The following is a 67,636-nucleotide window of genomic DNA, read 5'->3' as shown; positions in this document are numbered from 1 at the left end:
ATGGAGCTCCCACTACCATAATGGTGCTCTCCCAGTGCCAGGATGGGGCTCCCAGTATCAGCGTAGTGCTCTCCCAGTATCAGGATTGGGCTCCCAGTACCAGGATAGGGCTCTCCCAGTATCAGGATTGGGCTCCCAGTACCAGGATAGGGCTCTCCCAGTACCAGGATTGGGCTCCCAGTACCAAAATGGTGCTCTCCCAGTATCAGGATTGGGCTCCCAGTGCCAGAATGGAGCTCTCCCAGTACCAGTATTGAGCTCCCAGTGCCAGGTTGGGGCTCTCCTAGTGCCAGGATTGAGCTCCCAGTACCAGCATGGTGCTCTCCCAGTATCCAGATTGGGCTCCCAGTACCAGGATTGAGCTCCCAGTGCCAGCATGGAGCTCCCAGTACCATAATGGTGCTCTCCCAGTACCAGGATAGGGCTCTCCCAGTACCAGGATTGGGCCCCCAGTACCAGGATTGAGCTCCCAGTGCCAGCATGGAGCTCCCAGTACCATAATGGTGCTCTCCCAGTACCAGGATGAGGCTCTCCCAGTGCCAGGATTGGGCTCCCAGTATCAGGACTGGGATCCCAGTACCAGGATTGAGCTCCCAGTACCAGGACTGGGCCTCCCAGTACCAGGATTGGGCTCCCAGTACCAGCATGGGGCTCTCCCAGTATCCGGATCGGGCTCCCAGTGCCAGGATTGGGCTCCCAGTATCAGGATAGGGCTCTCCCAGTACCAGGATTGGGCTCCCAGTACCAAAATGGAGCTCTCCCAGTACCAGTATTGAGCTCCCAGTGCCAGGTTGGGGCTCTCCCAGTACCAGGATTGGGCTCCCAGTACCAAAATGGAGCTCTCCCAGTACCAGTATTGAGCTCTCAGTGCCAGGTTGGGGCTCTCCCAGTACCAGGATTGGGCTCCCAGTACCAGCATGGGGCTCTCCCAGTACCAGGATTGGGCTCCCAGTACCAGCATGGGGCTCTCCCAGTATCCAGATCGGGCTCCCAGTGCCAGGATTGGGCTCCCAGTACCAGCATGGAGCTCTCCCAGTACCAGGACTGAGCTCCCAGTGCCAGGTTGGGGCTCTCCTAGTGCCAGGATTGAGCTCCCAGTACCAGTATAGGGCTCTCCCAGTACCAGGATTGGGCTCCCAGTACCAGAATGGGGCTCCCAGTGCCAGCATGGAGCTCCCAGTACCATAATGGTGCTCTCCCAGTACCAGGATGAGGCTCTCCCAGTACCAGGATTGGGCTCCCAGTATCAGGATTGGGCTCCCAGTACCAGAATGGTGCTCTCCCAGTACCAGGATGGGGCTCTCCTAGTGCCAGGATTGAGCTCCCAGTACCAGCATGTTGCTCCCCCAGTATCCGGATTGGGCTCCCAGTACCAGGATTGAGCTCCCAGTACCATAATGGTGCTCTCCCAGTAGCAGGATGGGGCTCTCCCAGTACCAGGATTGGGCTCCCAGTACCAGAATGGGGCTCCCAGTGCCAGCATGGAGCTCCCAGTACCATAATGGTGCTCTCCCAGTACCAGGATGAGGCTCTCCCAGTACCAGGATTGGGCTCCCAGTACCAGTATAGGGCTCTCCCAGTACCAGGATTGGGCTCCCAGTATCAGGATTGGGCTCCCAGTACCAGAATGGTGCTCTCCCAGTACCAGGATGGGGCTCTCCTAGTGCCAGGATTGAGCTCCCAGTACCAGCATGGTGCTCCCCCAGTATCCGGATTGGGCTCCCAGTACCAGGATTGAGCTCCCAGTACCATAATGGTGCTCTCCCAGTAGCAGGATGGGGCTCTCCCAGTACCAGGATTGGGCTCCCAGTACCAGAATGGGGCTCCCAGTGCCAGCATGGAGCTCCCAGTACCATAATTGTGCTCTCCCAGTACCAGGATGAGGCTCTCCCAGTACCAGATTGGGCTCCCAGTACCAAAATGGAGCTCTCCCAGTACCAGGATTGAGCTCCCAGTACCAGAATGGGGCTCCCAGTGCCAGCATGGGGCTCTCCCAGTATCCGGATCGGGCTCCCAGTGCCAGGATTGGGCTCCCAGTACCAAAATGGAGCTCTCCCGGTACCAGGATGTGGCTCCCAGTACCAGCATGGGGCTCCCAGTGCCCCCCCACTAACCCCCGTCCCCCCCAGGAGCTCCTCTGCTACAAGCTCTCCCCGTCCCCCGCCGGCGCCGCCTTCGCCCTCGTGTGGACGCGCCGATTCCCCAGCCCGCTGCTCTCCCTGCGCCACCGCGACCTCACGGCCGACGGGCTGCGGGAGCTGGCGGTCGTGTGCCTGCGGGGGCTGCACGTGCTCCAGGTGACCCCCCCGCGCCCCCCCGATCCACTCCCACCCCCTTAATCCGGAGTAATCGTCGGTGTGCCTCAAATCGGTTTCACTCCGGATTTAACATCCTGGAGCGGGTGTTAAATCACATCAGGAGGAGGGAGTGGGGAGCGGGGGGGTGATGGGGTGACCCCCCCCCCCATCGAGGGCAACACCGAGACCCCCTCCAATTCCCCCCCCATCCCCTTAATCCGGAGTAATCATCGGTACGGCTCAAATCGGTTTCACTCCGGATTTAACATCCTGGAGTGGGTGTCCTGGAGGAGGGAGTGGGGAGCGGGGGGGTGATGGGGTAGCCCCTCCCCATCGAGGACAACACCGAGACCCCCCCCAATCCCCCCCCACCCCCTTAATCCGGAGTAATCGTCAGTACGGCTCAAACCGGTTTCACTCCGGATTTAACATCCTGGAGTGGGTGTCCTGGAGGAGGGAGTGGGGAGCGGGGGGGTGATGGGGTAGCCCCTCCCCATCGAGGACAACACCGAGACCCCCCCCAATCCCCCCCCCACCCCCTTAATCCGGAGTAATCGTCAGTACGGCTCAAACCGGTTTCACTCCGGATTTAACATCCTGGAGTTAAAGTGGGGGAAGGGAAGTGGGGCGCAGGGAGGTGATGGGGTGACCCCTCCCCCATCGAGGACAACACCGACACCCCCCCAACCCCCTTAATCTGAAGTATTAATTGATGCACTGAAGTATTAATTGATGCACCTCAAATCGGTTTCACTCCGGATTTAACGTCCTGGAGCGGGTGTTAAATCACATCAGGAGGAGGGAGTGGGGCGCAGGGGGGTGATGGGGTGACCCCCCCCCCATCGAGGGCAACACCGAGACCCCCTCCAATTCCCCCCCCACCCCCTTAATCCGGAGTAATCATCGGTACGGTTCAAATCAGTTTCACTCTGGATTTAACATCCTGGAGTGGGTGTCCTGGAGGAGGGAGTGGGGAGTGGGAGGGTGATGGGGTGACCCCTCCCACGAGGACAAGACTCCCCCCCCCCCATTTCACCCCCCCATCATTAATTTGGGGTGTTAATTAGTGACTCAAATTGGTTTCACTCTGGATTTAACAGCACAGCTTAGAGGAGACGGCGCGGCGCGTCCTGGAGCGGCTGCGGAGGGAAGTGGAGCGCAGGGGGGTGACGGGGTGACCCCCCCCATCGAGGACAACACCAAGACCCCCCCCCAGTCCCCCCCCCCCACCCCCAATCCCACCCCCACCCCCTTAATTCGGAGTATTAATAAATATACCTCAAATTGGTTTCACTCCGGATTTAACATCCTGGAGTGGGTGCAGAGGAGGGAGTGGGGAGCGGGAGGGTGATGGGGTGACCCCCCTCAACTGAGGACAACACCAAGACCCCCCCCCCATTTAATTACCCCCCCGTTAATTTGAGGTATTAATTAGTACACCTCAAATCGGTTTCACTCCGGATTTAACAGCACAGTGTGGTGTATCCTGGGGTGGCTGCAGAGGGAAGTGGAGCGCAGAGGGGTGACGGGGTGGCCCCTCCCCATCGAAGACAATGCCGAGACCGCCCCCAATTCCCCCCCCCCCCTTAATCCGGAGTAATCGTCAGTACGGCTCAAACCGGTTTCACTCCGTATTTAACAGCACAGCTTAGAGGCGTCCTGGAGGGCTGGGAGTGGCTGGAGTGGCTGCGGGGGGAAGTGGGGAGCGGGGGGTGATGGGGTGACCCCTCCCCATCGAGGACAAGACCGAGACCCCCCCTGGACCCCCCTCACCCCCCAAATCCCCCCCACACCCCCTTAATCTGGAGTATTAATTGATGCACCTCAAATCGGTTTCACTCCGGATTTAACGTCCTGGAGCGGGTGTTAAATCACATCAGGAGGAGGGAGTGGGGCGCAGGGGGGTGATGGGGTGACCCCCCCCCATCGAGGGCAACACCGAGACCCCCTCCAATTCCCCCCCCATCCCTTTAATCCGGAGTAATCATCGGTACAGCTCAAATCGGTTTCACTCCGGATTTAACATCCTGGAGTGGGTGTCCTGGAGGAGGGAGTGGGGAGTGGGACGGTGATGGGGTGACCCCTCCCACGAGGACAAGACTCTTCCCCCCCCATTTCACCCTCCCATCATTAATTTGGGGTGTTAATTAGTGACTCAAATTGGTTTCACTCCGGATTTAACAGCACAGCTTAGAGGAGACGGCGCGGCGCGTCCTGGAGCGGCTGCGGAGGGAAGTGGAGCGCAGGGGGGTGACGGGGTGACCCCCCCCATCGAGGACAACACCAAGACCCCCCCCATTTCACCCCCCACACCCCCAATCCCACCCCCACCCCCTTAATCCGGAGTATTAATAAATATACCTCAAATTGGTTTCACTCCGGATTTAACATCCTGGAGTGGGTGCAGAGGAGGGAGTGGGGAGCGGGAGGGTGATGGGGTGACCCCCCCCCCCATCGAGGACAACACCAAGACCCCCCCCCATTTAATTACCCCCCCGTTAATTTGAGGTATTAATTAGTACACCTCAAATTGGTTTCACTCTGGATTTAACAGCACAGTGTGGTGTATCCTGGGGTGGCTGCGGAGGGAAGTGGAGCGCAGAGGGGTGACGGGGTGGCCCCTCCCCATCGAGGACAACGCCGAGACCCCCCCCAATTCCCCCCCCCCACCCCCTTAATCCGGAGTAATCATCAGTACGGCTCAAACCGGTTTCACTCCGGATTTAACAGCACAGCTTAGAGGCGTCCTGGAGGGCTGGGAGTGGCTGGAGTGGCTGCGGGGGGAAGTGGGGAGCGGGGGGGTGATGGGGTGACCCCTCCCCATCGAGGACAAGACCGAGACCCCCCCTGGACCCCCCTCACCCCCCAAATCCCCCCTACACCCCCTTAATCCGGAGTAATTGTTGGTACGGCTCAAACTGGTTTCACTCTGGATTTAACATCCTGGAGCGGGTGCAGAGGAGGGAGTGGGGAGCGGGGGGGTGATGGGGTGACCCCTCCACATCGAGGACAACACCGACACCCCCCCAATCCCCCCCCCAACCCCCTTAATCCAGAGTATTAATTGATGCACCCCAAATCGGTTTCACTCCGGATTTAACAGCACAGCTTAGAGGAGACGGCGCGGCGTGTCCTGGAGCGGCTGCGGAGGGAAGTGGAGTGCAGGGGGGTGATGGGGTGACCCCCCCCATCGAGGACAATGCCGAGACCTCCCCCATTTCACCCCCCACCCCCCCAATCCCACCCCCACCCCCTTAATCCGGAGTATTCATCCGTACGGCTCAGACCGGTTTCACTCCGGATTTAACGTCCTGGAGGGCTGCAGGGGGCAGTGGGGAGCGGGGGGGTGATGGGGTGACCCCCCCCCCAACTGAAGACAACACCGAGACCCCCCCCATTTCACCCCCCACCCCCTTAATCCAGAATAATCGTCAGTACGCCTCAAACCGGTTTCACTCCGGATTTAACTGTCCTGGGAGGCAGTAGGGAGCAGGGGGGTGATGGGGTGACCCCCCCCCCCAATCCGGGTGTACCCCAACCCCCCCCACTAATAAACGTGTGCGGTGCCCCCACCCCGGTGCCGGATCTGGTTTATTTGGGGAGGGGGAGCCGGGACCCCAAAACCCCCAAATCTGCCCTTTTTGGGGTAAAACCCCCAAATTCCCTTTTTTGGGGTGAAATCCCCCAAATCTCACCAATTTTTGGGGTGAAAACCCCCAAATTTCCTCTTTTTTAGGATGAAACCCCCCAAATCTGCCCTTTTTAGGGTGAAGCCCCCCCAAATCTCCCATTTCTTAGGGTGAACCCCCCCAAATCTCCCTTATTTTGGGGTGAAAACACCCAAATCTCCCCAATTTTGGGGGTGAAACCCCCAAATTTCCTCATTTTTAGGGTAAAACCCCCAAATCTCCTCTTTTTAGGGTGAAATCTCACCTATTTTGGGGTGAACCCCCCAAATCTCCCTTTTTTGGGGCTGAAATCCCCCAAATCTCACCAATTTTTGGGGTGAAATCCCCCAAATTTCCTCTTTTTTAGGGTGAAACCCCCCGAAATCTCCCCCATTTTAGGGTGAAACCCCCAAATTTTCTCTTTTTTAGGGTAAAAACCCCCCAAATCTCCCTTTTTTTAGGGTGAAACCCCCCAAATCTCCTAGTTTTTAGGGCTAACCCCCCCAAATCTCCCCTATTTTGGGGTGAAACCGCCCAGATCTCCCCTATTTTGGGGTGAAAACACACAAATCTTCCCTATTTTAGGGTAAAACCCCCAAATCTCCCCAACTTTGGGGTGAAACCCCCAAATTTTCTCTTTTTTTAGGGTAAACCACCCCAAATCTGCCCTATTTTGGGGTGAAACCCCCAAATTTCCTCTCTTTTAGGGTAAAACCCACCAAATTTCCTCTTTTTTAGGGTGAAACCCCCCAATTCTCCCTTTTTGGGGTAAAACCCCCCAAATCCCCTCTATTTTGGGATGAAAACACCCAAATTCCCTTATTTTAGGGTGAAACCCCCCAAATTTCCTCTTTTTTAGGGTACCCCCCCCCAAATCTCCCCAATTTTTGGGGTGAAACCCACAAACTCCTCGCAGACCCCCCCCAAATGGGGTGGGGGTGATGGGGGGGTCAGTGGGGGGGTCAGGGCCGGGGTTTGGGGTGGGTGGGGGGGGGTCAGGCCCCGGGGGGGGGGGTCCCGGCGCGCGCTGCCCGGCGGAGCTGTCCACGCGCCCCGGTGCTGAACGCCGCGGCGGCGGCTACGGGGAGGGGGGTGTCGTTGGGGGGGGGTCCTGGGGGGGGGGGGGGTCGTTGGGGAAGGTCCTGGGGGGGGTCCCGGGGAGGGTGCGAGGGTCCGGGGGGGGTCCTGGGGTGCTCAGGGGAGTCCTGGGGGGGGTCCCGAGTGGCGGGGAGGGGGTCGGGGATGTCGGGGGGGTCCTGGTGTTCCCTAGGGCGGGTGGGAGGTTCCGGGGGGGGGGGGGGGGGTCGGTGGTCCCGGGGGGGATCCCGGGGGGTACCGGGGATCGCGGGGGGGTCCCGGGGGGGGTCCGGGGATGCCGGGGAGGGGGCGGGCAGCATCAGCGCCGAGTTCCCTCCTCCTCCTCCCTCCCCCCCGTCCTCTCCCCGCCCCCCCCCCACGCTCCGCCCCCCCCCCCCCCCACATCACCCCCCCCCTCTCCGTCCCCCCCCCCCCGCCATCGCCATGGAGAAGTAACCGGTAGCGGCGGCGGAGCGGAGCGGGGGGCTCGGGGGGGGGCACGGAGCGGAGCCGCAGCCCAGGTAGGTTTGGGGGCGACCCCCCCCCTTATTACCCCCCCATCATCCCCCCCCTTATTACCCCTCCATCCCCCCCCCCCATCCCCCCCCTCCCCCCACCTGAGGATCCCACCCGGGACCCCCCCCGCCCCCGGGAATCCCCCCCCCAATTCCCCCCCCCCCCTTTTCCCACGCTCATTCCCCCCCCCCCACGGCTCTGACCCCCCCCCACTATTTTTTTGTGGTAAAAAGGGAAGATTTTGGGGGGGCGGAATAGTGGGGGGGAGTTGGGGGGGGGAGCGAGCGGTAACCCCCCCCGCGAGTTCCCGTGCGTACAAACAGGTGGTTTTTGGGGTGAAAACCCCCAAATCGCCCCTTTTTGGGGTAAAAAACCCCAAATCTGCCCTATTTTAGGGTAAAACACCCCAAATTTCTCTTTTTTGGGTTAAAAGCCCCAAATCTCCCTTTTTTTTAGGGTTAAACCCCCCAAATCTTCCCTATTTTGGGATGAAACATCCCCAAACCTCCTATTTTTTAGGGTGAACCCCCCCCAATCTCCCTCTTTTTAGGGTTAAACCCCCCAAATCTCCCCTATTTTAGGGTAAAAATCCCCAAATCTCCCCTATTTTAGGGTGAACCCCCCAATTTTCCCTTTTTTTGGGGGTAAAACCCCCAAATCTCCCTTTTTTGGGGTAAAACCCCCAAATCTCCCTTTTTTTAGGATTAAACCCCCCAAATCTCCCCTAATTTGGGATGAAACCCCCCAAAATCCCCCTTTTTTTAGTGTAAACCCCCCCAAATCTCCCCTATTTTAGGGTAAAAAAACCCAAATTTACTCTTTTTTTAGGGTTAAACCCCCCAAATCTTCCCTTTTTTGGGGTGAAACACCCCAAATCTCCTCATTTTTGGGGTGAAACCCACCAAATTTCCCTTTTTTTTAGGGTTAAACCCCCCAAATCCTCCCTATTTTAGGGTAAATCCCCCCAAAATCTCCCTTTTTTAGGGTGAAACTCCCCCAAATCTCCTATTTTTTAGGGTTAAACCCCCAAAAATTCCCCTTTTTTGGGGTAAAACCCCCCAAATCTCCCATTTTAGGGTAAAATCCCCAAATCTCCCTTTTTTTGGCGTAAAACCCCCAAATCTCCCCTTTTTTGGCATAAAACCCCCAAATCTCCTATTTTTTAGGGTGAACCCCCGAAATCTTCCCTTTTTGGGGTAAAACTCCCCAAATTTCCCCTATTTTGGGGTAAAACCCCCCAAATCTCCTTTTTTTTTAGGGTAAAACCCCCCAAAACTCCCATTTTTTAGGGGTAAAACCCCCAAATCTCCCTTTTTTCGGGTGAACCCCCCCCGAAATCTCCTCTTTTTAGGGTAAAACCCCCAAATCTCCCCTTTTTTAGGGTAAAACCCCCCCAAAACTCCCATTTTTTAGGGGTAAAACCCCCAAATCTCCCTTTTTTCGGGTGAACCCCCCCCGAAATCTCCTCTTTTTAGGGTAAAACCCCCAAATCTCCCCTTTTTTAGGGTAAAACCCCCCCAAAACTCCCATTTTTTAGGGCTAAAAACCCCCAAATCTCCCTTTTTTTGGGTGAACCCCCCCCGAAATCTCCTCTTTTTAGGGTAAAACCCCCAAATCTCCCCTTTTTTAGGGTAAAACCCCCCCAAAACTCCCATTTTTTAGGGCTAAAACCCCCAAATCTCCCTATTTTTCGGGTGAAACCCCCCCGAAATCTCCTCTTTTTAGGGTAAAACCCCCAAATCTCCCCTTTTTTAGGGTAAACCCCCCAAAATCTCCCATTTTTAGTGTGAACCCCCCCCAAATCTCCTATTTTTGGGGGTTAACCCCCCCAAATCTCCCCTATTTTAGGGTAAAACCCCCCAAATCTCCAATTTTTAGGGTAAAACCCCCCAAATCTCCTCTTTTTTAGGGTGAAATCCCCCAAATCTCCCCTTTTTGGTGTAAAACCCCCCAAATCTCCCCTATTTTGTGGTAAAATCCCCCAAATCCCCCTTTTTTTAGGGTTAAACCCCCCAAATCTCTCCTATTTTGGGTTGAAACCCCCCAAATATCCCCTTTTCAGGGTTAAACCCCTCCAAATCTCCCCTTTTTAGGGTTAGACCCCCCAAATCTCTCCTATTTTGGGGTAAAACCCCCCAAATATCCCCTTTTCAGGGTTAAACCCCTGCAAATCTCCTCTTTTTTAGGGTAAACCCCCAAATCTCCCTTTTTTGGAGTAAAACTCCCCAAATCTCCTATTTTTTAGGCGTAAAACCCCCAAATCTCCCCTTTTTTTGCGCGGACCCCCCCCCAACCCTCCCCTATTTTGGGACCCGCCTCCACTCGCTCGCTCCCACCGGGAAAAGGATTTGAAACGTCTCCGAAACGGGGGGTTTTGGGTTGTTTTTCCTCAATTTGGCTGATTTGGATGTAAAAAAATGATCATTTTAGGGGAAAAAAAAATCTCTTCGTCCCCCCCCCAAAAGCATCTCCCCCCCCCAAATTTGGGGGGATTTTTACCCCCCCGACGCCTTTTTGGGGTCCCCGCGGTGCTTTTGGGGTGTCTCAGCTCTGGGGGGGGGGTAAAAATCCTCCAGGAAGTTTGGCCAAAACCGGCGGTTTTTAACCCAAATTTCACTTTCGCCTGTTGAGCAACAGGGGCAGGATGGGGGGGGGGGAGCGGTTTGGGGTCACCCCATAGATCGGGGGGGGCTGGTGGGGGGAGATTTGGGGGGTAAATCGCTGGGGGGGGGGGGCGAGATTTTCCCCCCGTCCCCAATTAAAGCTAATTAATGTAATTAATGTTTTGCCCAGACGCCGTTAATGAAGGCGGCGGCGTTAATTACAGCGGTGGGGAGGGGGAGGCGCCGGCGCCGCTGCCCCCCAAGTGGGGGGGGTGGGGGGCGGCTCAGTCCCCCCCGCTGCCCCCCAAGTGGGTCCGGGTGTTGGGGGGGATCCTGTGTGGGGCTGGATGAGGGGATGGGGGCGGTTGTGGGGCAGGTTGTGGGACAGGGGGTGACCCCCGGGTGGGGGCGGTGGGGGGGGAGTGGGGCAGCGCAGTGGGGCTGGGGCAATGGGGCTGGTGCTATGGGGCTGGGGCAGTGGGGCCATGCAATGGGGCTGGTGCTATGGGGCAGCGCAGTGGGGCCGGTGCTATGGGGCTGGGGCAGTAGGGCTGGTGCTATGGGGCAGCGCAGTGGGGTGATGCAGTGGGGCAGCACCCCACGCCCCACACCCCCCCGTGGGGCTGCCGGGGGGTGCCGGGGGGGGCTGTGGGGCAGCCCCGGCCCCTGGGGGAAGTTCGGGGTCCCCCCCCCGTTCCCAGCCGCCCCCCCCCCCGCCCCGTTGCCATGGGAACCACGCGGTTGCCGGGGCGGAGCCGGGAGCGCCCCCGCACCCCCCAGCCCCCCCCGGGGCCGCGGGCGGCGGCTGCGCCCCCCCCCAGCCCCACGGATCCGCATCGCCCCATAACCACAGCCCCCAGCCCCACGGATCCGCATCGCCCCATAACCACGGCCCCCAGCCCCACAACTGAGCATCACCCCATAACCATGGTCCCCCACCCCATTGCTGCATCCCAGCCCCACAGCTGCATCCCGGCCCCACAGCTGAGCATCACCCCACAACCATGGTCCCCCACCCCACAGCTGCATCCCAGCCCCACAGCTGAGCATCACCCCACAGCTGTATCCCAGCCCCACAGCTGCATCCCAGCCCCACAGCCACGGACACCAGCCCCACAACTGAGCATCACCCCACAACCGAGCATCACCCCACAACCATGGTCCCCAGCCCCACAGCTGCATCCTGGCCCCAGAGCTGCATCCCAGCCCCATAACCATGGTCCCCAGCCCCACAACTGAGCATCACCCCATAACCATGGTCCCCAGCCCCACAGCTGCATCCCAGCCCCATGGCTGAGCATTGCCCCACAGCTGAGCATTGCCCCATGGCCACGGTCCCCAGCCCCACAGCTGCATCCCGGCCCCACAACCATGGTCCCCGGCCCCACAGCTGCATCCCGGCCCCACAACCATGGTCCCCGGCCCCACAACCATGGTCCCCAGCCCCACAGCTGCATCCCGGCCCCACAACCATGGTCCCCAGCCCCATGGCTGAGCATCAACCCATGGCTGCGGTCCCCCGCCCCACAGCTGCATCCCGGCCCCACAGCCCTGGCCCCCAGCCCCACAGCCGCGCCCCCTCTCTCCCGCAGGCGGTGACCCGGCGCCATGGCGTTGGTGGCCCGGCGGGCGGCGCTGGTAGCCGCGCTGCTGCTGGCCGAGCCCTGCGCCCCCGAGGCGACGGCCACAGCGGCCCCCAGCGATGCCAACGGGACGTGCCAGGGCTCGAACCGCTGCCAACCGGGCGTCCTGCTGCCCGTGTGGCAACCGGACAACCCGTCGTTGGGCGACAAGGCGGCACGCGCCATCGTCTACTTTGTGGCCATGATGTACATGTTCCTGGGGGTGTCCATCATCGCCGACCGCTTCATGGCATCCATCGAGGTCATCACGTCCAAGGAGAAGGAGGTGACCATCACCAAGGCCAACGGCGAGACCAGCGTGGGCACCGTGCGCATCTGGAACGAGACGGTCTCCAACCTGACCCTCATGGCGTTGGGTTCTTCGGCGCCCGAGATCCTCCTCTCCGTCATCGAGGTGTGCGGGCACAACTTCCAAGCGGGCGAGTTGGGGCCGGGCACCATCGTGGGCAGCGCGGCCTTCAACATGTTCGTGGTCATCGCCGTGTGCGTCTACGTCATCCCCAGCGGCGAGAGCCGCAAGATCAAGCACTTGAGGGTCTTCTTCGTCACGGCGTCGTGGAGCATCTTTGCCTACGTCTGGCTCTACCTGATCCTGGCCGTCATCTCGCCGGGCGTGGTGCAGGTGTGGGAGGCCCTCCTCACCCTCGTCTTCTTCCCCGTCTGCGTGGTCTTCGCCTGGGCGGCCGACAAGCGCCTCCTCTTCTACAAGTACGTCTACAAGCGCTACCGCGCCGACCCACGCAGCGGCATCATCATCGGCACCGAAGGGGACTTCCCCAAGGGCAGCGAGGCCGACGGCGGCTTCCCCCTCCCCGAGCGCCGCGAGGCCGAAGGCTCCGCCACCATCGCCCCGACAACGGAGGAGAAGGAGCTGGATGAAAGCCGGCGCGAGGTCATCCAGATCTTGAAGGACCTCAAGCAGAAGCACCCCGAGAAGGAGCTGGAGCAGCTGGTGGACATGGCCAACTACTATGCCCTCCTCCACCAGCAGAAGAGCCGGGCGTTCTACCGCATCCAGGCCACCCGCATGATGACGGGGGCCGGCAACGTCCTCAAGAAGCACGTGGCCGAGTTCTCCAAGAGGTCCTCGACCCTCCTGGAGGTGCCCTCGGACGCCGAGGAGGAGCAGTGCAGCAGGATCTTCTTCGAGCCGTGCCTCTACCACTGCCTGGAGAACTGCGGCTCGGTGACGCTGGCGGTGACGTGCCACCAAGGGGCCGACGCCAACCACACCTTCTACGTGGACTACAAGACAGAGGACGGCTCGGCCAAGGCGGGCTCGGACTACGAGTACAGCGAGGGGACGTTGATCTTCAAGCCGGGCGAGACGCAGAAGGAGCTGCAGATCGGCATCATCGACGACGACATCTTCGAGGAGGACGAGCACTTCTTCGTCCGCCTCCTCAACCTCCGCGTGGGCGACGCCGAGGGCATGTTCGAGAGCGACTCGGCCGAGCACCCCAAAGGGCGGCTGGTGGCCCCGGCGGTGGCCACCGTCACCATCTTGGATGACGACCACGCCGGCATCTTCGCCTTCCAAGAGCGGCTGGTGCACGTGAGCGAGTGCCAAGGGGCGGTGGAGGTGACGGTGCTGCGCGGCTCCGGTGCCCGCGGCACCGTGCTGCTGCCCTACCGCACCGTGGAGGGCACGGCCCGCGGCGGCGGCGTCCACTACGAGGACGCAGTGGGGGAGCTGGAGTTCCGCAACGACGAGACGGCGTGAGACGAGACGCGGCCGCGCGCGGGGACCTTCCGTGGGCAACCTGTGCATGGCCAGCCCTTGCGTGGTCAACCTGTGCATGGCCAACCCTTGACTGACCAACCCTTGATTGACCAACCCTTGATTGTCCAACCCTTGAACACCCAACCCGTGCATGGCCAACCCTTGATTGTCCAACCCTTGAACACCCAACCCGTGCATGGCCAACCCTTGATTGACCAACCCTTGATTGACCAACCCTTGATTGTCCAACCCTTGAACACCCAACCCGTGCATGGCCAACCCTTGATTGACCAACCCCTGATTGTCCAACCCTTGAACACCCAGCCCGTGCATGGCCAACCCTTGATTGACCAACCCTTGAACACCCAACCCTTGAACACCCAACCGTTGCGTGGCCAACCCTTGCACACCCAACCCAACCCTTGCGTGGCCAACCCTTGAACACCCAACCCTTGCATGGCCAACCCTTGCGTGGTCAACACTTGCGTGGTCAACCCTTGCGTGGTCAACACTTGTGTGGCCAACCCTTGAACACCCAACCCTTGCGTGGTCAACCCTTGCGTGGTCAACCCTTGCGTGGCCAACCCGTGCGTGGCCAACCCTTGAGCACCCAACCCTTGCTTGGCCAACCCTTGAGCACCCAACCCTTGCGCACCCACCCCTCACCTCTGCCCCCCACTCCATCACTCCCCCACCCCCAGGTAGCCAGCTTGGGGGCACCGTGAGTCCCCTGGGTGTGGTGGAGGTGGTGGTGATGGTGATGATGGTGGTGTTGGTGGTGGTGGTGGTGGTGATGGTGATTGTGGTGGTGATGGTGATAATGATGATGATGGTGATGGTTGTGATGGTGACAATGATGGTGTTGGTGTTGGTGGTCGTTGTGATGGTGATGGTGGTGACGGTGGTGATGATGATGATGGTGGTTGTGGTGATGGTGACAATGATGGTGTTGGTGTTGGTGGTCGTTGTGATGGTGATGGTGGTGACGGTGGTGATGATGATGATGGTGATGGTGGCGGTGGTGGTGATGGTGGTGGTGTTGGTGGTGATGATGGTGGTGGTGGTGTTGGTGGTTGTGATGGTGTTGATGGTGATGATGGTGGCGGTGATGAAGGTGATGGTGATCGTGGTGGTGGTGGTGATGGTGGTTGTGGTGGTGGTGATGATGGTGGCGTTGGTGGTGATGGTGGTGGTGATGATGATGGTGATGGTGGTGGTGATGGTGATGGTGGTGATCGTGGTGATGATGGTGGTGATGATGATGGTGGTGATGATGATGGTGGTGGTGGTGGTGATGGTAGTTGTGATGATGGTGGTGGTGATGATGATGATGGTGGTGATGATGATGGTGATGATGGTGGTGGTGGTGATGGTGGTGATGATGATGATGATGGTGGTGGCGTTGGCGGTGATGGCGCTGTCCCCCCCCCCGCCCAGGAAGACGCTGCAGGTGAAGATCGTGGACGCGGAGGAGTACGAGAAGAAGGACAACTTCTTCATCGAGCTGGGGCAGCCGCGCTGGCTCAAGCGGGGCATCTCGGGTAGGGCGGGGCCTGGGGGGGCGTGGCCCGGTGGGCGTGGCCTGGGCGGGGCTCTCACCATCTCCTCTCCCCCCTTGCAGCCCTCCTGCTCGCCCAAGGTAGGAGCCTTCGTCCCCTCCTCCTCGTGTCACCTCCCCGGGCCCTGTGCCACACGCGGTGTCCCCACGCCGTGTCCCCATGTCTCCATGTCATGTCCCCATGTGGTGTCCCCACGCCATGTACCCGTGTCCCCACTCCGTGTCCCACACCACGTCCCCACACCACGTCCCACATCGTGTCCCCACATCATGTCCCCATGCCACATCCCCACACCATCTCCCCACACCACATCCCGGGTCCTACGCGGTGTCCCCACGTGGTGTCCCCACACCACGTCCCACATAGTGTCCCCACTCCGTGTCCCCACACCATGTCCCCACACCACGTTCCCACGCCACATCCCCACTCCGTGTCCCACATTGTGTCCCCACACCATGTCCCCACACCGTGTCCCACACCGTGTCCCCACTCCACGTCCCCACTCCACGTCCCCACTCCACGTCCCCACACCATGTCACACGCGGTGTCTTCACTCCATGTCCCCACGCCACGTCCCCACACCATGTCCCATGCCCACGTCACCACACCGTGTCCCCACTCCATGTCCCCACACCACGTCCCACTCCGTGTCCCCACTCCGTGTCCCCACGCCATGTCCCCCACCACGTCCCCCACCATGTCCCACACCATGATGTCCCATGCCATGTCTGCACGCCGTGTCCCCTCTCCACGTCCCCACACCATGTCCCACACCGTGTCCCACTCCATGTCCCCACTCCATGTCCCCATGCCACGTCCCACATCGTGTCCCCACACCACGTCCCACTCCACGTCCCCCTTCTGTGTCCCCACTCCGTGTCCCACACCACGTCCCACATCGTGTCCCCACACCATCTCCCACACCACGTCCCCATGCCATGTCCCACACCATGATGTCCCATGCTGTGTGCCCCCACGGTGTCCCAACTCCACGTCCCCACACCGTGTCCCCACGCCATGTCCCACACCACGTCCCCACACCGTGTCCCACACCATGATGTCTCATGCCATGTGCCCCCACGGTGTCCCCACGCCACCTCCCACTGTGGCGTCCTCCCGTGGTGTCCCCATGCCACGTCCCCACTCCACGTCCCACATTGTGTCCCCACACCATGTCCCCACACTATGTCCCCACTCCACGTCCCCACTCCACGTCCCCACTCCGTGTCCCACATCGTGTCCCCACACCACATCCCCACTCCGTGTCCCCACGTCATGTCCCACTCCATGTCTCACACCATGATGTCCCACACCATGATGTCCCACACCATGTCCCCCTGCGGTGTCCCCACGCCACTCCGTGTCCCCCCGCCGTGTCCCCGCAGCGGATGGTGACCGCAAGCCCTCGGCGGAGGAGGAGGAGGCACGGCGCATCGCCGAGATGGGCAAACCCGTCCTGGGCGAGAACTGCCGGCTGGAGGTCATCATCGAGGAGTCCTACGACTTCAAGGTGACCAGCGGGGACAGGGGACACGGGGGGGGACACGGGGAGGGCCATGGGGACGTGGGGGACATGGCCTGGCGCCCGTCCGCCCGCAGAACACGGTGGACAAGCTCATCAAGAAGACCAACCTGGCCACGGTGATCGGGACACACTCGTGGCGGGAGCAGTTCCTGGAGGCCATCACCGTCAGCGCAGGTGGGACCCCACCGCCACGTCCCCCCCCGGGGTCACCCGGCCTCGGCCAGCCCTGGGGACAGCCAGCCCTGGGGTCACCACCGTGGGGATGCCACCATGGGACCACCACCATGGGGCTTCCACCATACGACCACCACCTTGGGGCGACCACCATGGGGCGACCACCATGGGGCGACCACCATGGGGCCACCACCATGGGACCACCACCATGGGACCACCACCATGGGGCCACCACCATCCAACCATCACCATCCAGCCAACACCATGGGACCACCGCCATTGATCTACCCCCCTGATGATGCCACCTTGGGGCCACCACCATCCAACTACCACCATTGATCTACCCCCCTGGTGATGCCACCTTGCGGGCCACCACCCTGGGGCCACCACCGTTGCTCTACCCCCCCGGTGATGCCACCTTGGGGGCCACCACCCCGTTGCCACGTCCCCCCGTGCCGGTCCCTCTGCAGGCGAGGAGGAAGAGGAGGAGGAAGGGCGCGAGGAACGTCTCCCTTCATGCTTCGACTACGTGATGCACTTCCTGACGGTGTTCTGGAAGGTTCTCTTCGCCTGCGTCCCCCCCACCGAGTACTGCAACGGCTGGGCCTGCTTCGGCGTCTCCATCCTCCTCATCGGGCTCCTCACCGCCCTCATCGGCGACCTGGCCGCCCACTTCGGCTGCACCGTTGGCCTCAAGGACTCCGTCAACGCCGTCGTCTTCGTCGCCCTCGGCACCTCCATCCCCGGTGGGCGGGGGGGGGACAGGGGACAGGGAGAGGGGACAGGGGACAGGAGAGGGGATGGGGACAGGGGATGGAGGACGGGGACAGGGGGACAGGGGACAGGGGACAAGCGACGGGGTGATGGGGACAGGGTGACAGGAGAGGGGACAGGGGGACAGGGTCATGGGGACAGGGTGATGGGCACAGGGTGATGGGAGAGGTGACATGGGACAGGGAGAGGGGACAGGGAGAGGGGACGGTGGATGGGGACAGGGGACGTGGTGATGGGAGAGGGGACAGGGACAGGAGAGGGGATGGTGACAGGGGGATGGGGAGAAGGGGACGGGGGACAGGGGATGGGGGATAGGGTGATGGGACAGGGGACAAGGGACATGGGACAGGGGATGGGGTGACAGGAGAGGGGATGGTGACAGGGGTGATGGGGACAGAGGAAAGGTGACATGTGACAGGGAGAGGGGAAAGGGGATGGGGGACAGGAGAGAGGACAGGGACAGGGGAGGGGGGACAGGGGACAAGGGACAAGGGACAGGGTGATGGGAGAGGGGACAGGTGACAGGAGAGGAGATGGTGACAGGGGTGATGGGGACAGAGGAGAGGGGACACAGGACAGGGGAGAGGGGACAGGGAGAGGGGACGGGGGACAGGGGATGGGGGACAGGGACGGGGGACAGGGGGATGGGGGACAGGGGGACGGGGTGATGGGGACACTGTGATGGGAGAGGGGACAGGAGAGGGGATGGTGACGGGGTGATGGGGACAGGGGAGAGGGGAGAGGGGACAGGAAGAGGGGACAGGGGACGGGGAGAGGGGACAGGGGATGGGGTGATGGGGACAGGGGACATGGGGACACATGTCCCCACACCCATCCCGACGTCCCCATGCCTGTGTCCCCACACCCGTTCTGTGTCCCCATGCCATGTCCCCATGTCCCCACGTCCCCATGCCCATGTCCCCACGTCCCCATGTCCCCATCCCCACGTCCCCATGTCCTCATGCCTGTGTCCCCATCCCCATGCCGCCATCCTGGCATCCCGATGCCCATGTCCCCATGTCCCCACGCCCATGTCCCCACACCCATTCTGTGTCCCTATGCCATGTCCCCATGTCCCCATGCCCATGTCCCCACACCCATTCTGTGTCCCTATGCCATGTCCCCATGTCCCCATGCCCATGTCCTCATGTCCCCTTCCCCATCCCCACGTCCTCATCCCCATGTCCCCACACCACGTCCCCATGCCCATCCCCATGTCCCCATGTCCCTACACCCATGTCCCTACACCCATGTCCCCATCCCGTGTCCCCATCCCCATGTCCCCATGTCCCCATCCCTGTGTCCCCATCCCTGTGTCCCCACACCCATGCCACATTCCCATACCCATGTCCCCACACCCATGCCATGTCCCCATGTCCACATCCCCATCTCCACGTCCCCACACCCATGTCCCCATGCCCATTCTGTGTCCCCATGTCCCCATCTCCATCTCCATGTCCCCATGCCATGTCCCCACCTCCCCACGACGTCCCCACGTCCCCCCATGTCCCCCCAGACACCTTCGCCAGCAAGGTGGCCGCGCTGCAGGACCAGTGCGCCGACGCCTCCATCGGCAACGTCACGGGCTCCAACGCCGTCAACGTCTTCCTGGGCCTCGGCGTCGCCTGGTCGGTGGCCGCCATTTACTGGGCGGCCCAGGGCCGCCACTTCGAGGTGCACACGGGGACCTTGGCCTTCTCCGTCACCCTCTTCACCATCTTCGCCTTCGTCGGCGTCACCGTCCTGCTCTACCGCCGGCGCCCGGCCATCGGCGGCGAGCTGGGGGGGCCGCGCACCCCCAAGCTCCTCACGGCCGCGCTCTTCCTCGGCCTCTGGCTCCTCTACATCCTCTTCGCCAGCCTCGAGGCCTATTGTCACATCAGGGGCTTCTGAGGGGACATCGGGGGGGACATGGGGGGTGGTGGCACCATGGGGGGGGATTGGGGGATCCCCCAGGGTGGGGGCGTTGCGGCACTGTGGGGTCCACCTGCATGTGGCACCTTGGGTTGGTCATGGTGCCTTGGGGTCCTCCTGGCATCTCCATGTCCTCTTGGAGTCATCCTGACACCCTCATGTCCAAGAGGGTCCCCATGTCCCCTTGGGGTCCTCCTGGCATCTCCATGTCCCCATGGGGTCCTCCTGACACCCACATGTCCCCTTGGGGTCCTCCTGGCATCTCCATGGCCCCTTGGGGTCATCCTGACACCCCCATGTCCAAGAGGGTCCTCATGTCACCTTGGGGTCCTTCTGACACCCCCATGTCCCCCTGGGGTCCTACTGCCACCCCCACATGCCCAGAAGGTCCCCATGTCCCCCTGGGGTCCTACTGCCACCCCCACGTCCCCAGAGGGTCCCCAAGTCCCCCTGGGGTCCTACTGCCACCCCCACATCCCCAGAGGGTCCCCATGTCCTCTCGGGGTCCCCATGTCCCCCCTGGGGTCCCCATGTCCCCCCTGGGGTCCTCCTGCCACCCCCATGACCCCAGAGGGTCCCCATGTCCCCCTGGGGTCCTACTGCCACCCCCATGTCCAAGAGGGTCCCCATGTCCCCACGGGGTCCTCCTGGCATCTCCATGTCCCCTTGGGGTCCTACTGCCACCCCCATGCCCCATCAGGGTCCCCATGTCCCCTTGGGGTCCTACTGCCACTCCCCTGTCCCCCTGGGGTCCCCATGTCCCCTTGGGGTCCTACTGCCACCCCCATGACCCCAGAGGGTCCCCATGTCCCCCTGGGGTCCGCCTGCCACCCCCACGTCCCCAGACGGTCCCCATGGCAGGGGGGGAGGGTGACACACGCGTGTGCCAGCCACGGCCGCTCCCCTGCACCCCCGGGGGGACCCCACGGGCACCCACGGCCACCTCAGGGACCCCCGGGCCACCCCCAGGGCCACCAGGGCCACCGCCAGGGCCACCCCCCCCCCCTTTTCTTACCGTTTTTTAAAGCCCCCTCGGGGGGTGTTTTTAACCCCAATTTCGTAGCGGCTCGTCCCCGCCCCCCACGGGGACACGGGTGGGACATGGGTGGGGGGGGACAGGGTGGGACATGGGTGGGGGACACGGGGGGGGGACACGGGGGGACACGCGGGGGCTGTCGCTGTCGGTGCCACCGGCCCCCAAGAAACTGCCGGGAAACGAGAGGGGCTGAGTGTGTCTGTCACCCCCCGCGGCACCCACGGGCCCACGGACCCACCCACCCACGGCACCCACTGACCCATGGACCCACCCATGGCACCCACTGACCCATGGACCCACCCACTGACCCACAGCACCCACTGACCCACCCATGGACCCACGGGACCCACCCACGGCACCCACTGACCCACTGACCCACCCACTGATCCACAGCACCCACGGAGCCACCCACAGGCCCTATGGGGGGGGGGTGGGTCCACATAGGGGGCATGGGGCCATGTGACCTTGCACGTGCCCATAGGGTGCTTCACCCCGTAACATCACCCATCACCCATGACATCATCCATCACCCATGACGTCACCCACCCACCCTTGTGACGTCACCCGCCCCTCACTGTGTCACCCTCAACCTTTACGCCCCCCCCAACCCCACAGTGATGAGGTCACAGCGACGTCACGCCGCCCCTGCCACACCCATGACGTCATCAGCCGCTCGTGACGTCACACAATCACTCATGACATCATCCAATAATTTATTGCCTCACCCCCGTTGATGACGTCACGCCCCGCCACATACAGCCCCCCCGCTCCTCTGACGTCACTCCTCACTCCCCCGTGACGTCACACCCTTCGCGGCCGCTGTTCCGCCGCGGTGACGTCACGCCCCAACGCGGTGGGCGGGGCAAGTGCGCCCGCGCGCGCTCTCTCTCTCTCTGCGCATGCGCCGCGCTTGGCCTCGGGCGGCGTTGCCGCGGCGACGGTGCCGTAAAGCGCGGCAGGTGTCGTGCGGTGGCGGCGGAGCGGAGTCATGGCGACGTTGCCGTAAAGCGCGGAAGGTGTCGTGCAGTAGCGGGGCGCGGAGTCATGGCGATGGCGGCGTTGCCGCGGCGACGCTGCCGTAAAGCGCGGCGGGTGTCGTGCGGTAGCGCGGAGTCATGGCGATGGCGGCGTTGCCGCGGCGACGCTGCCGTAAAGCGCGGCGGGTGTCGCGCGGGGCGGCTGGCGCAGTCATGGCGCTGGCGGCGGGGCCGGCGGGGGTCGGGGCGGGGGGCGCGGGGGGGCTGCGGGCCGCCGCCGGGGTCTACGAGCAGCTCAAGGGCGAGTGGGGCCGCAAGAGCCCGAACCTGAGCAAGTGCGGGGAGGCGCTGGGGCGGCTCAAGGTGCGGGAGGGGCCGGGGGGGGCCTGAGGGTGAGGGGAAACCTGGGGGTCTGAGGGGCCTGGGGGGGGTCAAAGTGCCCCATAACCCCCCCACCCCATAACCTCCCCATAACCCCCCCATAATCCCATATCCCCCCCCACACCCCATAACCCCCCATATACCCCCACACCTCATATCCCCCCCATATCCCCCCCGCACCCATATCCCCCCCATATCCCCCCCACCCCATAACCCCCGCATAACCCCCCCCATATCCCCCCCACACCCTATAACCCCCCATATACCCCCACACCTCATATCCCCCCTATATCCCCCCCGCACCCATATCCCCCCCATATCCCCCCACACACCCCATAACCCCCCCATATCCCCCCCCGCACCCCATAACCCCCCATATCCCCCCCCGCACCCCATAACCCCCCATATCCACCCCCACACCTCATATCCCCCCCATATCCCCCCCGCACCCCATAACCCCCCCATATCCCCCCCACACCCATATCCCCCCCATATCCCCCCCCACCCCATAACCCCCCCATAACCCCCCATAACCCCCCCCCACACCCCATAAGCACCCCCCCATATCCCCCCCCCCCCACCCCATAATTCCCCTCCATACCCTCCCCCCCCACAGCTCGCCCTCCTCGACCTCAACTTCCTCCCCACCGCCGGCTCCAAGCTCACCAAACCGCAGCTCGTCCTGGCCCGTGAGTACCCCCCAAACCCCTTTTTACCCCCCCAACAACCCCCCCACCCCTCAACTACCCCCCACCCCCTTTTTCTTGCCCCCCCCCCCCCCCCCCAGGGGATATCTTGGAAATCGGGGCGCAGTGGAGCATCCTGAAGAAGGACATCCCCTCCTTCGAGCGCTACATGGCCCAGCTCAAGTGCTACTACTTCGACTACAAGTACCTTTGGGGGGGGTAAAAATTGGGGTGTCCCCCCCCCTTTTTACCCCAACCCCCCCTTTTTACCCCCTCTTAGGGAAGAGCTCCCGGAATCGGCATATAAACACCAGCTTTTGGGGTTAAACCTCTTGTTTTTGCTGTCCCAAAACCGCGTGGCCGAGTTCCACACGGAGCTGGAGCGGCTGCCGGCCAAGGAGATCCAGAGCAACGTCTACATCAAGCACCCCGTGTCCCTCGAGCAGGTACCCCCCTTTTTTGGGGGGATTTTAGGGGTTTTTAGGGTTTTTTTAGGGTTTTTTATCATTTTTGCCCCTCGCAGTACCTGATGGAGGGCAGCTACAACAAGGTGTTCCTGGCCAAAGGCAACATCCCGGCAGAGAGTTACACCTTCTTCATCGATATCCTGCTGGATACCATCCGGTGAGCGCCCCAAAAACCCCCCTGAGCACCCCAAAAACCTCCCTGGGCACCTCAAAAAAACACTTAAACATGCCAAAAACATCCTTAGCCACCCCAAAAATCCCTTAAACACACCAAAAGCCCCTTAAAAACCTCCTTGGGCACCCCAAAAACCTCCTTGGGCATCCCAAAAACCCACCTAAAAACCTCCTTGGGTGCCCCAAAAACCTTTTAGACACGCCAAAAACCTCCTTAAATACCCCAAAAACCTTCTTAAACATCCCCCTAACCCCCCTGAGCACCCCAAAAACTTTCTTAAATGCCCCAAAAAAACCCTTGAGCACACCAAAAACCCTTTGAGCACGCCAAAAACCTCCTTAAACACCTCAAAAAACGCTTAAACACAAAAAAAACCTCCTTAAATGCCCCCAAACCTCCCTGAGCACCCCAAAAACCTCTTTAAACACTCCAAGAACCTCCTTAAATGCCCCCAAAACCCCTTAAACACCCAAAAAACTTTCTTGAGCACCCCAAAAACCTTCTTAAATGCCCCCAAAAAACTTTAAACACCTCAAAAAACTCTTAAAAATCTCCTTGAGTGCCCCAAAAACCCCTTAAACACCCCAAAAACCTTCTTAAACACTGCCCCGAGCACCCCAAAAAACCCTTAAACACACCAAAAGCCCCTTAAAAACTTCCTTGAGCGCCTGAAAAATCCCTTGAGCACCCCAAAAAAGCCTTTAAATACCCTCAAAACCCTTTGAGCACCCCAAAAAACCTTTAAATGCCTCAAAACACACTTAAACATGCCAAAACCCTCCTTAAATACCCCAAAAACCTTCTTAAACACCCCAAAAAAACCCTTGAGCACCCCAAAACCCTCCTTAAACACCCCAGAACCCCTTTGAACACCCCAAAACCTCCTTAAACACCCCCAAAAAATGCTTAAACGGGCCAAAAACCTTCTTAAATACCCCAAAAACTTTTGTGAGCACCCCAAAAACCTTCTTAAATACCCCAAAAACCTCCTTGAACACCCCCTGAGCACCCCGAACCCCCCTGAGCACCCCAAAAACCTCCTTGAACACCCCAAAACCCCCTTAAACACCCCAAAATCTCCCTAAAACCTCCCTGAGCATCCTAAAAAAAACCCCATAACCCCTCCCCACACCCCATAATTACCCCCCACTCCCCCTAATTACCCCCCCCACCCCATAACCCCCCCTAATTACCCCCCCAGGGACGAGATCGCGGGCTGCATCGAGAAGGCCTACGAGCAGATCCTCTTCGCCGAGGCCACCCGCATCCTCTTCTTCCCCACCGCCAAGAAGATGACCGACTACGCCAAGAAGGTGCCCCCACACCCCCCCCCCCCACCCATAAATACCCCCGGGGGCGCCCCCAAATACCCCTTTTTTCACCCCATTTTCCAGCGGGGGTGGGTCCTGGCCCCCAACAACTACTACAGCTTCAGTAGCCGCCAGCACAAGCCCGAGGAGGCCACCATCCCCTCCACCGAGCTGGCCACCCAGGTCATCGAGTACGCCCGGCAGCTCGAGATGATCGTCTGAGGCCACGCCCCCCTTTTTGGCTCCTCCCCCTCATTTGGCTCCTCCCCCTCGTTATTTGGCTCCTCCCCCTCCACTTTCCACCTCGATTTCCCCATTTCACTGCAGTTTTGGGGGGGATTAATTAATTAAAAGGTAATTAACAGCAAGGGGGCAGTGTCCCCCCTCCTTTTTTGGCTCCTCCCCCTCCTTTTTTGGCTCCTCCCCCTCCCTTTTGGCTCCTCCCCCCTCCCTTTAGGCTCCTCCCCCTCCACTTTCAGCCTCAATTTACTGCGATTTTTGGGGGGGATTAATTAATTAAAGGGTAATTAACAGTGGGAAGGGCCTTTGGGGAGCTCCTCCCCCTCCCTCTTGGCTCCTCCCCCTCCCTTTTAGGCTCCTCCCCCTCCCTTTTAGGCTCCTCCCCCTCCCTTTTAGGCTCCTCCCCCTCCACTTCTATTTCCCCATTTCAGCCTCGATTTCCCCCATTTCACTGCAGGTTTTGGGGCGGGGGTTTAATTAATTAAAGGGTAATTAACAGCAGGGGGAGGAGCGGGGGGGGCTTTTGGGGAGCCCCCCCCCCAGCACCCCCCATTTGGGGTTAATTTGGGGGGGGGCAACAATCTGTGACCCCCCCCCCCTTCAATAAAGCGATGGTGGCTTCGAGCAGAGGGTGGTGGTCTGGGGGGGGGGGCAAAAGGGGGGGGGTGGTGGGGGGGATTTGGGGGGGGTGGGGGGCATCTTGGGGGGGGGTCTCAGGCGTCTCCTTCCTCCTCGTCTTCCTCCTCGTCTTCCTCCTGGTCTTCCCACTCGTCTTCCTCCTCGTCTTCCTCCTCGTCTTCGTCTTCCTCCTCCTCTTCCTCCTCCTCTTCCTCCTCCTCTTCCTCCTCCTCTTCCTCCTCCTCTTCCCCCTCCTCTTCCCCCTCCTCTTCCCCTTCCTTTTCCCCCTTCTCTTTCTTCTCCTCTTTCTTCTCTTCCTTCTCCTCTTCCTTCTCCTCTTCCTTCTCCTCTTCCTTCTTCTCTTCCTCCTCCTCCTCCTCCTCCTCCTCTTTCTCCTCCTCTTTCTCCTCCTCTTTCTCCTCCTCTTTCTCCTCCTCTTTCTCCTCCTCCTTCTCCTCCTCCTCCTTCTCCTCCTCCTCCTTCTCCTCCTCCTCCTCCTCCTCCTCCTCCTTCTCCTCCTTCTCCTCCTTCTCCTCCTTCTCCTCCTTCTCCTCCTTCTCCTCCTTCTCCTCCTTCTCCTCCTTCTCCTCCTTCTCCTCCTTCTCCTCCTTCTCCTCCTTCTCCTCCCCCTCCTCTTCCCCCTCCTCTTCCTTCTCTTTGTCCAGGTGGGCCAGCCTGGGGGTGGGGGTGGGCAAATAATGAGGGGGGGCAATTAATGGGGGGGTCAGTGAGGGGGGGGGAGCCCCCCAGCCCCCAAAACTGCCCCCCCCTTCCCCAAACCTCCCCCTCCCTCAGCTGCAGGGGGACAACCTGGGAGAGGGGGAGGGGGGCAGTTAATGGGGGGGGGGGCAAATAACGGGGGGGGGCAAATAAGGGGGGGGGCAGTGGGGGGGACACCCCCAAACCACTCACCAGGCTCTGATGTTCGGGGCCAGCCGGCAGGGGTCTTGGGGGCCTCGGTAGCCAAGGGGGCTGGAGGTCAACACCTCAAAGGGGGGCCAGCGATGGGTGATGGCCACGGAGAGCTGGGTGATAGCCACGGAGAGCTGGGTGATAGCCACGGAGAGCTGGGGGGTGGCCACGGAGAGCTGGGTGGCATCTGTGCAGCACTGGGCAAAGGCCAGGGAGAGCTGGGAGGTGGCCACGGAGAGCTGGGTGATAGCCATGGCGAGCTGGGTGGCATCTGTGGGGCGCTGAGCATCTGCCGTGGGGCGCTGGGTGGTGGCCACGGAGAGCTGGGTGGTAGCCATGGGGCTCTGGGTAGTGGCCATGGGGCTCTGGGTGCTGGCCTTGGAGAGCTGGGTGGTTGCTATGGGCCTCTGGGTGGTAGCCATGGGGCGCTGGGTGGTAGCCATGGAGCTCTGGGTGGTTGCCATGGAGCTCTGGGTGGTTGCCATGGGGCTCTGAATGTCAGCCGTGGGGTCCGGGATGGTGGCCTTGCGGTGCCGGGCAGTGGCCTTGCGGCGCCGGGCAGTGGCCACGGGCCTCTGGCCAGTGGCTGTGGCAGGCTGGGGGCTGGGGGGGGGCTCGGTCAGCGCCGACCAGATGTTGCCCATTTCGGGGGGCTCCGGGTGGGGTCTCGCCTGCGGGGGGGGGGAGGGGGGGAAACTGAGGCAGGGGGAGGGGCTGCAGCCCCCGACCCCCCCCCTCACCCCCCCCCACCCCCAACCCTCCCCGGCCCCTCCCCCCCCCCCCGGCCCCCCCAAACCGCCCCCTCACCCCCGGCCCTTCCTGGGGGGTGGCTTTGCACGAGGGTCTCGAGCCCTTGCACGAGGGTCTCTCAAGGGCTTGCACGAGGGTTTCAACGAGGGTCTTGCACGAGGGCTCCTCCCCCCGCCTCGCGGGGAGCCAAGGTCACCCCCCCCTCCCCATGGCAGGGTGTGGGGGGGTGTTACTGGGAGCAACTGGGAGCAACTGGGAGCAACTAGGAGGTCAGGTGACCTGGGGCAGGGGGAGGTGACACGGGGGGACACGGGCGGGGGTGGGGGGATACCCAGGTGGGGACCAGTTGGGGACAAGAACTGGGACCAGTTGGGGTAGTGGGGGGCAAGACTGGTTCCAGTTTGGGGCTGCACCTGATCCCAGTTTGGGGCTCAGCCTGGTCCCAGTCTGGGGCTCAGCCTGGTCCCAGTTTGGAGCTCAGCCTGGTCCAGTTTGAGTCTCAGCCTGGTCCCAGTTTGGGGCACAGACCGGTCCAAGTTTGGGTCTCAGCCTGGTCCCAGTCTGGGGCTCAGCCCGGTCCCAGTTTGGGGCTCAGCCTGGTCCCAGTTTGGAGCTCAGCCTGGTCCAGTTTTGGGCTCTGCCTGGTCCCAGTTTGAGTCTCAGCCCGGTCCCAGTTTGGGGCTCAGCCCGGTCCCAGTTTGGGGCTCAGCCTGGTCCCAGTTTAGGGCTCAACTTGGTCCCAGTTTGGGGCTCAGCCCGGTCCCAGTTTAGGGCCCCGTGTCCCCTTGGGGTCCTCCTGGCATCTCCATGGCCCCTTGGAGTCATCCTGACACCCCCATGTCCAAGAGGGTCCCCATGTCCCCTTGGGTTGGCCATGGCCCCTTGGGGTCCTCCTGCCACTCCCACATCCCCTTGGGGTCCCCATGTCCCCCTGGGGTCCTATGCCACCCCCATGTCCCCTTGGGGTCCCTATGTCCCCCCTAGGGTCCCCATGTCCCCTTGGGGTCCCTATGTCCCCCCTAGGGTCCCCATGTCCCCTTCGGGTCCTACTGCCACCCCCATATGCCCAGAGGGTCCCTAAGTCCCCTTGGGGTCCTCCTGCCACCCCCATGTCCCCTTGGAGTCCTCCTGCCACCCCCATGTCCCCTTGGGGTCCTCCTGCCACCCCGACGTCCCCAGAGGGTCCCCATGGCAGGGGGGGGTGACACACGCATGTGCCAGCCACGGCCGCTCCCCTGCACCCCTGGGGGGACCCCATGGGCACCCATGGCCACCTCAGGGACCCCCGGGCCACCCCCAGGACCACCAGGGCCACCCCCAGGGCCACCCCCCGCCCTTTTCTTACCGTTTTTTAAACCCCCCCCCGGGGGGTGTTTTTAACCCCAATTTCGTAGCGGCTCGTCCCCACCCCCCACGGGGACACGGGTGGGACATGGGTGGGGGGGGGGGGACAGGGTGGGACATGGGTGGGGGACACGGGGGGACACGGGGTGGGGACACGCGGGGGCTGTCACTGTTGGTGCCACCAGCCCCCAAGAAACTGCCGGGAAACGAGAGGGGCTGAGTGTGTCTGTCCCCCCCGCAGCACCCACCCACCCACGGACCCACCCACCCACGGCACCCACTGACCCACCCATGGGACCCACGGACCCACGGGACCCACCCACGGCACCCACCGACCCACGGGACCCACCTATGGGCCTTATGGGGAGGGTGGGTCCATATAGGGGGTGTGGGGCCATGTGATCTTGCACGTGCCTATAGGGCGCTTCACCTGTGACATCACCCGTCACCCCATGACACCACCTGTCACCCAAGACATCACCCACCCGTTGTGGCGTCACCCCCCATTGTGTCATCACCCGCCCCCTCATTGTGTCACCCCCAACCCCACAGCGATGAGGTCACAGCAACATCACGCCGCCGCCCCAGATCCCACCAAATAGTCCATTGGGGTTGATGATTAAACGTTGGGATAATTATCCTTCTAGGAAGGGTAAGAGTAAAACAAGAATGATACATTATTGTATGGAAGTCTGGGGCGGTGAAGAGATACGTAGAGATTATCTGTATTGGCCAGCGTTTGGGTCATTTGAGGATTGGATTTGCCAGGCTTTAAATATCTATGTAAACTCCAAGGAGCCGTATAGCCTGGAGGAAAGTGGGTTTGCGTCTTTGTGGATTAGGTCAGAAACACGGGTTAATCTAGATCCCCTAAAGGAAAAAGGAAGCAGGGATCGGAAAAGAAATAGACAACCAGAAGAGATCCCGATAGCACCCCCACCCTATGTACCCCCTCCACCGCCACCGCCTCAACCCCCTCCACCCTCAGCACCCGCTGCACCCCCTCCTGACACAGATAATGTACCAGTACATGTACCAGTACAAGTTGGGGGCAGAGCTGTTGGAGACCAGTGTAGGGGAAAGGGACCTGGGGGTCCTAGTGGACAACAGGATGACCATGAGCCAGCAGTGTGCCCTTGTGGCCAAGAAGGCCAATGGCATCCTGGGGTGTATTAGAAGGGGTGTGGTTAGCAGGTCGAGAGAGGTTCTCCTCCCCCTCTACTCTGCCCTGGTGAGGCCGCATCTGGAGTATTGTGTCCAGTTCTGGGCCCCTCAGTTCAAGAAGGACAGGGAACTGCTAGAGAGAGTCCAGCGCAGAGCCACAAAGATGATGAAGGGGGTGGAACATCTCCCTTGTGAGGAGAGGCTGAGGGAGCTGGGTCTCTTTAGCTTAGAGAAGAGGAGACTGAGGGGTGACCTCATTAATGTTTATAAATATGTAAAGGGCAAGTGTCAAGAGGATGGAGCCAGGCTCTTCTCAGTGACATCCCTTGACAGGACAAGGGGCAATGGGTGCAAGCTGGAACACAGGAGGTTCCACTTAAATATGAGGAAAAACTTCTTTACGGTGAGGGTGCCCGAACACTGGAACAGGCTGCCCAGAGAGGTTGTGGAGTCTCCTTCTCTGGAGACATTCAAAACCCGCCTGGACGTGTTCCTGTGTGATATGGTCTAGGCAATCCTGCCCCGGCAGGGGGATTGGACTAGATGATCTTTCGAGGTCCCTTCCAATCCCTAACATTCTGTGATTCTGTGACTCTGTGATTCTGTGTAATTCAGAGTCAGAAACCGACCAAGCGGTGGGTCCTGTAACTCGTAGCTGATCCAGAAGTCAACAACAGCCACAGGACCGGTTATACCCCTTAAGGGACATTGCAATGGGAGGTCCACAGGCTGGTATGGGATATGTAGCGGTCCCCATTAACTCTGGTGACGTTAGGGAGTTTAAAAAGGAAATGGGAAATTTGTTGGAAGACCCTCTGGGAGTGGCAGAGCGGGTGGATCAATTTTTGGGGCCCAATATATATACGTGGGAAGAATTACAATCAATAGTAGGGATATTGTTCACTGCAGAAGAGAGAGGAATGATCAGGAGGGCGGGAATGAGAATATGGGACGAACAACATCAACAGGGTCCTGCAGCAGATATTAAGTGGCCCCTGCAGAGACCAGATTGGAATAATCAAGACCCGGTACACAGGGGGCATATGCAAGATCTAAGATTTATACTGGTTCAAGGTATAAGGGAATCAGTACCAAGAGGACCGAACATTAGCAAAGCCTTAAGTGAACATCAGAAGAAGGACGAAACCCCCACAGAATGGTTAGAACGGTTAAGGAAAAACCTGCAATTATATTCCGGGTTGGATCCTAATACGCCAGTGGGAGAGGCTTTGCTGAAGACGCAGTTTGTTGCTAAATCATGGACAGACATTCGAAAAAAGTTAGAAAAAACAGAGGACTGGCAGGATCGTGGGCTAGATGAATTATTGAGAGAGGCTCAGAAAGTGTATGTTCGGAGAGAAGATGAAAAGGATAAGAGAGCAGTCAAAATGATGGTAGCAGCAGTAAGGGAAGGCACGACACAAACGCAAGCTCGGAGGCCAGTGGATCGGGGAGCCGGACCAAAGGTGCAGAATCGAGGCTTTGATAAAACTACGGGGCCGTTCATGAGGAAAGGGAATATAACAGAATGGAAAGAGGAAGCAATAGAATGTTTTTACTGTGGAAAGAAAGGACATATGAAACGAAACTGTAGAAAAAGAACGATGGATGATAAAATGTTTAAAGCGGCATAGGGGTGTTAGGGGCTCTTTTTATTGGGGACCCAGAAGGGAACAGAGCCCTTGATAAAATTAAAAGTGGGCCCCCAACAGCAAGTAATGGAGTTTCTAGTAGATTCCGGGGCAGAAAAATCAACTGTGCCAATTTTACCTAGAGGCTGTAAAATTTCACCTGAGAAAATACAAATAATTGGAGCCAAAGGGGAGCCTTTCAGTGTCCCCGTTATAAAAAATGTATTACTGGAAATGGAATCTAAAATAGGAATCGGTACGTTAGTCCCAGAAGCTGAATATAATTTGTTGGGACGAGATTTGATAATTGAATTGGGAATAAATCTGGAAGTAATAAATAAAGAAATGAAAATAAAGTTGTGTCCTCTTCGGGTGGAGGACGAGACACAGATAAACCCTGAAGTCTGGTATACCCCAGACTCGGTAGGGAAATTAGATATAAAACCCTTCTCAGTGACTATATCCAATCCTGATGTACCAGTGTGCATCAGGCAATACCCACTGTCTGAAGAAGGGAGAAGGGGGTTGAAGCCAGAAATTGAGAGACTACTCGAACAAGGTCTGTTAGGAGCATGCATGTCTCCCTTTAACGCCCCTATCTTACCCGTAAAGAAAAAGGACGGAAAATGGAGGCTTGTACATGATTTAAGAGAGATCAACAAACGAACAGTGAGTCGGTTCCCAGTAGTTGCAAATCCACACACACTGCTAAGTCAGTTGGGGCCTGGAGATCAATGGTATAGTGTAATAGATCTAAAAGACGCTTTTTGGGCTTGCCCACTTGATGAGAAAAGTAGAAATTATTTTGCCTTTGAATGGGAAGATCCAGATACCCACAGAAGACAACAACTAAGGTGGACGGTTCTTCCCCAGGGATTTACAGAATCCCCTAATTTATTTGGGCAAGCCTTAGAACAAATACTCCAAGATTACGAGCGAACACCGGGGGTCACCTTAGTACAATATGTGGATGATTTGCTGTTAGCAGGACAGAGTGAGAGGGTGGGAAGGCAAGAGAGTATTAAGCTACTAAACTTTCTTAGCCTGCAAGGATTGAAAGTATCAAAATCGAAATTACAATTTGTTGAACAAGAAGTAAAATACCTGGGACACCAATTAAGTAAAGGGACAAAATGATTAGATCCAGAGAGAGTAAACGGTATTCTGTCCTTACCTGCTCCCAAGTCAAAACGACAAATCAGACAAATATGAGGGTTAACGGGGTATTGTAGACAATGGATTGAGAATTATAGTAAAAAGGTAAAAATTCCTATATGAAAAATTAGCTCAAGACAAATTAATGCGGTGGACAGGTGAAGATGAGAAACAATTAGAAGAACTAAAGGAGGAATTAGTAAACGCGCTAGTTCTGAGTCTACCGAACTTAAACCGACCATTTTTCTTGTTTGTCAATACGGATGCAGGGACTGCCTACGGGGTTCTCGCACAAGACTCGGCAGGACATAAAAAGCCCATAGCATATATTTCTAAATTACTAGACCCTGTCAGTAGGGGTTGGCCTACATGTTTACAAGCTATTGTCTCTGCTGCATTATTAGTAGAGGAATCACAGAAAATAACCTTCGGGGGAGAGCTGCATGTACTCATACCACATAACATACGCGGTGTTTTACAACAGAAGTCTGATAAGTGGATAACTGATTCTAGACTTCTAAAATATGAAGGCATATTGATAGAATCCCCTAAATTGACATTAGAAACTACCTCCTTACAAAACCCTGCACAGTTTCTGTACGGGGAACCGAGTGAAAGATTATTGCACGATTGTATAAAAGTTATAGAGGAACAATCAAAGGTCAGGCCTGACTTAGAAGAGGAAGAATTATCGGAAGGGGAGAAGTTATTTGTAGATGGATCATCCCGGGTGGTGGATGGCAAACGAAAATCAGGATATGCAATTATAGATGGAAAAACGGGTAAACTCTTGGAATCGGGGTCATTAAATCCTGGATGGTCAGCACAAGCATGTGAATTATACGCGGTTCTAAGAGCTTTACAGCGACTAGAAGATAGAACTGGAACAATATATACAGACTCAAAATATGCCTTTGGGGTGGTACATACATTCGGCAAAATTTGGGAAGAAAGAGGACTTATAAACTCACGGGGAAAGGAGTTGATACATCAAGAATTAATTATACAAATACTTCAAGCAATACGGAAACCGAAAGCAATAGCTATAGTCCACGTAAAGGGACATCAGACGGGTTTAAGCTCCGTTGTCAGGGGAAATAATTTGGCCGATGAAGAAGCAAAGAGAGCAGCTCTATTAATCCTTAAAGCAGATAACCCTAAACAGGGTAATGGGAGGTCAAAATCAGAAAATGAGTCCTGCTTTGAACCAAAAGAACTCAGGAGGGGCTGTCCGAATTGTGGAAAAGGGTCAGGACGGGAAGAGGAATTCCCCTGTTATGCATGTTGGAAAGAGTTTAGTATGGATGCGGTACCCTGTAGATGTAATATGACAAACGAGGAAAGACCCGAATATGATCATTGCTTCCACCATGGAAAAATATTTTCACTGTTCACTTTAACAGTACCGGAAAAAGAGAAATTAACAGAGTTGGAGCAAAACAACAAGGGGAGCAATGGAAATTAGAGGATGGGCGAGAAATATTACCAAAAACAATGGCTGATAAAATTATGCGCAGGTTCCACGATATTACCCATTGGGGAACACAGGCCCTAGTAGACCAATTTGCTATAAAATACGCATGTATAGGAGCCTATAACGTAGCTAAAAGGATAGTGGAAGAGTGTCTAACGTGTCAAAAAGTAAACAAACAGCAATTACGAAAAAGTATCCCAGGTGGAAGGGAATTAGCGTACAGACCATTTGCTAAAATTCAAATCGATTTTACCGAACTGCCAAAGGTAGGAAGATATCGATATCTACTAGTAATAATTGATCATTTAACCCATTATGTTGAAGCATTCCCTACAGCCAGGGCTACTGCCCGGACTGTAGTTAAACCACTATTAGAAGAAATAATTCGCCGGTACGGAATAATAGAAACTATTGATTCGGATCGAGGCCCACATTTTATATCTACTGTAATCAAAGAGGTTTTTCAAACATTAGGTATCAATTGGCAATACCACACCCCATGGCACCCACAGAGTTCAGGAAAAGTAGAAAGAGTGAATGGTGAAATCAAAAAGCAACTCACCAAACTAATGTTAGAAACCAAGCTATCTTGGGTAAAGTGCTTACCGTTAGCTTTGATTAATATACGAACTCAGCCAAGGACAGACTTAGGGGTTTCACCCTTTGAGATGTTATATGGAATGCCCTATGACCTAGAAACCCCCTCAAATCATCCCCAGATTGAGGATTCACAGATAGGATATTATTTAACACAACTATTGAAAAGGCGAAAACAATTATGGGATAAGGGGCTAATTGTCCAAAGGCCCCCTCTTGATATAAAAATACATACACTGAAACCAGGAGATAAAGTGTTAATTAAATCCTGGAAAGAATCCTCATTAACTCCTCGATGGGAGGGACCTTATGTGGTTTTACTCACTACAGAAACGGCTATCCGGACCGCGGTAAAGGGGTGGACACACGCAAGCAGAGTAAAAGGACCCCTCCACACTACAACTTGGAAAGCTGAACCCACCGAGAACCCTATGAAGATCAAGCTGCGGAAACAATAGATGGACTTACAAGTTCAAATCGTGCAAGTACAGAATTTCGGAGCATTAGCAGGATATAAGTATCCCATAAATAGCGATTATAGAATTAAGTGTATAAATGTAAATTGTAATTGTTATCCTTTTGTGTGTTTCACGTGTATAGCGTGCCAAGAGAATTGGTGGTCACGTTGTCAAGACGGAGTTCCCCCTCGTGGAACCTGTAATAGTTGTTATACAATTGAAAGAGAAAGCACCGAATCGGCTCTAAAATTTAAAGTATCCACAGGGGAAATACAATTCGAGGATTTAAATTGGTGGAAATTATATGTTTATGGAATAAGACCAGAACAACTTTGTTATCACCCCAACGAGCCAACCCCATTAAAAATACAAATTGTTAAGGTGTGCTGCCGGAAAGCTATAAAAGGGATAGAGTGTAACTCTCCCCTGGTCAAGGACTGTAACTGGGTGGTGTATCAACAAAGACATATTAAACAAGGACCTTCGGGGTCTCCTGAAGAATATCCTTGCTGCCGAGAAGATGGTACACCCCGTGACTCGAAGCAACCGAGCCGACGGGTGAGGCAGAGGGGTAAACCACGGTGGAGACAAGAACCCGAATGGGACCACGCCAAAATGCTGGCCGAACTACCCCAGTGTTAACCTAAGGAATAAAGCTATACGGTCACACCTAGAGATTATAAAAGGCTCAAGGGTTACAATTGTAAACAAACATAAATCCCATACCTCTTGGCTCACTATAATAATGCTGCTGTTACCGATGATGTATTACGTGGAAGCAGCTCACAGACCATATAAATGGACCTTAGTTCAATTGGAAGAGTCTAAAATAATAAAAGTAAACATCACAGTAGGACTCCCTAGTTTTACAGCTTCCCTTTGCCAGCTAGCACCTATACAACCATGTTTAGATCAAAAAGCCTATTATTTTTGTCCCTCTTCTAATCCTGGGAAAGGTTATTGCAACCACCCTAATCAATATTATTGTAATTATTGGGGGTGCGAAACTATTGCTTCTGCCTGGGTAACTGATACACGAGATAAGTTCTTAAATGCAGCTTGGGGACCTTCGGGATGTAAGATTCCTGAACATGATTCGACAGGAGGAATAGTAGGAAGTAGTAATTGCAAACATTTAATACTCACTGTTCTGCAACCAGAAGATCAAGGGTGGCTGATAGGAAAAATCTGGCGAGTCAGATATTGGGAGCCCGGAAAAGACAGGGGAGGGATAATTCAAATACGAAAAGAACAAGCTCCTGCAGAAGAACTATCACCCGTGGGGCCAAATACCATAATCAGAGGGGAGTTAGAAATAAAACAAACTCCAGAAGATGAATTTAATGTGACTAAAAGTCAGATAATCACTAATGATTCAGATATAGATGCATTCACTCAAGTAGACGAAGTAAATCCTAATTCCCTTGGACATTGATGGACGTAAGTTACCAAGTAATTAACAAAACACACCCTGAGTTAACCAAAGAATGTTGGCTGTGTTTTAATACTAAACCTCCCTATTTTGAAGCTATAGGAATAAGTAATTGACCCAGATTTACCAATGGGACAAACCCTGGATCCTGCAGATGGGAAAATGGAACACAAGGAATATCTTTACAGCAAGTTAGAGGTCAAGGTAGATGCGTAGGCCAGATACCCCCGGAGAAACAACACTTATGTCTAAACAAAGGTACCTTAAAGGCAAAGAAAGTGGGAGAATGGCTGATACCAGCAAAGAATGCTAAATGGGTATGCTGAAAAACAGGGGTTACATCATGTGTATCAGTCTCATATTTAAAAACAACGAATGAATTCTGTGTACAAGTATTGATGGTGCCTAGAATAATGTATCATCCCAAAGAGTACGGTCATCAATTGGAAATTGCTTCGACACATCGCTGGGTAAAAAGAGAACCCATAACGGCTTTATCTTTAGCTACGATCACGGTAATAGGAGGTGCTGGCGCAGGTACAGGAATAGCCGCATTAGTAAAACAAAACCAAGAATTTACAGCGCTGAGAATAGCCGTAGATGAAGATCTTACAAGGATAGAGCAATCCATAACAGCCCTGGAAAAGTCGGTTAGATCCCTATCCGAGGTCGTGTTACAAAATCGAAGAGGATTAGATTTACTGTTCTTCAAAGAGGGAGGACTTTGTGCAGCATTAAAAGAAGAATGTTGTGTATACGCTGATCACACTGGTCTAGTAAGAGATACCATGAACAAATTAAGAGAAAATTTGGAAAAACGCAAAAGGGAATATGAATCAAGACAAAATTGGTATGAATCATGGTTTAAGCAATCGCCTTGGCTTGCGACTCTTTGATCTACAATAGCAGGTCCATTAATCTTACGTTGGTTTTAGTTTTTGGACCGTGTATTTTCAACAAAGTAATTAATATTGTTAAAGGACGCTTGGAAGCAGCACACTTGATGCTTATTAGAGTTAAATACGAACAATTGCCGAACCAAGATGAATCTGCTGAATTGTTTGTGTTAAGCAGTCAGGAGTTACAACGCTTTAATGAACAAAATGAGTAAAAACAAAGAGGGGGGAATTGTAATAAGCAGTGCAGGATGTTTGTTCCTGAAAGCTGCCTAATCTATACGCTTGCTAAGCAGTACAAGATGTTTGTTCCTAAAAACTGTTTAATCAGGAAACTGTCATATGCTTGTTGGAATCCCTATGACTAAGCAGCTCAAGGGAGGGGGTTGGTTTGCGCAAACTGACTAAATTACCAGGTCCACCCCAGGACACCTGAGGAAGACTTCGGCCTTCATCCCAGCGACCACCAGAAGACCGATAACGACCACCTAACAACTGGACGTGGGCACAGATACAACGCAGAGGATTCTGGAGGCCACGTAGGCAGGAACAAAGGGCTGTATAAAGAGGGGGGTGGGGGGCATAAATGGGATGATTCGTGTAATAAGAAAAATGTGATCCTAGATGACCATCCTGTCACTCCGTCATTTTATTACATCATCCCAGTTAATGATATCACCCCTTTTTGCGACATGACGTCACATCCAGCCCCCACCACCCCCACGCTCCTCTGACGTCACTCCTCCGTCCCCGTGACGTCACACCCTTCGCGGCCGCCGTTCCACCGCGGTGACGTCACGCCCCAACGCGGTGGGCGGGGCAAGTGCCGCCCGCGCGCGCGCTCTCTCTCTCTCTGCGCATGCGTCGCGCTTGGCCTCGGGCGGTGTTGCCGCGGCGACGCTGCCGTAAAGCGCGGCGGGTGTCGTGCGGTGGCGGTGGCGCGGAGTCATGGCGACGTTGCAGTAAAGCGCGGAGGGTGTCGTGCGGTGGCGGCGGCGGGGAGTCACGGCGATGGCGGCGTTGCCGCGGCGACGCTGCCGTAAAGCGCGGCGGGTGTCGCGCGGGGCGGCTGGCGCAGTCATGGCGGTGGCGGCGGGGCCGGCGGGGGCCGGGGCGGGGGGGGCTGCGGGCCGCGGCCGGGGTCTACGAGCAGCTCAAGGGCGAGTGGGGCCGCAAGAGCCCGAACCTGAGCAAGTGCGGGGAGGCGCTGGGGCGGCTCAAGGTGCGGGGGGGGCCGGGGGCGGCTGGGGGGGGCTGAGGGGGGCTGAGGGGCCTGGGGGAGGCTCAGGGTGTGGGGGGGTGCCGGGGGGGGGGGTGCTGGGAGTGATGGGGGGGGGGGGCTGAGGGGCCAGAGGGGCGGGGGGGGGGGCCTGGGGGGCCTCAAGGTACGGGGGGGCCGGAGGGGGCCTGGGGGGGCGAGGGGCGGACCGGGGGGGGGGGTGCTGAGGGGCCTGGGGGGGCTCAAGGTGCACCATAACCCCCCCATAACCTCCCCATAGCCCCCACACACCCCATAAGCCCCCCCATATGCCCCCATAACCCCCCCCCACCCCATAAACCCCCCCATATCCCCCCCCCCCCACCCCATAACCACCCCCCATATCCCCCCCTCAGCTCGCCCTCCTCGACCTCAACTTCCTCCCCACCGCCGGCTCCAAGCTCACCAAACCGCAGCTCGTCCTGGCCCGTGAGTACCCCCCAAACCCCCCCAAATCCCCTTTTACCCCCCCAACAACCCCCCCACCCCCTCAACAACCCCCCACCCCCTTTTTTTTGCCCCCCCCCCCATCCCCAGGGGATATCCTGGAAATCGGGGCGCAGTGGAGCATCCTGAAGAAGGACATCCCCTCCTTCGAGCGCTACATGGCCCAGCTCAAGTGCTACTACTTCGACTACAAGTACCTTTGGGGGGGGTAAAAATTGGGGTGTCCCCCCCCCCTTTTTACCCTACCCCCCCCTTTTTCCCCCCTCTTAGGGAAGAGCTCCCGGAATCAGCGTATAAACACCAGCTTTTGGGGTTAAACCTCTTGTTTTTGCTGTCCCAAAACCGCGTGGCCGAGTTCCACACGGAGCTGGAGCGGCTGCCGGCCAAGGAGATCCAGAGCAACGTCTACATCAAGCACCCCGTGTCCCTCGAGCAGGTACCCCCCTTTTCTGGGGGGACTTTAGGGCTTTTTAGGTTTTTTTTAGGGTTTTTTATCATTCTTGCCCCTCGCAGTACCTGATGGAGGGCAGCTACAACAAGGTGTTCCTGGCCAAAGGCAACATCCCGGCGGAGAGTTACACCTTCTTCATCGATATCCTGCTGGATACCATCCGGTGAGCGCCCGAAAACCTCCTTGGGCACCCCAAAAATCCTTTGAGCACCCCAAAAATCTCCTTAAACACCCCTTGAGCACCCCGAAACCCCCTTAAAAACCCCCCTGAGCTCCCTAAAAGCCCCCTGAGCACCCCAAAAACTTTCTTAAATACCCCCAAAACCCCCCTGAACACGCTAAAAATCTCCTTAAATACCCCAAAAACCTTAAACACCCCGAAACCCCCCCTGAGCACCCTAAAACCCCCCTGAGCACCCTGAAAATCTCCTTAAACATCTCAGAAAGCCCTTAAACACACCAAAAGCCCCTTAAAACCCCCCCTGAACACCCCAAAAACCCCCTCGAGCACCCTAAAAAACCCTTAAACATGTCAAAAATCTCCTTAAATACTCCAAAAACCTCTTAAATACCCCAAAAAAACCCGAGCACCCCAAAAGCCCCTTAAAAACCTCCTTAAATACCCCAAAAACCTCCTTAAATGCCCCCAAAACCTCCTTAAACACCCCAAAAACTTTCTTAGGCATCCCAAAATCCCCCCTGAACATGCCAAAAAAATCCTTAAACACCTCAAAAACCTTCTTAAACACCCCCTGAGCACCCCAAAAATCCCTTAAACACGCCAAAAGCCCCTTAAAAACCTCCTTGAGCGCCCCAAAAACCCCTTAAACATGCCAAAAGCCTCCTTAAATACCCCAAAAACCTTCTTAAACATCCCAAAAAAAAACCTTGAGCACCCCAAAAACCTCCAAAACCCCTCTGAGCACCCCAGAAACGCCTCTGAGCACCCCAAAAAAACCTTAAACACCCCAAAAACTTTAAACGCTCCAAAAACTCCCTTGAGCACCCCGAAACCCCTTTAAAAACCCCTTAAACACCCCAAAAACCTTCTTCAGCACCCAAAAAAACCCCTGAGCACCCCAAAACCCCCTTGAACACCCCAAAATCTCCCCACACCCCATAACCCCCACATAACCCCCCCCATCCCCCCAACCCCCCCCCATATCCCTCACTAATTACCCCCCACACCCCCTAATTACTCCCCACGCCCCATAACCCCCCCTAATTCCCCCCCCAGGGACGAGATCGCGGGCTGCATCGAGAAGGCCTACGAGCAGATCCTCTTCATACCCCAAAACCCCCCCTATAACTCCTCCCCACACCCCATATCCCCCCCTAATTACCCCCCACACCCCATAATTACCCCCCCTAATTCCCCCCCAGGGACGAGATCGCGGGCTGCATCGAGAAGGCCTACGAGCAGATCCTCTTCGCCGAGGCCACCCGCATCCTCTTCTTCCCCACCGCCAAGAAGATGACTGACTACGCCAAGAAGGTGCCCCCACAACCCCCCCCCCCCCCATAAATACCCCCGGGGGCGCCCCCAAATACCCCTTTTCTCACCCCATTTTCCAGCGGGGGTGGGTCCTGGCCCCCAACAACTACTACAGCTTCAGTAGCCGCCAGCACAAGCCCGAGGAGGCCACCATCCCCTCCACCGAGCTGGCCACCCAGGTCATCGAGTACGCCCGGCAGCTCGAGATGATCGTCTGAGGCCACGCCCCCTTTTTGGCTCCTCCCCCTCGTTATTTGGCTCCTCCCCCTCCACTTTCAGCCTCGATTTCCCCATTTCACTGCAGTTTTGGGGGGGATTAATTAATTAAAAGGTAATTAACAGCAAGGGGGCAGTGTCCCCCCCCTTTGGCTCCTCCCCCCTTTGGCTCCTCCCCCCTTTGGCTCCTCCCCCCCTTTGGCTCCTCCCCCCCTTTGGCTCCTCCCCCCCTTTTGGCTCCTCCCCCCTCCCTTTAGGCTCCTCCCCCTCCACTTTCAGCCTCAATTTACTGCGATTTTTGGGGGGGATTAATTAATTAAAGAGTAATTAACAGTGGGAGGGGCCTTTGGGGAGCTCCTCCCCCTCCCTTTTGGCTCCTCCCCCTCCCTTTTGGCTCCTCCCCCTCCCTTTTAGGCTCCTCCCCCTCCCCTTCTTCTATTTCCCCATTTCACCCTCGATTTCCCCATTTCACTGCAGTTTTGGGGGGGGTTTTAATTAATTAAAGGGTAATTAACAGCGGGGAGGGGAGTGGGGGGGGCTTTTGGGGAGACTCCCCCCAGCATCCACCATTTGGAGTAAATTTGGGGGGGGCAACAATCTGTGACCCCCCTCCCCCTTCAATAAAGCGATGGTGGCTTCGAGCAGAGGGTGGTGGTCTGGGGGGGGGGGGAAAAGGGGGTGGTGGAGGGGTGGGGGGGGATTTGGGGGGGGGTGGGGGGCATCTTGGGGGGGGGTCTCAGGCGTCTCCTTCCTCCTCATCTTCCTCCTCATTTTCCTCCTCGCCTTCCTCCTGGTCTTCCCACTCATCTTCCTCCTCGTCTTCCTCCTCATCTTCCCCCTCGTTTTCCTCCTCTTCCTTATCCTTGTCCAGGTGGGCCAGCCTGGGGGGGGGGGGGCCAATAATGAGGGGGGGGCAATTAATGAGGGGGGGGCAATTAATGAGGGGGGGCAGTGAGGGGGGGGAGCCCCCCAGCCCCCAAAAAACTCCCCCCTCCCCCAAACCTCCCCCTCCCTCAGCTGCAGGGGGACAACCTGGGGGGGGGGGGGCAATTAATGGGGGAGGGGGGCAAATAAGGGGGGGGGGGCAAATAAGGGAGGGGGCAAATAAGGGAGGGGGACAGTGGGGGGGGGACCCCCAAACCACTCACCGGGCTCTGATGTTCGGGGGCAGCCGGCGGGGGTCTTGGTAGCCAAGGGGGCTCGAGGTCAACACCTCAAAGGGGGGCCCTTGATGGGCGCAGAGGGGCTCCTCCAGGGTGGCCACGGAGAGCTGGGTGGTGGCCACAGGGCTCTGGGGCGTGGCCACAGGGCTCTGGGTGGTGGCCATGGGGCGCTGGGGGTTGGCCATGGAGAGCTGGGTGGCATCTGTGCAGCACTGGGCACAGGCCAGGGAGAGCTGGGCGGTGGCCACGGAGAGCTGGGTGATAGCCATGGAGAGCTGGGAGGTGGCCATGGGGCGCTGGGGGTTGGCCATGGAGAGCTGGGGGGTGGCCACTGAGAGCTGTGTGGCATCTGTGCAGCACTGGGCACAGGCCAGGGAGAGCTGGGAGGTGGCCACGGAGAGCTGGGTGATAGCCACGGAGAGTTGGGTGGCATCTGTGGGGCGCTGGGCATCCGTGGGGTGCTGGGTGGCATCTGTGCGGTGCTGGCCGGTGGCCGTAGGGCGCTGGAGATCGACTGTGGGGCTCTGGGTGGTGGCCACTGGGCTCTGGATGGTGGCTACGGGGTGCTGGACATCAGCCGTGGGGCTCTGGATGGTGGCCACGGTGCTCTGAACATCAGGCGTGGGGTCTGGGATGGTGGCCACGGGGCTCTGGATGGTGGCCACGGGGCGCTGGACATCAGCCGTGGGGCTCTGGATGGTGGCCACTGGGCTCTGGATGGTGGCCACGGGGTGCTGGACATCAGCCGTGGGGCTCTGGATGGTGGCCACGGGGCTCTGGATGGTGGCCACGGGGCACTGGACATCAGCCGTCGGGCTCTTGATGGTGGCCACGGCGCTCTGGGTGGCCACGGGGTGCTGGACATCAGGCGTGGGGTCTGGGATGGTGGCCACGGTGTTCTGGATGGTGGCCACGGGGCACTGGACATCAGCCGTGGGGCTCTGGATGGTGGCCACGGGGCTCTGGATGGTGGCCACGGATCTCTGAACATCATCCGCGGGGCTCTGGATGGTGGCCATGGGGCGCTGGACATCAGCCGTGGGGCTCTGGATGGTGGTCACGGGGCTCTCGATGGTGGCCACGGTGCTCTGAACATCAGGCGTGGGGTCTGGGATGGTGGCCACGGGGCTCTGGATGGTGGCCACGGGGCACTGGACATCAGCCACGGTGCTCTGGATGGTGGCCACGGGGCTCTGGATGGTGGCCACGGGGCGCTGGACATCAGCCGTGGGGCTCTGGATGGTGGTCACGGCGCTCTGGATGGTGGCCACGGTGCTCTGAACATCAGGCGTGGGGTCTGGGATGGTGGCCACGGGGCTCTGGGTGGTGACCGCTGGGCTCTGGATGGTGGCCACGGGGCGCTGGACATCAGCCACGGTGCTCTGGATGGTGGCCACGGTGCTCTGAACATCAGCCGTGGGGTCCGGGATGGTGGCCACGGAGCACCGGGCAGCGGCCTTGCGGCGCCGGGCAGCAGACTTGCAGCGCTGGGCAGTGGCCATGGGGCTCTGGGTGGTGGCCACGGGGCTCTGGGTACTGGCCACGGGGCGCTGGATGGTGGCCAAGGGGCTCTGGGTGGTGACCACGGGGCGCTGGGTGGTGGCCACGGGGCGCTGGGTGGTTACCATGGGGCTCTGGGTGGTTGCCATGGGGCGCTGTGTGGTTGCCATGGGGCTCTGAATGTCAGCCGTGGGGTCCGGGATGGTGGCCTTGCGGTGCCGGGCAGTGGCCTTGCGGCGCCGGGCAGTGGCCACGGGCCTCTGGCCAGTGGCCGTGGCAGGCTGGGGGCTGGGGGGGGGGCTCGGTCAGCGCCGACCAGATGTTGCCCATTTCGGGGGGCTGGGGGCGGGGTCTCGCCTGCGGGGGGGGGGAGGGGGGGAAACTGAGGCAGGGGGAGGGGCTGCAGCCCCCGACCCCCCCATCACCCCCCCACACCCCCCAACCCCCCACAGCCCCCCCAAACCGCCCCCCCCCCTCACCTCCAGCCCTTCCTGACGGTGCTGCAATGCCCAGTTTGGGGCACTGACTGGTTCCAGTTTGGGGGTGCACCTGGTCCCAGTTTGTGGCTCAGCCTGGTCCAGTTTGGGGCACAGCCTGAACCCAGTTTGGGTCTGCACCTGGTCCCAGTTTGGGGCTTAGACCGGTCCCAGTTTGGGGCTGCACCTGGTCGCAGTTTGGGGCACAGCCTGGTCCCAGTCTGGGGCTGCACCTGGTCCCAGTCTGGGGCACAGCCTGATCCCAGTTTGGGGCTCTGACTGGTCCCAGTTTGGGACTCAGCCGTGTCCCAGTTTGAGGCTCAGCCCGGTCCCAGTTTGGGGCTCTGGTTCCAGTTTGGGGGTGCACCAGGTCCCAGTTTTGGGCTCAGCCTGATCCCATTTTGGGGCTCAGACGGTCCGAGTTTGTGGCTCTGACTGGTTCCAGTTTGGGGGTGCACCTGGTGCCAGTTTGTGGCTCAGCCTGGTCCCAATTTGGGGCTCAGCCCTGTCCCAGTTTAGGGCTCAGCCTGATCCCAGTTTGGAGCTCAGCCTGGTCCAGTTTGTGGCACAGCCTGGTCCCAGTTTGGGGCTGCACCTGGCCCCAGTTTGGGGCAAAGCCTGGTCCCAGTTTGGGCCTGCACCTGGTCCCAGTTTGGAGCTCAGCCTGGTCCAGTTTGGGACACAGCCCGGTCCCAGTCTAGGGCTCAGCCCGGTCCCAGTTTTGGGCTCAACTTGGTCCCAGTTTGGGGCTCAGCCCCTTCCCAGTTTGGGGCTCTGACTGGTGCCAGTTTGGGGCTGAGCCTGGTCCCAGTTTGGGGCTCAGCCTGGTCCCAGTTTGGGGCTGCAACTGGTCCCAGTTTGGGGCTGCACCTGGTCCCAGTTTGGGGCTCAGCCTGGTCCGAGTTTGGAGCTCAGCCCTGTCCCAGTTTGAGGCTCAGCCTGTCCCAGTTTGGGGCACAGTCTGGTCCCAGTTTGGGGCTCAGACGGCTCCCAGTTTAGGGCTTAGCTTGGTCCCAGTCTGGGGCTGCACCTGGTTCCAGTTTGGGGCTGCAACTGGTCCCAGTTTGGGGCTCAGCCCAGTCCCAGTTTGGGGCTTAGACTGGTCCCAGTTAGGGGCTCAGCCTGGTCCCAGTTTAGGGCCTAGCTTGGTCCCAGTCTGGGGCTGCACCTGGTCCCAGTTTGGGGCTCCACCTGGTCTCAGTCTTGGCCTGCACCTGATCACGGTGTGGGGCACAGCCTGGTCCCAGTTTGGGGTACAGTCTGGTCCCAGTTTGGGGCTCTGACTGGTTCCAGTTTGGGGCTGCACCTCATCCCAGTTTAGGGCACAGCCTGGTCCCAGTTTGGAGCTGCATCTGGTACCAGTCTGGGGCTGCACCTGGTCCCAGTTTGGAGCTCAGCCTGGTACCAGTTTGGGGCTGCAAGTGGTCCCAGTTTGGGGCTCCGCCCGGTCCCAGTTTGGGGCACAGACGGGTCCCAGTTAGGGGCTCAGACGTCTCCCAGTTTAGGGCCTGCACCTGGTCCCAGTTTGGGTCTGCACCTGGTCCCAGTTTGGGTCTGCACCTGGTCCCAGTTTGGGCTGCACCTTGTCCCAATTTGGGGCTCTGACTTGTGTCAGTTTGGGACTGCACCTGGTCCCAGTTTGGGGCTCAGGCTGATCCCATTTTGGGGCTCAGACGGTCTGAGTTTGTGGCTCTGACTGGTTCCAGTTTGGGGGTGCACCTGGTCCCAATTTGGGGCTCATCCTGGTCCCAGTTTGGGGCTCAGCCCTGTCCCAGTTTGAGGCTCAGCCCGGTCCCAGTTTGGGGCTCTGGTTCCAGTTTAGGGGTTCACCAGGTCCTAGTTTTTGGCTCAGCCTGATCCCATTTTGGGGCTCAGACGGTCCGAGTTTGTGGCTCTGACTGGTTCCAGTTTGGGGGTGCACCTGGTCCCAGTTTGTGGCTCAGCCTGGTCCCAGTTTGGGGCTCAGCCCTGTCCCAGTTTAGGGCTCAGCCTGATCCCAGTTTGGAGCTCAGCCTGGTCCAGTTTTGGGCTCAGCCTGGTCCCAGTTTGGGTCTGCACCTGGTCCCAGTTTGGGGCAAAGCCTGGTCCCAGTTTGGGACTGCACCTGGTCCCAGTTTGGAGCTCAGCCTGGTCCAGTTTGGGACACAGCCCGGTCCCAGTCTAGGGCTCAGCCCGGTCCCAGTTTGGGGCTCAGCCCGGTCCCAGTTTTGGGCTCAACTTGGTCCCAGTTTGGGGCTCAGCCCCTTCCCAGTTTAGGGCTCAGCCTGCTCCCAGTTTGGAGCTCAGCCTGGTCCAGTTTGTGGCACAGCCTGGTCCCAGTTTGGGGCTGCACCTGGTCCCAGTTTGGGGCACAGACTGGTCCCATTTTGGGGCACAGACGGGTCCCAGTTAGGGGCTCAGATGGCTCCCAGTTTAGGGCTTAGCTTGTTCCCAGGCTGGGCCTGCACCTGGTCCCAGTTTGGGTCTGCACCTGGTCCCAGTTTGGGCTGCATCTTGTCCCAGTTCGGGGCTCTGACTTGTTCCAGTTTGGGACTGCACCTGGTCCCATTTTGGGGCTCAGCCTGGTCCCAGTTTGGGGCTCAGCGTGGTCCCAGTTTTGGGCTCAACTTGGTCCCAGATTGGGGCACAGACCGGTCCCAGTTTGGGGCTGCATCTTATCCCAGTCTGGGCTGCACCCTGTCCCCGTTTGGGGCTCCACCTGGTCCCAGTTTGGGGCACAGCCTTGTCCCAGTTTGGCGCTGCACCTTATCCCAGTGTGGGGCTGCACCTGGTCCCCGTTTGGGGCTCAGCCCGGTCCCAGTTTGGAGCTCAGCCTGGTACCAGTTTGGGGCTGCATCTGGTCCCAGTCGGGGGCTGCAACTGGTCCCAGTTTGGGGCTCAGCCCAGTCCCAGTTTGGGGCACAGACGGGTCCCAGTTAGGGGCTCAGACAGCTCCCAGTTTAAGGCTTAGCTTGGTCCCAGTCTGGGGCTGCACCTGGTCCCAGTTTGGGGCTGCACCTGGTCCCAGTTTTGGGCTTAGACCGGTCCCAGTTTGGGGCTTAGACTGGTCGCAGTTTGTGGCACAGCCTGGTCCCAGTCTGGGGTTGCACCTGGTCCCAGTCTGAGGCACAGCCTGATCCCAGTTTGGGGCACAGCCTGGTCCCGGTTTGGGGCTCTGACTGGTCCCAGTTTGGGGCTGCACCTGGTCCCAGTTTAGGGCACAGATTGGTCCCAGTTTAGGGCACAGCCTGGTCCCAGTATGGAGCTGCACCTGGTCCCAGTTTTGAGCTCAACCTGATCCCAGTCTGGGGCTCTGCGTGGTCCCAGTTTGGAGCTCAGTCTTGTCCAGTTTCGGGCACAGCCTGGTCCCAGTTTAGGGCTCAGCCTGATCCCAGTTTTGGGGTGAGACGGTCCCAGTTTGGGGCTCTGACTGGTCCCAGTTTGGGGCTCAGCCCTGTTCCAGTTTAGGGCTCAGCCTGATCCCAGTTTGGAGATCAGCCTAGTCCAGCTTGTGGCTCAGCCTGGTCCCAGTTTGGGGCTGCACCTGGTCCTAGTTTTGGCTCAGCTCGGTCCCAGTTTGAGGCTCAGCCCGGTCCCAGTTTGGGGCACAGACTGGTCCCAGTTTGGGGCTCAACTTGGTCCCAGTTTGGGGGACAGACGGGGTCCAGTTTGGGGCTCAGCCCTGTCGCAGTTTGAGGCTAAGCCCGGTCCCAGTTTGGGGCTCTTTTTCCAGTTTGGGTGTGCACCAGGTCCCAGTTTGGGGCTCAGCCCGATCCCATTTTGGGGCTCAGACGGTCGGAGTTTGTGGCTCTGACTGGTTCCAGTTTGGGGGTGCACCTGGTCCCAGTTTGTGGCTCAGCCTGGTCCCAGTTTGGGGCTCAGCCCTGTCCCAGTTTAGGGCTCAGCCTGATCCCAGTTTGGAGCTCAGCCTGGTCCAGTCTGTGGCACAGCCTGGTCCCAGCTTGGGTCTGCGCCTGGTCCTAGTTTGGGTCTGCACCTGTCCCAGTTTGGGGCAAAGCCTGGTCCCAGTTTGGGGCTGCACCTGGTCCCAGTTTGGGGCTGCACCTGGTACCAGTTTGGGGCTGCAACTGGTCCCAGTTTGGGTCTCAGCCCGGTCCCAGTTTGGGGCACAGACGGCTCCCAGTTAGGGGCTCAGATGGCTCCCAGTTTAGGGCTTAGCTTGGTCCCAGTCTGGGCCTGCACCTGGTCCGAGTTTGGGTCTGCACCTTGTACCAGTTTGGGCTGCACCTTGTCCCAGTTTGGTGCTCTGACTTGTTCCAGTTTGGGACTGCACCTGGTCCCAGTTTGGGGCTCAGCCCGGTCCCAGTTTGGGGCTCAGCCTGGTCCCAGTTTGGGGCTCAGTCTGGTCCCAGTTTTGGGCTCAACTTGGTCCCAGTTTGGGGCACAGACCGGTCCCAGTTTGGGGCTGCACCTGATCCCAGTGTGGTGGTGCACCTGGTCCCATTTTTGGGCTCTGACTCGTCCCAGTTTGGGGCTCAGCGTGGTCCCAGTCTGGCGCTGCACCTGATCCCAGTTCGGGGCTCTGCGTGGTCCCAGTTTGGGGCACAGACTGGTCCCAGTTTGGGGCTCAGCCCAGTCCCAGTTTGGGGCAGAGACTGGTCCCAGTCTGGGGCTCAGCCCAGTCCCAGTTTGGGGCTTAGCCCCATCCCAGTTTGGTGCTCTGCCTGGTTCCAGTTTGGGGGTGCACCAGGTCCCAGTTTAGGGCTTAGCTTGTTCCCAGTTTGGGGCTGCACGTGGTCCCAGTCTGGGGCTGCACCTGGTCCCCCTTTGGGGCTCCACCTGGTCCCTGTTTGGGGGTCAGCCTGGTCCCAGGTTGGGGCTCCACCTGGTCCCAGTCTGGGACTGCACCTGGTCACAGTGTGGGGCACAGCCTGGTCCCAGTTTGGGGTACAGTCTGGTCCCAGTCTGGGGCTGCACCTGGTCCCAGTCTGAGGCACAGCCTGATCCCAGTTTGGGGCACAGCCTGGTCCCGGTTTGGGGCTCTGACTGGTCCCAGTTTGGGGCTCAGCCCGGTTCCAGTTTGGGGCTCAGCCTGATCCCAGTTTTGGGGTGAGACGGTCCCAATTTGGGGCTCAGCCTGGTCCCAGTTTGGGGCTCTGACTGGTCCCAGTTTGGGGCTCAGCCCGGTTCCAGTTTAGGGCTCAGCCTGATCCCAGTTTGGAGATCAGCCTAGTCCAGCTTGTGGCTCAGCCTGGTCCCAGTTTGGGGCACAGACTGGTACCAGTTTGGGGCTCAACTTGGTCCCAGTATGGGGCACAGACGGGGTCCAGTTTGGGGCTCAGCCCTGTCGCAGTTTGAGGCTCAGCCCGGTCCCAGTTTGGGGCTCTTTTTCCAGTTTGGGTGTGCACCAGGTCCCAGTTTGGGGCTCTGCCTGATCCCATTTTGGGGCTCAGACGGTCGGAGTTTGTGGCTCTGACTGGTTCCAGTTTGGGGGTGCACCTGGTCCCAGTTTGTGGCTCAGCCTGGTCCCAGTTTGGGGCTCAGCCCTGTCCCAGTTTAGGGCTCAGCCTGATCCCAGTTTGGAGCTCAGCCTGGTCCAGTTTGTGGCACAGCCAGGTCCCAGTTTGGGTCTGCACCTGGTCCCAGTTTGGGGCAAAGCCTGGTCCCAGTTTGGGGCTGCACCTGGTCCCAGTTTGGGGCTGCACCTGGTACCAGTTTGGGGCTGCAACTGTTCCGAGTTTGGGTCTCAGCCCGGTCCCAGTTTGGGGCACAGACGGCTCCCAGTTAGGGGCTCAGATGGCTCCCAGTTTAGGGCTTAGCTTGGTCCCAGTCTGGGCCTGCACCTGGTCCAAGTTTGGGTCTGTACCTTGTACCAGTTTGGGCTGCAACTTGTCCCAGTTTGGTGCTCTGACTTGTTCCAGTTTGGGACTGCATCTGGTCCCATTTTGGGGCTCAGCCCGGTCCCAGTTTGGGGCTCAGCCTGGTCCCAGTTTGGGGCTCAGTCTGGTCCCAGTTTTGGCCTCAACTTGGTCCCAGTTTGGGGCACAGACCGGTCCCAATTTGGGGCTGCACCTGATCCCAGTCTGGTGGTGCACCTGGTCCCATTTTTGGGCTCTGACTCGTCCCAGTTTGGGGCTCAGCGTGGTCCCAGTCTGGCGCTGCACCTGATCCCGGTCTGGGGCTCTGCGTGGTCCCAGTTTGGGGCACAGACTGGTCCCAGTTTGGGGCTCAGCCCAGTCCCAGGTTGGGGCACAGACGGGTCCCAGTTAGGGGCTCAGACGGCTCCCAGTTTAGGGCTTAGCTTGGTCCCAGTTTGGGGCTGCACCTAGTCCCAGTTTGGGGCTGCACCTGATCCCAGTCTGGTGGTGGAACTGGTCCCATTTTGGGGCTCTGACTGGTCCCAGTTTGGGGCTCAGCCCGGTCTCAGTTTGGGGCTCAGCCCGGTCCCAGTTTTGGGCTCAACTTGTTCCCAGTTTGGGGCACAGCCTGGTCCCAGTTTGGCGCTCTGACTGGTGCCAGTTTGGGGCTGAGCCCGATCCCAGTTTGGGGCTCTGACTGGTCCCAGTTTGGGGCTGCACCTGGTCCATGTTTGAAGCTCAGCCTGGTTCCAGTTTGGGGCACAGACTGGTCCCAGTCTGGGGCTGCACCTGGTTCCAGATTGGGGCTGCACCTGGTCCCAGTTTGGGCTCAGCCTGGTTATAGTTTCGGACTGCACCTGGTCCCAGTTTTGGGCTCAGCCTGGTCCCAGTTTTGAGCTCAGCCTTGTCCAGTTTGTGGCACAGCCCGGTCCCAGTTTAGGGAGCAGCCTGATCCCAGTTTGGGGCTGAGACGGTCCCGCTTTGGTGCTCTGACTGGTTCCAGTCTGGGGCTGCACCTGGTCCCAGTTTGGGGCTCAGCCCACTCCCAGTTTTGGGCTCAGCCCTGTCCCAGTTTGGGGCTCAGCCCTGTCCCAGTTTGGGGCTCTGGTTCCAGTTTGGGGGTGCACCATGTCCCAGTTTGGGGCTCAGCCTGGTCTAAGTGTAGGGCTCAACCTGGCCCTAGTCTGGGGTTGCACCTGGTCCCAGTTTGGGGCTGCACCTGGTCCCAGTTTGGGCTGCACCTTGTCCCAGTTTAGGGCACAGGCTTTTCCCAGTTTGGGGCTGCACCTTATCCCAGTCTGGTGGTGCACCTGGTCCCATTTTGGGGCTCTGACTGGTCCAAGTTTGGGGCTCAGCGTGTCCCCAGTCTGGCGCTGCACCTGGTCCCAGTTTGGGGCACAGCCTGGTACCAGTTTGGGGCTGCAACTGGTCCCAGTTTGGGTCTCAGCCCGGTCCCAGTTTGGGGCACAGACGGCTCCCAGTTAGGGGCTCAGATGGCTCCCAGTTTAGGGCTTAGCTTGGTCCCAGTCTGGGCCTGCACCTGGTCCGAGTTTGGGTCTGCACCTTGTACCAGTTTGGGCTGCACCTTGTCCCAGTTTGGTGCTCTGACTTGTTCCAGTTTGGGACTGCACCTGGTCCCAGTTTAGGGCTCAGCCCGGTCCCAGTTTGGGGCTCAGCCCGGTCCCAGTTTGGGGCTCAGCCTGGTCCCAGTTTGGGGCTCAGTCTGGTCCCAGTTTTGGGCTCAACTTGGTCCCAGTTTGGGGCACAGACCGGTCCCAGTTTGGGGCTGCACCTGATCCCAGTGTGGTGGTGCACCTGGTCCCATTTTGGGGCTCTGACTCGTCCCAGTTTGGGGCTCAGCGTGGTCCCAGTCTGGCGCTGCACCTGATCCCAGTTCGGGGCTCTGCGTGGTCCCAGTTTGGGGCACAGACTGGTCCCAGTTTGGGGCTCAGCCCAGTCCCAGTTTGGGGCAGAGACTGGTTCCAGTTTGGGACTCAGCCCTGTCCGAGTTTGGGGCTTAGCCCCATCCCAGTTTGGTGCTCTGCCTGGTTCCAATTTGGGGGTGCACCAGGTCCCAGTTTAGGGCTTAGCTTGTTCCCAGTTTGGGGCTGCACGTGGTCCCAGTCTGGGGCTGCACCTGGTCCCCCTTTGGGGCTCCACCTGGTCCCTGTTTGGGGGTCAGCCTGGTCCCAGGTTGGGGCTCCACCTGGTCCCAGTCTGGGACTGCACATGGTCACAGTGTGGGGCACAGCCTGGTCCCAGTTTGGGGTACAGTCTGGTCCCAGTTTGGGGCTCTGACTGGTCCCAGTTTGGGGCTGCACCTCATCCCAGTTTAGGGCACAGCCTCGTCCCAGTTTGTGGCACAGCCTGGTCCCAGTCTGGGGCTGCACCTGGTCCCAGTCTGAGGCACAGCCTGATCCCAGTTTGGGGCACAGCCTGGTCCCGGTTTGGGGCTCTGACTGGTCCCAGTTTGGGGCTCAGCCCGGTTCCAGTTTGGGGCTCAGCCTGATCCCAGTTTTGGGGTGAGACGGTCCCAATTTGGGGCTCAGCCTGGTCCCAGTTTGGGGCTCTGACTGGTCCCAGTTTGGGGCTCAGCCCGGTTCCAGTTTAGCGCTCAGCCTGATCCCAGTTTGGAGATCAGCCTAGTCCAGCTTGTGGCTCAGCCTGGTCCCAGTTTGGGGCTCAGCCTGGTCCCAGTTTTGGCTCAGCTCGGTCCGAGTTTGAGGCTCAGCCCGGTCCCAGTTTGGGGCACAGACTGGTCCCAGTTTGGGGCTCAACTTGGTCCCAGTATGGGGCACAGACGGGGTCCAGTTTGGGGCTCAGCCCTGTCGCAGTTTGAGGCTCAGCCCGGTCCCAGTTTGGGGCTCTTTTTCCAGTTTGGGTGTGCACCAGGTCCCAGTTTGGGGCTCTGCCTGATCCCATTTTGGGGCTCAGACGGTCGGAGTTTGTGGCTCTGACTGGTTCCAGTTTGGGGGTGCACCTGGTCCCAGTTTGTGGCTCAGCCTGGTCCCAGTTTGGGGCTTCAGCCCGGTCTAGTTTAGGTCTCAGCCCGGTCACATTTGGGGCTCTGACCGGTCCCAGTTTTGGGGCGCACTTGATCCCAGTTTTGGGGCTCAAGCCGCGTCCCAGTTTAGGGCTCAGACCGGGTCCCAGTTTGGGGGCTCTGACCGCCTCCAGTTTGGGGCTACACTTGATCCAGTTGGTGCTCAACTTGTTCCCAAGTTAGGGCTCAGGGCCTGGTCCCATTTTAGGGCTCATCCTGGTCCCAGCTTCGGATCATGCCTGGTCCCAGTTTGGGGCTCTGCCTTTGTTCCAGTTTGGGGCACAGAGGTGGTCCGAGTTTTGGGCTCTGAGTGGTCACAGTTTTGGGCTCAGCCCGGTCCAGTTTAGGGCTCAACTTGGTTCCCAGTTTTGGGGCACAGCCTGGTCCCATTTTGGGGCTCAGCCTGGTCCCATTTTAGGGCTCAGCCTGCTCCCAGTTTTGGGCTGCACCTGGTCCCAGTCTGGGGCTGCACATGGTCCCAGTTTGGTGCTGCACCTGGTCCCAGTTTAGGGCTGAACTTGGTCCCAGCTTGGGGCTCAGTGTGGTCCCAGTTTGGGGCTAAGCCTGGTCCAGTTTCTGGCACAGCCTGGTCCCAGTTTAGGGCACAGCCTGCTCCCAGTTTGGAGCTCAGCCTCGTCCAGTTTGTGGCACAGCCTCTCCAAGTTTAGGGCTCATCCTGGTCCCAGTTTAGGGCTGCACCTGATCCCAGTGTGGGGCTGCACCTGGTCCCAGTTTGGGGCTCAGCCTGGTCCAGGTTTGGGGCTCAGACCGGCCCCAGTTTAGGGCTCAACTTGGTCCCAGTATGGGGCACAGACTGGTGTCAGGGGCTGCACCTGATCCCAGTTTGGGGCTCTGACTGGTCCCAATTCTGGGCTCCGACTTGTCCCAGTTTGGGGCTCAGCCCGGTCCCAGTTTGGGGCTCTGCCTAATCCCAGGTTGGGGCTGCACCTGGTCCCCGTTTGGGGCTCAGCCTGGTCCCAGTTTAGGGCTGAACTTGGTCCCAGTTTGGGTCTCAGCCTGGTCCCAGTTTGGGGCTAAGCCTGGTCCAGTTTGTGGCACAGCCTGGTCCCAGTTTAGGGCACAGCCTGCTCCCAGTTTGGAGCTCAGCCTCGTCCAGGTTGTGGCACAGCCTGGTCCCAGTTTAGGGCTCATCCTGTTCCCAGTTTAGGGCTGCACCTGGTCCCAGTTTGGGGCTCTGACTGGTCCCAGTTTGGGGTTCAGACCGGCCCCAGTTTAGGGCTCAACTTGGTCCCAGTATGGGGCACAGCCTGGTGTCAGTCATGGGCTGCACCTGATCCCAGTTTGGGGCTCTGACTGGTCCCAGTTCTGGGCTCCAACTTGTCCCAGTTTGGGGCTGCACCTGGTCCCAGTTTCGTGCAGCACCTGGTCCCCGTTTGGGGCTCAGCCCAGTCCCAGTTTGGGGCACAGACGTGTCCCAGTTTGGGGCTCATTCCGGTCCCAGTTTAGGGCTTAGCTTGGTCCCAGTCTGGAATTGCGCCTGTTCCCAGTTTGGTCTGCACCTGGTCCCAGTTTTGGCTGCACCTGGTCCAAGTATGGGGCACAGCCTGGTGTCAGTCAGGGGCTGCATTTGATCCCAGTTTGGGGCTCAGCCCGGTCCCAGTTTAGGGCTCAACTTGGTCCCAGTTTGGGGCTGTGACCGATCGCAGTTTGGGGCTGCACCTGATCCCAGTTTGGGGCTCAGCCTGGTCCCAGTTTTGGGCTCGGACTGGTCCCAGTTTGGGGCTCAGCCTGGTCCAATTTGGCCTCAGCCTGGTCCCAGCTTCGGACTCATCCTGGTCCCAGTTTGGGGCTCCGCCTTGTTGCAGTTTGGGGCACAGAGGAGGTCCCAGTTTGGGGCTCCGCCTTGTTCCAATTTGGGGCTGTGACCGATCCCAGTTTGGGGCTGCACCTGATCCCAGTTTGGCCTCAGCCTGGTCCCAGCTTAGGACTCATCCTGGTCCCAGTTTGGGGCTCCGACATATTCCAGATTGGGTCTCAGCCTGGTCCCAATTTGGGACTCATTCCGGTCCCAGTTTGGGGCCGAGCCGGGTCCCAGTTTGGTGCTCAGACCGGTCCCAGTTCAGGGCTTAGCTTGGTCCCAGTTTTGGGCTTAGCTTGGTCCCAGTTTTGGGCACAGCCTGGTCCCAGTTTGGGGCTTTGCCTTGTCCCAGTTTGGGGCACAGAAGAGGTCCCAGTTTGGGGCTCAACCTGATCCAGTTTGGTGCTCAACTTGGTTCCCGTTTAGGGCTCAGCCTGGTCCCAATTTGGGGCTCATCCTGGTCCCAGCTTAGGACTCATCCTGGTCCCAGTTTGGGGCTCTGTCTTGTTCCAGTTTGGGGCACAGAGGAGGTCGCATTTTGGGGCTCTGAGTGGTCCCAGTTTGGGGCTCAGCCTCGTCCCATTTTAGGGATCGACTTGGTCCCAGTTTGGGGCACAGCCTGGTCCCAGTTTGGGGCTCCCCCTGGTCCCAGTTTACGGCTCAGCCTGATCGCAGTTTAGGGCTCTGACTGGTCGCAGTTTGGGGCTCTACCTTCTCCCAGTGAGCCCCGTCCCAGTTTGGGGCTGAGACCGGTCCCAGTTTGGGGCTCTGACTGGTCCCAGTTTGGGGCTCATCCCGGTCCCAGTTTGGGGCTCAGCCTGGTCCCAGTTTTCGGCTGCACCTGCTCCCAATCTGGGGCTGCAACTGGTCCCAGTCTGGGGCTGCACCTTTTCCCAGTTTGGGGCTGCACCTGGTCCCATTTTCGGGCTCAGCCCGATCCCAGTTTGGGTCTGCACCTCCTCCCAGTCTGGGGCTGCACCTGGTCCCAGTCTGGGGCTGTAACTGATCCCAGTTTGGGGCTCCGCCTTGTTCCAGTTTGGGGCTCAGAGCAGTCCCAGTTTGGGGCTCAGCCCGATCCGAGTTTGGGGCTGGAACTTGTCCTAGTTTAGGGCTGCACCTGGTCCCAGTTTGGGGCTCAACCTAGTCCCAGTTTGGTGCAAAGACGGGTCCCAGTTTGGGGCTCAGACCTGTCCCAGTTTAGGGCTTAGTTTCGTCGCAGTGTGGGGCTACACCTGGTCCCAGTTTGGGCTGCACCTGGTCCCAGTTTGGCCTGCAAATTGTCCCAATTTGGGGCTGCGCCTGGTCCCAGTTTACGGCTCAGCCTGATCCCAGTTTAGGGCTCTGACTGGTCCCAGTTTGGGGCTCCGCCTTGTCCCAGTGAGTCCCGTCCCAGTTTAGGGCTTAGCTTCTTCCCAGTCTGGGGTTGCACCTGGTCCCAGATTGGTCTGCACCTGGTCCCAGGTTGGGCTGCACCTGGTCCCAGATTGGGGCTGCACCTGGTCCCAGTTTCGTGCAGCACCTGGTCCCCGTTTGGGGCTCAGCCCAGTCCCAGTTTGGGGCACAGACGTGTCCCAGTTTGGGGCTCATTCCGGTCCCAGTTTAGGGCTTAGCTTGGTCCCAGTCTGGAATTGCGCCTGTTCCCAGTTTGGTCTGCACCTGGTCCCAGTTTTGGCTGCACCTGGTCCAAGTATGGGGCACAGCCTGGTGTCAGTCAGGGGCTGCACCTGATCCCAGTTTGGGGCTCAGCCTGGTCCCAGTTTTGGGCTCGGACTGGTCCCAGTTTGGGGCTCAGCCTGGTCCAATTTGGCCTCAGCCTGGTCCCAGCTTCGGACTCATCCTGGTCCCAGTTTGGGGCTCCGCCTTGTTGCAGTTTGGGGCACAGAGGAGGTCCCAGTTTGGGGCTCCGCCTTGTTCCAATTTGGGGCTGTGACCGATCCCAGTTTGGGGCTGCACCTGATCCCAGTTTGGCCTCAGCCTGGTCCCAGCTTAGGACTCATCCTGGTCCCAGTTTGGGGCTCCGACATATTCCAGATTGGGTCTCAGCCTGGTCCCAATTTGGGACTCATTCCGGTCCCAGTTTGGGGCCGAGCCGGGTCCCAGTTTGGTGCTCAGACCGGTCCCAGTTCAGGGCTTAGCTTGGTCCCAGTTTTGGGCTTAGCTTGGTCCCAGTTTTGGGCACAGCCTGGTCCCAGTTTGGGGCTTTGCCTTGTCCCAGTTTGGGGCACAGAAGAGGTCCCAGTTTGGGGCTCAACCTGATCCAGTTTGGTGCTCAACTTGGTTCCCGTTTAGGGCTCAGCCTGGTCCCAATTTGGGGCTCATCCTGGTCCCAGCTTAGGACTCATCCTGGTCCCAGTTTGGGGCTCTGTCTTGTTCCAGTTTGGGGCACAGAGGAGGTCGCATTTTGGGGCTCTGAGTGGTCCCAGTTTGGGGCTCAGCCTCGTCCCATTTTAGGGATCGACTTGGTCCCAGTTTGGGGCACAGCCTGGTCCCAGTTTGGGGCTCCCCCTGGTCCCAGTTTACGGCTCAGCCTGATCGCAGTTTAGGGCTCTGACTGGTCGCAGTTTGGGGCTCTACCTTCTCCCAGTGAGCCCCGTCCCAGTTTGGGGCTGAGACCGGTCCCAGTTTGGGGCTCTGACTGGTCCCAGTTTGGGGCTCATCCCGGTCCCAGTTTGGGGCTCAGCCTGGTCCCAGTTTTCGGCTGCACCTGCTCCCAATCTGGGGCTGCACCTGGTCCCAGTCTGGGGCTGCACCTTTTCCCAGTTTGGGGCTGCACCTGGTCCCATTTTCGGGCTCAGCCCGATCCCAGTTTGGGTCTGCACCTCCTCCCAGTCTGGGGCTGCACCTGGTCCCAGTCTGGGGCTGTAACTGATCCCAGTTTGGGGCTCCGCCTTGTTCCAGTTTGGGGCTCAGAGCAGTCCCAGTTTGGGGCTCAGCCCGATCCGAGTTTGGGGCTGGAACTTGTCCTAGTTTAGGGCTGCACCTGGTCCCAGTTTGGGGCTCAACCTAGTCCCAGTTTGGTGCAAAGACGGGTCCCAGTTTGGGGCTCAGACCTGTCCCAGTTTAGGGCTTAGTTTCGTCGCAGTGTGGGGCTACACCTGGTCCCAGTTTGGGCTGCACCTGGTCCCAGTTTGGCCTGCAAATTGTCCCAATTTGGGGCTGCGCCTGGTCCCAGTTTACGGCTCAGCCTGATCCCAGTTTAGGGCTCTGACTGGTCCCAGTTTGGGGCTCCGCCTTGTCCCAGTGAGTCCCGTCCCAGTTTAGGGCTTAGCTTCTTCCCAGTCTGGGGTTGCACCTGGTCCCAGATTGGTCTGCACCTGGTCCCAGGTTGGGCTGCACCTGGTCCCAGATTGGGGCTCAGCCTGGTCCCAGTTGGGGCTGCACCTGGTCCCACTTTGGCGCTCAGCCTGGACCCAGTTTAGGGCACACACTCGTCCCAGTTTGGAGCTCAGCCTGGTCCAGTTTGTGGCACAGCCTGGTCCCAGTTTGGGTCACAGCCTTTTCCCAGTTTAGGGCACAGCCTGCTCCCAGTTTGGAGCTCAACCTGGTCCAATTTAGGGCTCATCCTGCTCCCAGTTTGGGTCTCAGCCCTGTCCTAGTTTGGGGTTCAGCCTGGTCCTAGTTTGGGGCTCTGACTGGTCCCAGTTTGGGGCTCAGCCCGGTCCTAGTTTAGGGCTCAGCCCGGTCCCAGTTTGGGGCTCTGACCGGTCCCAGTTTGGGGCTGCACTTGATCCCAGTTTGGGGCTCAGCCTGGTCCCAGTTTAGGGCTCAGACCGGTCCCAGTTTGGGGCTCTGACCGCTCCCAGTTTGGGGTTGCACTTGATCCCAGTTTGGTGCTCAACTTATTCCCAGTTTAGGGCTCATCCTTGTCCCAGTTTGGGTCTCTGTCTTGTTCCAGTTTGGGGCACAGAGGAGGTCCCAGTTTGGGGCTCTGCCTGGTCCCAGTTTGGGGCTCAGCCCGGTCCCAGTTTGGGGCACAGACGGGTCCCATTTTGGGGCTCAGCCTGGTACCATTTTAGGGCTCAGTCTGCTCCCAGTTTGGGGCTGCACCTGGTCCCAGTCTGGGGCTGCACCTGGTCCCAGTATGGGGCACAGCCTGGTGTCAGTCAGGGGCTGCACCTGCTCCCAGTTTGGAGCTCAACCTGGTCCAGTTTAGTGCTCAGCCTAGTACCAGTTTGGGGCTCAGATTGATCCCAGTTTAGGGCTGCACCTCGTAACAGTTTGGGCCTGCAACTCGTCCCTGTTTGAGGCTCAGCGCAGTCACACTTTTGGGCACAGACGGGTCCCAGTTTGAGGCTCAGCCCGGTCCCAGTTTAGGGCTTAGCTTGGTCCCAGTCTGGGGCTGCACCTGATCCCAGTTTGGTCTGCATCTGGTCCCAGTTTGTGCTGCACGTGGTCCCAGTATGGGGCACAGCCTGGTGTCAGTCAGGGGCTGCACCTGATCCCAGTTTGGGGCTCTGACTTGATCCAGTTCTGGGCTCCGCCTTGTCCCAGTTTGAGGCACAGCCTTGTCCCAGTTTGGGGTTCAGCCTCGTCCCAGTTTGGGGCTTTGCCTTGTCCCAGTTTGGGGCACAGAAGAGGTCCCAGTTTGGGGCTGAGCCCAGTCCCAGTTTGGGACACAGACCTGTCCCAATTTTGGGCTTAGCTTGGTCACAGTTTGGGGCTGCACCTGTTCCCTGTTTGGGGCTGCACCTGATCCCAGTTTGGGGCTCAGCCTGGTCCCAGTTTGGGGCTCTGACTGGTCCCAGTTTTGGGCTCAACCTGGTCCAGTTTGGGGCTCAGCCTGGTCCCAGCTTAGGACTCATCCTTTTCCCAGTCTGGGGCTCCGCCTTGTTCCAGTTTGGGGCACAGAGGAGGTCCCAGTCTGGGGTTCAGCCCAGTCCCAATTTGGGGCACAGACCGGTCCCAGTTTGGGGCAGAGACCGGTCCCAGTTTGGGGCTCAGCCTGGTCCCAGTTTAAGGCTCAGGCTGGTCCCAATTTGGGGCTGCACCTGGTTCAAGTTTGGGGCTCAGATTGATCCCAGTTTAGGGCTGCAACTCGTAACAATTTGGGCCGGCACCTGGTCCCCGTTTGGGGCTCAGCCCAGTCCCAGTTTGGGGCACAGACGGGTCCCAGTTTGTGGCTCAGACCAGTCCCTGTGTAGGGCTTAGCTTGGTCCCAATTTAGGGCACAGCCTGGTACCAGTTTGGGGCATAGCCTTGTCCCAGTTAAGGGCACAGCCTGCTCCCAGTTTGGAGCTCAGCCTTGTCCAATTTAGGGCTCAGCCTGGTCCCTGTTTGGGGCTCAGCCCTGTCCCAGTTTGGGATTCAGCCTGGTCCCAGTTTGGGGCTCTGACTGGCCCCAGTTTAGGGCTCAGCCCGGTCCCACTTTGGGGCCCAGCCTAGTCCCAGTTAGGGGCTCAGCCGATCCCAGTTTGGGGCACAGCCTGGTCCCAGTTTGGGGCACAGCCCTGTCCCAGTTAAGGGCACAGCCTGCTCCCAGTTTGGAGCTCAGCCTTGTCCACTTTAGGTCTCAGCCTGGTCCCTGTTTGGGGCTCAGCCTTGTCCCAGTTTGGGATTCAGCCTGGTCCCAGTTTGGGACTCAGCCTGGTCGCAATTTAGGGCTCAACTTGGTCAGAGTTTGGGTATCAGCCTGGTCCCAGTTTTGGGCTCAGCCTGGTCCCAGTTTGGGGCACAGACCGGTCCCAGTTTGGGGCTCAGCCCTGTCCCAGTTTGGGATTCAGCCTGGTCCCAATTTGGGGCTCTGACTGGTCCCAGTTTAAGGCTCAGCCCGGTCCCAGTTTGGGGCCCAGCCTAGTCCCAGTTAGGGGCTCAGCCGATCCCAGTTTGGGGCACAGCCTGGTCCCAGTTTGGAGCTCAGCCTGGTCCAGTTTAGAGCTCAGCCCTGTCCCAGTTTGGGGTTCAGCCCTGTCCCAGTTTGGGGCTCAGCCCGGTCCCAGTTTGGGGCTAAGACCAGTCCATGTTTGGAGCACAGCCTTGTCCCAGTTTAGGGCTCATCCCGGTCCCAGTTTGGGGCTCTTACTAGTTCCAGTTTGGGGGTGCACCTGGTCCCAGTTTGTGGCTCTGCCTGGTCCTAATTTGGGGTTCAACTTGGTCCTTGTTTGGGGCTCAGTCTGGTCCCAGTTTGGAGCTGAGCCTGGTCTCAATTTGGGGCTCAGCCTGGTCCCAGTTTGGGGCTGAGCCAGGTTCCAGTTTGGGGCACAGACCAGTCCCAGTTTGGGGCTCAGACCGTTTCCAGCTTAGGGCTTAGCTTAGTCCCAATTTAGGGCACAGCCTGGTCCCAGTTTGGAGCTCAGTCTGGTCCAGTTTGGGGCACAGCCTTGTCCCAGTTTGGGACTCATCCCGGTCCCAGTTTGGGGCTCTTACTAGTTCCAGTTTGGGGGTGCACCTGGTCCCAGTTTGGGGCTCTGCCTGGTCCCAGTTTGGGGTTCAACTTGGTCCTTGTTTGCGGCTCAGCCTGGTCTGAATTTGGGGCTCTTACCGGTCCCAGTTTGGGGCTGAGCTGGGTTCCAGTTTTTGGCTGCACCTGATCCCAGTGTGGCGCTGCACCTGGTCCCAGTTTGGGGGTCTGACTGGTCCCAGTTTGGGGCTCAACTTGGTCCCAGTTTGGGGCACAGCCTGGTCCGAGTTTGGAGCTCCGCCTGGTCCCAGTTTACGGCTCAGCCTGATCCCAGTTTACGGCTCTGAATGGACCCAGTTTGGGGCTCCGCATTGTCCCAGTGAGCCCGGTCCCAGTTAGGGGCTGAAACCGGTCCCAGTTTGGGGCTCTGACTGGTCCCAGTTTGGGGCTCAACCCGGTCCCAGTTTGGGGCTCAGCCTGGTCCCAGTTTAGGGCTCAGACCTGTCCCAGTTTGGGGCTCTGACCAGTCCCAGTTTGGGGCTGCACCTGAAACCAATTTGGGGCTGCACCTGGTCCCAGTTTGGGGCTCAGATTGATCCCAGTTTACGGCTGCACCTGATAACAGTTTGGGGCTGCACCTGGTGCCAGTTTAGGGCACAGACTTGTCCCAGTTTACGGCTCTGACTGGTCCCAGTTTGGGGCTCCGCCTTGTCCCAGTACGCCCCGTCCCAGTTTGGGGCTGAGACCGGTCCCAGTTTGGGGCTCTGACTTGTCCCAGTTTACGGCTCTGACTGGTCCCAGTTTGGGGCTCCGCCTTGTCCCAGTGCGCCCCGTCCCAGTTTGGGGCTGAGACCGGTCCCAGTTTGGGGCTCTGGCTGGTCCCAGTTTGGGGCTCAACCCGGTCCCAGTTTGGGGCTCAGCCTGGTCCCAGTTTAGGGCTGCACCTGGTCCCAGTTTGGGGCTGCACCTGGTCATAGTTTAGGGCATAGCGTGGTCCCAGTTTGGGGCACAGTCTTGTCCCAGTTTGGGGCTGCACCTGATCCCAGTTTGGGGCTGCACCTGGTCCCAGTCTGGGGCTGTACCTGATCCCAGTTTGGGGCTCCGCCTTGTCCCAGTTTAGGGCTCAGCCCTGTCCCAGTTTGGGGCTCAGAGCAGTCCCAGTTTGGGGCTCAGCCCGATCCGAGTTTGGGGCTGCACCTGGTCCAATTTTGTGGCTGCAACTGTTCCCATTTTGGGTCTCAGCCCAGTCCCAGTTTGGTGCAAAAACGGGTCCCAGTTTGGGGCACAGACCGGTCCAAGTTTAGGGCTTATCTTGGTCCCAGTCTTGGGCTGCACCTGGTCCCAGTTTGGGCTGCACCTGGTCCCAGTTTGGGCTGCACCTTGTACCAGTTTAGGGCTCAGCCTGGTCCCAGTTTGGGGCACAGACTGGACCCAGTTGTAGCTCAGCCTGGACCAGTTTGCGGCACAGCCTGGTCCCAGTTTGGGGCTCAGCCTGTTCCCAGTTTGTGGCTCAAGCCGTTCCGAGATTTGGGCTCAGCCTGGTCCCAGTTTGGGGCTCTGATTGGTCCCAGTTTAGGGCTCAGCCCGGTCCAAGTTTGGGGCTGTGTCCGGTCCCAGTTTGGGCCTCAGCCTGGTCCCAGTTTGGGGCATAGAGGAGGTCCCAGTTTGCCGCTCAGCCCTGTCCCAGTTTGGGGCTCAGACCGGTCCCAGTTTAGGGCACAGTCTGCTCTCAGTTTGGAGCTCAGCCCGGTCCCAGTTTGGGGCTCTGACCGGTCCCAGTTTGGGGCTGCACTTGATCCCAGTTTGGGGCTCAGCCTGGTCCCAGTTTAGGGCTCAGACCGGTCGCAGTTTGGGGCTCTGACCGCTCCCAGTTTGGGGCTACATTTGATCCCAGTTTGGTGCTCAACTTGTTCCCAGTTTAGGGCTCAGCCTGGTCCCAGTTTAGGGCTCATCCTGGTCCCAGCTTAGGACTCATCCTGGTCCCAGTTTGGAGCTCTGCCTTGTTCCAGTTTGGGGCACAGAGGTGGTCCCAGTTTGGGGCTCAACGTGGTCCCAGTTTGGGGCTCAGCCCGGTCCCAGTTTGGGGCTCAACTTGGTCCCAGTTTAGGGCACAGCCTGGTCCCATTTTGGAGCTCAGCCTCGTCCAGTTTGTGGCACAGCCTCTCCAAGTTTAGGGCTCATCGTGGTCCCAGTTTAGGGCTGCACCTAATCCCAGTGTGGGGCTGCACCTGGTCCCAGTTTGGGGCTCAGCCTGGTCCAGGTTTGGGGCTCAGACCGGCCCCAGTTTAGGGCTCAACTTGGTCCCAGTATGGGGCACAGACTGGTGTCAGGGGCTGCACCTGATCGCAGTTTGGGGCTCTGACTGGTCCCAAATCTGGGCTCCGACTTGTCCCAATTTGGGGCTCAGCCCGGTCCCAGTTTGGGGCTCTGCCTAATGCCAGGTTGGGGCTGCACCTGGTCCCCGTTTGGGGCTCAGCCTGGTCCCAGTTTAGGGCTGAACTTGGTCCCAGTTTGGGTCTCAGCCTGGTCCCAGTTTGGGGCTAAGCCTGGTCCAGTTTGTGGCACAGCCTGGTCCCAGTTTAGGGCACAGCCTCCTCCCAGTTTGGAGCTCAGCCTCGTCCAGTTTGTGGCACAGCCTGGTCCCAGTTTAGGGCTCATCCTGGTCCCAGTTTAGGGCTGCACCTGGTCCCAGTTTGGGGCTCTGACTGGTCCCAGTTTGGGGCATAGAGGCGGTCCCAGTTTGCCGCTCAGCCCTGTCCCAGTTTGGGGCTCAGACCGGTCCCAGTTTAGGGCACAGTCTGCTCTCAGTTTGGAGCTCAGCCCGGTCCCAGTTTGGGGCTCTGACCGGTCCCAGTTTGGGGCTGCACTTGATCCCAGTTTGGGGCTCAGCCTGGTCCCAGTTTAGGGCTCAGACCGGTCCCAGTTTGGGGCTCTGACCGCTCCCAGTTTGGGGCTACATTTGATCCCAGTTTGGTGCTCAACTTGTTCCCAGTTTAGGGCTCAGCCTGGTCCCAGTTTAGGGCTCATCCTGGTCCCAGCATAGGACTCATCCTGGTCCCAGTTTGGAGCTCTGCCTTGTTCCAGTTTGGGGCACAGAGGTGGTCCCAGTTTGGGGCTCAACGTGGTCCCAGTTTGGGGCTCAGCCTGGTCCCAGTTTAGGGCTGAACTTGGTCCCAGTTTGGGTCTCAGCCTGGTCCCAGTTTGGGGCTAAGCCTGGTCCAGTTTGTGGCACAGCCTGGTCCCAGGTTAGGGCACAGCCTCCTCCCAGTTTGGAGCTCAGCCTCGTCCAGTTTGTGGCACAGCCTGGTCCCAGTTTAGGGCTCATCCTGGTCCCAGTTTAGGGCTGCACCTGGTCCCAGTTTGGGGCTCTGACTGGTCCCAGTTTGGGGCTCAGACCGGCCCCAGTTTAGGGCTCAACTTGGTCCCAGTATGGGGCACAGCCTGGTGTCAGTCATGGGCTGCACCTGATCCCAGTTTGGGGCTCTGACTGGTCCCAGTTCTGGGCTCCAACTTGTCCCAGTTTGGGGCTGCACCTGGTCCCAGTTTCGTGCAGCACCTGGTCCCCGTTTGGGGCTCAGCCCAGTCCCAGTTTGGGGTACAGACTTGTCCCAGTTTGGGGCTCATTCCGGTCCCAGTTTAGGGCTTAGCTTGGTCCCAGTCTGGAATTGCGCCTGTTCCCAGTTTGGTCTGCACCTGGTCCCAGTTTTGGCTGCACCTGGTCCAAGTATGGGGCACAGCCTAGTGTCAGTCAGGGGCTGCATCTGATCCCAGTTTGGGGCTCAGCCCGGTCCCAGTTTAGGGCTCAACTTGGTCCCAGTTTGGGGCTGTGACCGATCGCAGTTTGGGGCTGCACCTGATCCCAGTTTGGGGCTCAGCCTGGTCCCAGTTTTGGGCTCGGACTGGTCCCAGTTTGGGGCTCAGCCTGGTCCAATTTGGCCTCAGCCTGGTCCCAGCTTCGGACTCATCCTGGTCCCAGTTTGGGGCTCCGCCTTGTTGCAGTTTGGGGCACAGAGGAGGTCCCAGTTTGGGGCTCCGCCTTGTTCCAATTTGGGGCTGTGACCGATCCCAGTTTGGGGCTGCACCTGATCCCAGTTTGGCCTCAGCCTGGTCCCAGCTTAGGACTCATCCTGGTCCCAGTTTGGGGCTCCGACATCTTCCAGATTGGGTCTCAGCCCGGTCCCAATTTGGGACTCATTCCGGTCCCAGTTTGGGGCCGAGCCGGGTCCCAGTTTGGTGCTCAGACCGGTCCCAGTTCAGGGCTTAGCTTGGTCCCAGTTTTGGGCTTAGCTTGGTCCCAGTTTTGGGCACAGCCTGGTCCCAGTTTGGGGCTTTGCCTTGTCCCAGTTTGGGGCACAGAAGAGGTCCCAGTTTGGGGCTCAGCCCAGTCCCTCTTTGAGACACAGACCGGTCTCAGTTTAGGGCTTAGCTTGGTCACAGTTTGGGGCTGCACCTGTTCCCAGTTTGGGGGTTCAACTGATCCCAGTTTGGGGCTCAGCCTGGTCCCATTTTGGGGATCAGACTGGTCCCAGTATGGGGCTCTGACTGGTCCCAGTTTGGGGCACAGCCTGGTCCCAGTTTGAGGCTGCACCTGATCCCAGTTTGGAGCTGCACCTGTTCCCAGTTTGGGGCTGCACGTGTTCCCATTTTGGGGCTCAGCCTGGTCCCAGTTTGGGGCTGCACATGATCCCAGTCTGGCGCTGCATCTGGTCCCTGTTTTAGGGGTCTGACTGGTCCCAGTTTTGGGCTCAGCCTGGTCCGAGTTTAGGGCTCAGCCTGGACCCAGTTTAGGGCACACACTCGTCCCAGTTTGGAGCTCAGCCTGGTCCAGTTTGTGGCACAGCCTGGTCCCAGTTTGGGTCACAGCCTTTTCCCAGTTTAGGGCACAGCCTGCTCCCAGTTTGGAGCTCAACCTGGTCCAGTTTAGGGCTCATCCTGCTCCCAGTTTGGGTCTCAGCCCTGTCCCAGTTTGGGGTTCAGCCTGGTCCTAGTTTGGGGCTCTGACTGGTCCCAGTTTGGGGCTCAGCCCGGTCCTAGTTTAGGGCTCAGCCCGGTCCCAGTTTGGGGCTCTGACCGGTCCCAGTTTGGGGCTGCACTTGATCCCAGTTTGGGGCTAAGCCTGGTCCCAGTTTAGGGCTCAGACCGGTCCCAGTTTGGGGCTCTGACCGCTCCCACTTTGGGGCTGCACTTGATCCCAGTTTGGTGCTCAACTTATTCCCAGTTTAGGGCTGCATCTGGTTCCAGTTTGGGTCTCTGTCTTGTTCCAGTTTGGGGCACAGAGGAGGTCCCAGTTTGGGGCTCTGAGTGGTCCCAGTTTGGGGCTCAGCCCGGTCCCAGTTTGGGGCACAGACGGGTCCCAGTTTGGGGCTCAGCCTGGTACCATTTTAGGGCTCAGCCTGCTCCCAGTTTGGGGCTGCACCTGGTCCCAGTCTGGGGCTGCACCTGGTCCCAGTATGGGGCACAGGCTGGTGTCAGTCAGGGGCTGCACCTTCTCCCAGTTTGGAGCTCAACCTGGTCCAGTTTAGTGCTCAGCCTAGTACCAGTTTGGGGCTTAGCCCTGTCTCAGTTTGGGACTCAGCCTGGTCCCAGTTTGGGGCTCTGACTGGTCTTAGTTTAGGGCTGCACCTGGTCCCAGTTTGGGGCTGCATCTGGTCCCAGTTTGGGGCTCACCCCGGTCCCAGTTTGGGGCTGAGCCTGGTTCCAGTTTGGGGCACAGACCGGTCCCAGTTTGGTTCTCAGACCTTTCCAGTTTAGGGCTTAGCTTGGTCCCAATTTAGGGCACAGCCTGGTCCCAGTTTGGGGCTGCAACTGGTTCCAGTTTGGAGCTGAACCTGGTCCAGTTTAGGGCTCAGCCTAGTCCCAGTTTAGGGCTCAGCCCTGTCCCAGTTTGGGGTTCAGCCTTGTCCCAGTTTGGGGCTCTGACTGGTCTTAGTTTAGGGCTGCACCTGGTCCCAGTTTGGGGCTGCATGTGGTCCCAGATTTGGGCACAGCCTAGTCCCAGTTTGGAGCTCAGCCTGGTCCAGTTTGGGGCACAGCCAGGTCCCAGTTTAGGGCTCAGCCTGGTCCCAGTTTGGGGGTCATCCCGGTCCCAGTTTGGGGCTCTACTGGTTCCAATTTGTGGGTGCACCTGGTCCCAGGTTTGGTTTCTGACTGGTCCCAGTTTGGGGCTTTGCCTTGTCCCAGTTTGGGGCACAGAATAGGTCCCAGTTTGGGGCTGAGCCTAGTCCCAGTTTGGGACAGAGTCCGGTCCCAGTTTTGGGTTTAGCTTGGTCCCATTTTTGGGCTGCACCTAGTCCCAGTTTCTGGCTCAGCCTGGTCCCATAATGGGGCTCAGACCGGTCCTAGTTTGGGTCTCAGCCTGGTCCCAGTTTGGGGCTCAGCCCGGTCCCAGTTTGAGGCACAGCCTGGTCCCAGTTTGGGGCTCAGTCTGGTCGCAATTTAGGGCTCAAATTGGTCAGAG

At 58.8% G+C, this 67,636-nt stretch overlaps 4 protein-coding genes across 13 annotated transcripts in view; all 4 read left to right on the top strand.

Moving 5' to 3' along the window:
• The window catches only part of KPTN (kaptin, actin binding protein), a 10,894-nt gene extending 7,304 nt beyond the window's left edge, over nucleotides 1-3,590 (top strand). For 4 of the 5 annotated variants that reach the window (XM_068401242.1, XM_068401239.1, XM_068401240.1 and 1 more), the window contains 2 exons: nucleotides 2,130-2,297; nucleotides 3,398-3,590. In XM_068401242.1, coding sequence (XP_068257343.1) covers nucleotides 2,130-2,297; nucleotides 3,398-3,475 — 246 coding nt within the window. In that variant the 3' untranslated portion in view covers nucleotides 3,476-3,590. The remainder of the gene's footprint in view (nucleotides 1-2,129; nucleotides 2,298-3,397) is intronic. The other variant, XM_068401241.1, reaches the window with a different exon arrangement.
• Nucleotides 3,591-11,781: 8,191 nt separating this feature from the next.
• Nucleotides 11,782-19,452, top strand: SLC8A2 (solute carrier family 8 member A2). Of its 6 annotated transcripts, none has more exons than XM_068401593.1 (7): nucleotides 11,782-13,523; nucleotides 14,965-15,068; nucleotides 15,149-15,166; nucleotides 16,472-16,596; nucleotides 16,686-16,785; nucleotides 17,256-17,531; nucleotides 19,076-19,452. In XM_068401593.1, exons 1-7 carry the CDS (start codon nucleotides 11,986-11,988, stop codon nucleotides 19,450-19,452), a joined length of 2,538 nt encoding a protein of 845 aa, XP_068257694.1. In that variant the 5' UTR covers nucleotides 11,782-11,985. The 6 variants fall into 6 exon arrangements, with proteins under 6 accessions (XP_068257694.1, XP_068257698.1, XP_068257696.1 ...); XM_068401597.1 differs by having other exon boundaries at nucleotides 11,881-13,523; nucleotides 14,965-15,059; nucleotides 15,149-15,178; XM_068401595.1 differs by having other exon boundaries at nucleotides 11,881-13,523; nucleotides 15,149-15,178.
• Nucleotides 19,453-22,489: 3,037 nt separating this feature from the next.
• On the top strand, nucleotides 22,490-25,369 carry LOC137663601 (26S proteasome non-ATPase regulatory subunit 8). The gene is made up of 6 exons (XM_068401007.1): nucleotides 22,490-22,556; nucleotides 22,655-22,757; nucleotides 22,834-22,999; nucleotides 23,077-23,177; nucleotides 24,397-24,508; nucleotides 24,590-25,369. Exons 2-6 carry the CDS (start codon nucleotides 22,723-22,725, stop codon nucleotides 24,725-24,727), a joined length of 552 nt encoding a protein of 183 aa, XP_068257108.1. The 5' UTR covers nucleotides 22,490-22,556; nucleotides 22,655-22,722; the 3' UTR covers nucleotides 24,728-25,369.
• A 12,762-nt stretch (nucleotides 25,370-38,131) lies between these two features.
• LOC137663548 (26S proteasome non-ATPase regulatory subunit 8-like) lies at nucleotides 38,132-41,684 on the top strand. The gene is given in 8 exon segments (XM_068400902.1): nucleotides 38,132-38,292; nucleotides 38,294-38,398; nucleotides 38,791-38,863; nucleotides 38,972-39,074; nucleotides 39,152-39,317; nucleotides 39,395-39,495; nucleotides 40,716-40,827; nucleotides 40,908-41,684. Coding segments are annotated over 8 exon segments (903 nt in total). The 5' UTR covers nucleotides 38,132-38,187; the 3' UTR covers nucleotides 41,046-41,684.
• Nucleotides 41,685-67,636: the final 25,952 nt, after the last annotated feature.

This window comes from Nyctibius grandis, chromosome 5 (assembly GCF_013368605.1).
Source record: "Nyctibius grandis isolate bNycGra1 chromosome 5, bNycGra1.pri, whole genome shotgun sequence".
NCBI lineage: Eukaryota > Metazoa > Chordata > Aves > Nyctibiiformes > Nyctibiidae > Nyctibius > Nyctibius grandis.
This window is presented reverse-complemented; position numbering and strand designations above follow the sequence as displayed.

Excerpts from the sequence above, each read along its gene's own strand:
- LOC137663601 (XM_068401007.1), top strand. The coding sequence starts at position 22,723 with ATGGCCCAGCTCAAGTGCTACTACTTCGACTACAA. Across the intron at positions 23,000-23,076 it reads ACCCCGTGTCCCTCGAGCAG|TACCTGATGGAGGGCAGCTA; the intron begins GTACCCCCCTTT and ends TGCCCCTCGCAG. Across the intron at positions 23,178-24,396 it reads ATCCTGCTGGATACCATCCG|GGACGAGATCGCGGGCTGCA; the intron begins GTGAGCGCCCCA and ends TTACCCCCCCAG.
- SLC8A2 (XM_068401594.1), top strand. The coding sequence starts at position 11,986 with ATGATGTACATGTTCCTGGGGGTGTCCATCATCGCCGACCGCTTCATG. Across the intron at positions 15,073-16,412 it reads AAGCGGGGCATCTCGGGTAG|ACCATGTCCCCCTGCGGTGT; the intron begins GGCGGGGCCTGG and ends ATGATGTCCCAC. Across the intron at positions 16,786-17,255 it reads GGCCATCACCGTCAGCGCAG|GCGAGGAGGAAGAGGAGGAG; the intron begins GTGGGACCCCAC and ends GTCCCTCTGCAG.